The following is a 72,089-nucleotide window of genomic DNA, read 5'->3' on the forward strand; positions in this document are numbered from 1 at the left end:
AGGACTGAATGGAGAGAGAAAAAAAGCAGCAGAAGCAATTGATGATGATTTTCTCCTTTAGTTGGGCCGATATCACGGCTAGTTAGCAATACAACCACTTTAACTGTGATTAGAGGTTACTGATGAACGGGAAATGTATCCAGCATTACCTCTGTCAGTTTTACTGCTATTGGTTGTCATTCTATCTATCTAAATACATCTATCACACAGGTCTGTTCATACAGGTATTTAGGGGTCCACATCGACAACACTCTCAGCTGGAAGGTACATGTTGGAAACCTTTTTACGCAGACTCAGGTTCTATGGAGTGGAGCAGAAGATCATGTCACTTTTCTACCGGGCTGTCTTGGAAAGCATCATTAGATATGGTATCACGGCATGGTACGGTGAGGGTCGGCGCCAGAGTGTTAGGGGCGGACGGGCAATCAGCTTTGACAGGGGGGGCATTTTTTTTCACCTCATATAGCCTTTATTTAAGGGACTATTTGTAACTTTCAGAAATGCTTCTTACAGTTTTTCTCGATTGTTTACACACATTTTCTGAAAGCATGCCTCATACTCTCAGAACTCTACACACAAATCAAAAAACACACACACAATGGGCAAAACCCCTCAATTCTCCTGCAAAATGAAACTTTACATTCAAAACAATGTTATTTCTTCTCAAAATGGTATTTTGTTTTCAAATGACACATACACACCATCATATGAATAGACATTTATAAGAACCAGTTGAACACTGATGTGCTCAATGTAAAACACTATGATGAATGGAAAACACTTCTTCTCCATTCATCATAATGACTTAGGCCTTTTTTTTGTTCAGTGTTACACTTACTACAGACAGTACATACATAAGTGTGTTGTAAAATATTTTAGAATATTGTTTTTATACTCAGAACACACAAATACACGGTAACAAATATATTTTATTTTCCCCACAAAAACTATGTACACAGTGTACATCCCAACCAACACAAAGTTGCACATACAGTGGTCTACATACAAAACAACAGAAGAATTTACTGTATACAGTTACAGTAAAAACAAACTATGCTGCATCCTCTCTTCTGTTTCGGTCTGGCCACAGCACCTCATCCACATCACAAGCAATGTTTGCCCTTTTATGCTAAAGCTCTGATTGCTAATTGTAACACTGTGTGACAGGTGTTTGCCCATGTGATGAGTCAGTGTGCATAGTAGGGCAATTGACTTTAGAATTTTGAATGACAGTGTGTTCCTTGTGAAAACGAGATTTTCTTCATGAAAATTGTGCCAAATGCAGAGAATTGTGTGTAGTGTTCTGAAAAAAGTGTGTTTTAGAACTGCAATTTGAGTGTAAAGCAGGAATTGTGCTTGTAGTTTAGCAGAATTGGTTCAGGGGGTTGGTGCATGAGTTACATGTTGTGGTCATTGTGTGTCAAGTACCAGTATTTGTGTGTAAACAATTGAGAAAAACTGTAACAGCGACAGCTGTGGCTGTGAAATCAACGAAGCATTGCTCAAAACAGTGAGGCGACACACGTCAGCTAAAAGCACAATATCCCTCTATATTTCAGCTGCTTGGCAGTAATGTTAGCTGAACAGACGAAGGTCTCTCCATGAATCAATGCTGATACTGTGTTTGCTTCTCCTGCCTCAGCGCAGGCTTCAGCAGCGGGGCTCCCCAGCGAGAAACTCGTACCCCTCCGCCCGCAGCCGGAGAGAGCAGGAAGACACCGGCAACCGGTCGGTAACGAGACGGTAACGTTTCTCTCTGCGAAGCCCCGTTACTTCCCAAGACACGGAAAACCTCTGTTGGTCTGGAGGAGCTGCAGCATTTATTTCTGCACAAACGTCCACTGTACATTCACTAGATATTCTCAGAGCTAAACTAACTCTTCTGCAGTGTGGAGTGAGCGCGCGTTCACGTCTAGAGGTGGAGCGAGTACGCGAGAACGCGCGCTCTGTCTGAGTGAAGGCGAGCAGGCAGAGGAGACGAGTCAGCCGCCACACTCGAGCGCGCATATGCGAGCGCGCATGTGTGGCGACCCGCTACATTTATACGCTTAGAAAGTTACAAACAGTCCCTTTAAGTGTATCTTTAACATTATCATGTTTCATGAAAGAAATAAACTGACAGAGAGGTGTATACATACTGCCACTTATGCGCACAGGTGCGCACGCACGCATACATGTGCTGTTATGTCCACAAAAACAGGTTATAAACTAACACCGTGTCCTAACTGGATGCGAGCGTCCGACTATCGCGCTGCATCGCGCATCTGACGCTCTCTGTCCTTCTCTGCAACTCTGCACTTCTGTTACATCATGTAAACAAACCAGGAACATATCAGCTGTGAGCTCCAGATCAGACTGGAGCTGAAGACGTAACCACCTCAAAGATGGGTTAGTAGTACTTAATAATATGTTATCTTCCTACAGTCGTACCTTTTTTTTTTCCCATCAGAAAACACACGTTTTTTTTGTGATATTTACTGGAAATAACATACGATATGACCAAGAGCAAGTAGGTTATTATCTAGTGATCTTCTCCAGCCAGCTGCCACCTTATTATGGTTTCTGTTTTGAAATGAGGAGGTACTGGAGGCTACAGATAACTCCTCAGGCACGCCCTGCGTCTTGCTCGTGCCAGGGTCAAAATGTGCACACACGGGTACCGAGATAAAGTAAACAGGGAGTTAAACAACACATTAATCTAACAGTCTGACTGATTTCTTCATAACTATAATTTAAGTTAATAAAGACTAAATGTGGATGTTTCACTCAGCAGTTGTTGTCCCTGCTCAGCCTGCTGTAGTGTAACATTAGTCTGTTGTTTTATTCCACATTACTGAACAGAATAATCCAAACAGGTAGAAAAAAGTAAGATGTGAGAGGAGCACAGGAAGCTTTTTACTCTCTTGGTCCTAATTGTGTTTTAATGCACCGGGTTTGTAGGTCTACTTTCTCTCATTTTTTCTATTGAGCTAGATAAAAAAATAAAATAAAAACAAACACGCAAACGGAGCGGATCAAAACGAGGCTTCTTACTGAAATATTGTCGTGACGGTTCATATTTCCCAGAGTTTCCATAGTTGTCTCTTTGCGCTGTGTGTTCGTGTTTTATTTGAACCATTAGTGAGGTGTCTGTTATATTTGTTGACAGGTAGCTCGTAACAAAGTTTCACTAGTGAACTTTATTACATATAACTGCGAGCGTCAATGCCTGGGCTGAAAGTGTCAGTAATCAAGTTAATATTTTCATTTACATCCAGGACAACTGACCCGGTTTGTCGGCTCATTTTATCTAAACTAATCAGCCGTTCCTCTCAATATGAGTGACAAGAAAAAATAGGAACCGTGTATCCGATAGAAGTTCAGACAAAACGTCGCTGTGCAGCACCGTGTTGTTCGCAGCCAGTTAGGACACTCCAATAGAAAACAATGTAATCAAGCCCAAGTACATGTCCTAGTTGTTTCCTAAATGCAAAACTATCACTGTTTTGTGCTTTATTTTGCATTGCAGTGTTAAGTCCTTCCATTACCAAACTGAATGACTTCATTTGACTTATAGCCTAGCTGTTATTTCAGTTTAGTTTTTTGTCAGGCGAGAATTCAGCTGAGGGGGCACAGTGACCTTTTTGGACGCTGGGTACGGTAACCTGACCGTGCAGTTGAGGTCACAGATTTCTTGCCTGGTGCAGACTGCTATGAAGATTATGGGGGTCAAAACCCACCCTACCCTCCAGATGCTTTATGAGCAGTCTGTCATCAGACAGGCACAGAAAACTGTGTGAGACCCAACTCACATCTTACATCAGGAGTACCAACTTTTACCTTCCAGCAGGAGATATAGAGTCCCATGGAGCAGATTGAACCGTTACAAACATTCATTCTTGCCGATGTCGATTAAACCTCTCAACAATTCGTAACATAAAGCTGCAGTGCAATATGTTAAATAGGGACAGTGCAATATGTTAAATAGGGACAGTGCAATATGTTAAATAGGGACAGTGCAATATGTTGCATCTGTGTAATATTGGGGTATTGTATGTGCAATATGGGCAAGACGGTAGACGGTGCAGTGCACTACCTCGGTGCAATACCTGCCATGGTGTGTGTGATAGTATGTGCCGTTATGTACGTGGACTGTGTTTGTGTTGAAACATCCGTTTCTGTGAAACTGTTTCCCTGTCTTGTGTGGAATCGTTTATTATTGGTGTTGATGTTGTTTTAATTTAGTGTTTGTAACTGCAGTTGGACAGAGTCCAGGAAAAATTTCCCAACGGGGACAATAAAAGTATATCTCATCTCATCTCATCTCATCTCATCTCATCTCATCTCATCTCATACCATACCATCTCATCTCATCTTATCATGAAGGCAAGGAGATGAAGTTTTGACCCTGAAGTGACCATGCTCCTTTTATTTGGTTTTTATGTTTTTCTCAGGTTAAAAGCTTTTAAAAAGTGCCCTTTAAAGATAAAGAGGTAAATAAAATCATGCCTGTGATCTTCTGACATCTGATGTCATTAGCTTGAACTCACCTTAGAAATCATCAAGAGTCATAAAATCAGTTTTCTGCAACGTTTTGGAATATTAACGCGGTTTGCTGTCCTTCACACCATGCAACGTCTTCTACTAGAGGTCAAGAGGTCAGACGATCTCCATTAAGCTCACTGCAGTGTCTGAACTACTGTCCATCAGTCACATGTTCTACAGAAATCTCTGGATCAAAATGAGCATTCACAGTAATGACAGCGATGACGAGGTTCAGGACCGCTAGTTCAGCATCTGACTGTGATATGGCTCAGTGTCCTGATGACATTCATGTCCTTCAGACTAACAGCTAGATGTGAAAGCTTGGCTTGGACTTTGACTGAATGAGTTCAGGCTGTCAGATTGGTGGATTAACATCCTCAGACCACTTTAAAACTGAGCACTCCTGACCTCTTGTGGTCCAAGTCGGCGCTTTCTGAGAGAATCTCCACGTGTTCAGCAATCAATATGCGGAGACAAAAGTATTTCACATTATTTTCGTAGATAGTACCACCTGCTGACCAGCAGTCATTCCCAAGCTGCTGCTCTGCTGAGCATTACTCAATCACAATATCATCTGATACTGTTTAATGACAGCAGCCGTACTGTGTGATGGGCTACGCTGACATTTAAAATGAGTGATCACAGGAGGCAACAACAGCTTTTCTTACTGCCACACAGCCCTCACTGGGCCGCTCTATCCCCAAGAGCTCTGTTTGGGGTGAGACAAACGGCGGCCTAGTGAGGACGGAGCCCCAAACTGAGAGACAAATATGCACTTGTGAATTTGTACGGGTTCATTTGGACAAAGACTTCTCTATATACACTATTCAGGACACTCAGACAGAAGACAGTGTGGGGTAGTCCAGAACTTAAACAGTAAAGTAAAGCCACCTCTACACACAACAAACAGAGAAATCCATCTGAGAATAACTAATAATAATCAATGTTAGATATGAATAATGTTGTGGGATTATTCCTTATTTCATGGGATATTTATCATAAACAGACTAAGCATTGGAATAGTGATTTAGAGGTCGAATACCATGAACACCAAATCAGTTTGGATCCAGTGTGATTTCACAACAAACTGTGTTCTTTGACTGGTTAAAAACAGCTGACTGACAACAGGGAGTTATCAAACTAAACCGTCCTGAAATATTTAAATATGCTTCATGATAACTTTCTCACATATTTAACTTTGAAGCATTTGTGACAAAACGGTTCAATTTCAGGACGTCATCCTGATCCAAAGCAGCCTGGAGCTTTGTATGATACCCTGGAAAAAAGACAAGAAAAGACTTAGTTCATTCTTGTTTATTGATTATAGAAACCTTCAGTTTGTTCACACATCCCATCAGTAAAGTCTGCTAAATGACTCTTGTTCAATGATTTCACGTACAGATTCATTTTCATCCACACAATCAGTTTGTTTGAGCAGAATCTCAGCGATGTAACAGAGAATAATGATTTCCTTATTGATTATGATCATGATAATTACAGTTTCATTAAACATCTTAGGATCTCGTTTGTACGTCGATCTGGACGACAACATTTAGTCTGCCCAACAAATAAATGTGATTCTAGATATCTTTACAAAAAGTGGTGAGAACAGAATATCTATGATAAGAAATAAATCACTAGACCTTCCTTTAAGACCCGTGCAGTGGAAGAGAAACAACAACACACACACACACACACACACACACACATATATATATATATATATATACAAATATTCATCAAACATTTAGAGCACAGAGAAGTTTACATTTTCATGCAGAGAAATATCAGTTCAGTTGAACAAAGATCATCATGAGCAGTGAAACAGACACAGGAAGGCGCCACCTGAAGACACTCACACATTTACAGAACCGCCGCCATTTTGGACTGAAAACACTTCTTATATTCATATTTTGTTGTTCAACACCGGCCATTTTGGTAGAATGTGACAATAGAATAGAAATAATTGAATTTGTGGCTAAATTGTTACACAAATAATCAGTGGTCATGTCTATCATGTCTTGTGAACAGTTTTTTCCACTTATATCTTAATGTTTGATTGAAAGACAACTTATAATGATCAAATTGCATTCAGTAATAGTAAATGGTGACATTTACTAGTCAGTATATTATACATTTTATACAAGGTGTAAATGTATCATCATGACATACAGTCTGCAGGTTACAAGTATTTCAGCTTTTTATTAAAGCATGTGTATCAAAAGCATTCATCATATAAGTGGTGTGTAACAATATATACATACTTACAAAGTTGACGTCATCACTGATGTTGTTGCTGCCGTGTTTATTCCTAGATGGAGTGTTGATGGAGCAGCTACAATGTTAGCATAGCCTGGCACTGATCGATCCGGACTCCGTTCAGAAAACAAGCATTTTAAAAGTTGTTTGCTTGCTGTGTTGCGGACAGACCCGACAAAGCATGAATTCAGTCTTTTTACAAATCAACATCATATTATCGTTATTTCGGCATCATTTTGATCCGTTTATTGATATTAAATCACAGCACAGTGTGTTTATTTTGGGTTCATACCGCAGTAGCGACGTGTGGCTTGCTAATGTGCTTCCTGCTTGGTGTGAATGCACGGTGGTAACACAATACGAAGCACAACGTAACGTAACTTAAACTACTATAAACAATAGCACATGCACAACAACAGCACGATGTAATGATTCAATGAACCGCTGACACAATCCCCAGAAAACATAAACACTGAACTGTTCTCCAGCTTTTCATTTAGAAAGAGCAACAACCAATGAGGAACCTGCAACAGTCGCTGATGAATCCTGTAACTTCATCACTCAGTCAGTCAGTCAGTGACACACTTTAGTGTTTGTAGGGCTGGTCCTCTGCGGTCCAGACACAAATCAGCTCTGCAGCAACAATGATGGACACCAGAGAAGTTTAAGAGTTAAAACACTGAATTTAACCCTTAAATGACTTCTGTCTATTTCAGTTTACACAACTCAGCAGTGTCATCATAAATGTAAAGCCTAAGTCCAGCATAGAGAGGCTCAGTGAATGTGGTCTGGACTCTGTGGAGGAGAGTCATGGTTTCAGAGACGCTGTAGAAGGACAGAATACCTGCACTGTGATCCAGGTACACTCCTACTCTGGAGGACGGAGGACCTGAGACGGGGGTTTGGACTTCGTTGTACCTAAATATATAACTGTTTTGGTAACAAACTAACGCCCAAGATTTGTCATTGTGTCCAAAGTAACGTTCATTCCCCCCCCCTGCTCTCCTGATACTCTTGTATGCGACTGCTACATAAACTCTCCCTCTCCTCTCCACCTCCCAGTAACAACGTCCAGTCAGACTCTCTCTACTCAGGACCTGACCACAATCAGTGAATCTGTCTGGGTGACTAGGATAAGACTGTTCTTGTCTCATTAATGTTGCTTTTCTGTTCCCCTCAGATAATAACAGCTGTGTGTGTGCTGTGTTTGGATCCAGTGTGATTTCTCGTGAATATTGTAAGAATCCAGCTCTGGTCTTGGGCTCTGGTTGTGACAGTAAAACATCCACTTCAGTCACTGTCTGTGAGACGTTTGTCCATTTCTCTCTCAGAACGTCCTGTAGTTTATCTCTGACTTCTGACACAGCCGCCGTCACGTCCTCAAAGTAGCTCAGAGGACGGATATTGATGCTGGATGTAGATTCAGTGAGTGGTGACAGTGAGGGGTAGTTAAGAAGAAACTGGTTGTGATCCTCTGTGTGTGACAGCAGCTTCATCTCAGCGTCTCTCCTCTTCAGCTCAGTGATCTCCTGCTCCAGCTTCTCCTGAAGCTCTTTGACTCGACTCACTTCACTTTTCTGCTGGGATCTGACCTGCTGCTTCACATCACAGCTTCTTTTCTCCATGAGACGGATCAGCTCGGTGAAGATCTTCTCACTGTCCTCCACTGCTTTATCAGCAGAGCGATTGACAGCCTCCACCTCCTGTTGGAGCAGCTTCACATCTTTCTCTCTGTCCTGGATCCTCTGCTGGATGTTGAGTCGACTCACCTCCAGCTCTCTCTGCCTCTCGGTCCTTTCTGCTGCAGCTGAGACGGTGTCGTGGCCTTTATGTTCATCCACAGAGCAGAGATAACAGATACACTGCTGATCAGTACGACAGAACATCTTCATCACCTCGTCGTGACGAGAGCAGATGTTCTCCTGGAGCTTCTTGGAGGGCTCCACCAGCTTGTGTTTCTTGAACGGAGCTGAGTCATAATGAGGCTGGAGGTGTTTCTCACAGTAAGAGGCCAGACACACCAGACAGGACTTGAAGGCTTTCAGTTTCCTCCCAGTGCAGACATCACAGGCCACATCTTCAGGTCCAGCATAGCAGTGATCAGCAGGAGCAGCTTGGAGTCCAGTCTTCTTCAGTTCCTCCACCAAAACTGCTAACATGGTGTTTTTCAGCAGGACAGGCCTCGGTGTGAAGGTCTGCCTACACTGAGGGCAGCTGTAGATCTTCTTCTCATCCTCTCCATCCCAGAAGCTTTTAATACAGTTCATGCAGTAGCTGTGTCCACAGGGAATAGCCACCGGATCCTTCAGTAGATCCAGACAGATCGAACAAGAGATTGCTTCCTGGTCCAGCTGAACTCCTTTCTGCGCCATTTCACCTCTCAGTAGCAACGACTGTCTGAGTTTCACTTCCTGAGAACCGACACTAGTTTGAGCTCTGATGTAATCATCATGTGTTATGTTGGTTACACCCACCTTCAAACTGTCGATCTGAAGGGGAGGGAACAAGGAAATAAGAGGACCGGGTGTAGCAGTCTGTGTTTGAGAGCAGGAAGAGGAGGGAGGAGTTATCAAGCTATGAATCATTCCAGGACGAGGAGCAGCACGACTGACTACGTCCCAAATCACATACTTTTCCTTTTTACTTCTAGCACACTGCAGCTGCCCTTACAAAGTACGTACTGTTGCATGCAGTATGAATACAATATATCTGCTGTGCAGAGGATTGTGGGTCAGAACAGCCAGAAAAGCATGCTGGCTTTCATACTGTAAAATGTGACCAGATGTAGTGGGACATCCTGGTATTTTTGGCACACTGCATTTGACATACTATGTATTGGGACATAAGAAATCTTTTTTTCTGTCATACTAAGTAGTATGGTAGAATGGGTTTTGGAACGCACAGTATGTTTCGTCATTTACAAACGGAGCCTCGGTTCAAACCTGCTCCACATTTGAAAACATTTCAGTTTTCAGCTGTAAAATATTTCTTGGCTCCTCAGGCTTTGGTGATGGCTCCACATTTCTCATAAACTCTCCCTCACCCGGGACAGGAACCCGGTGTGGGCAACGGACCGCTGTACGGGCAGTCGTTTACAGACAGGCTAGTGACACATTACACACACTCCTGAGGCTGCAGAGATTGTTTTTAAGAAATCTCATAAGCCATTGTTTTACTGCTTAATTTCTGTTTTACATAAGAAAGTAGAGATAAGTAACCTAAGCAACCAGTGTAGTAATAATAATAATAATTTATATAACACTTGTCAAACTTAAGTACAAAGTTCTTTCCAGATTAAAAGATTTACAGAAAAGAAATGAAAAAATAAAATCTAAATCTCATGTAACAGCGGGGCAGCTGAGCTGAAATATTCATAACAATTGTGCATTTTGCGATAAAAGCAACAAATTAGGCACAGATGTAGGGTTATATGTCACGAAAAGATATAGATATCGGGGCGCTGCCAATTCGGCCCCTGACGGACGCGGCAGCCATTTTCCGAAATGGCCGCAAAATAGGTTTTCCAAAACGTTGCAGAAAACTGATTTTACGACTCTTGATGATTTCCAAGGTGCGTTCAAGCTGATGAGATCAGATGTCAGAAGATCACAGAAATGATTTATTTACCTCCTCATTTTTTAAGGGTACTTTTTAAAAGCTTTTAACCTGAGAAAAACATGAAAACCAAATAAAAGGAGCATGGTCACTTCAGGGTCAAACTTCACCCCCATGCCTTCATGGTAGAATGACAACCAATAAAGCAGTAAAACTGACGGAGATAACGCTGGATACATTTCTTGGTTAACAGTAACCTCTAATCACAGTTAAAGTGATGCTGAACTTTGGGTTGTATTGCTAGCAGTAAAACTGACAGAGATAACGCTGGGTGAAGTTCAGAGATTGCCGGTATCTTCTAGTCACAGATGACATGAGAACTTTTTAGTTGGAGTAAGCACTTCAGGTTCATATGACGATGTTTTATTTTTGCAATGGCCTTCTAATCTGAGCAAAGGAGCTGATATTTGTCCGGTCTCTAACCTGTGACCAAGCTGACTTGGTTGAACTTATAAGGAAACTTAGATCAGTCTCCTGTTGAAATACAGGGTTAAAGAGACACACAAGCTTCTCCACCACGGCAAGGTGCCAACTCCAGTAGGATTCATTTTTTTGTTTTATTTTTTTGATATGCAATAGCACTTTAAAAACATGTATATACTATTGTATAACAGCAAACGCTGGCCGGGTTGCGGCATGATACAAGAACTGAGGAAGCGGGTTGCTGGAGGCAAAGTTTGACCAAAAGAAATCCAATTAAATATTCCATTGCCATACTCCAGCACATTGTTTACACTTTGGGATCCACAAATTTGAATGTTTTGGACGTGATTAAAGTGCGCACGTTGTTGGTTTGCTTGGTTTTGCGGAGCGTTTCAGACGGAGGGAGAATACAGGTATATTCAGGCAGGCAGTATGAAAAATAATGTTGCATTGTCAGGGAAAACATAGGGTGGTTCCCCTGAATGTTGGTGAATGAGGGGAGAGATGGACTGGTACCACGGGACATTTTAGAACATTTTCATATTTTTCGTAGGTCTTGCGCTGATCAGCCACCACACTCTAAGAAAAAACATCTGAAGAAAAACAGAAAATGTCCTGGAAGAAAATTACCAGGGGTCTCTTTTATAAAACAGTGCGTAGGATCCATACTAAAAATGTATGTGTGCACAAAAGCCTAAAAATGGCGTGCGGCAAAAAAAAATTGACTTATAAAACCGTGCGTACGCACACCTGCACGCAATGTTCCCTTTATAAATCACAGTCCACCTGGAAATGTGCGCACGTGGATCCGCCTCATATTCCGCCCACTACACGCCCACATTCAACCATAAATGGTCGATGCAAAGCACCTCATGAATGTTTCTGCATGTGAATGAGCCTGTTGTTGATCAGTGGTTCTTTACGGTGAATCAAGGCAACTCCCAAGAGGAAGACCAAGAAAAGGAGTTTTTCTGACACAGAGATGGAGGTGTTTGTAGGTGAGGAGATCTCTGAACACTCGTTCCCTCCTGATTCTCTCATTCACGTCACGTAGTCCTCACAGTGCCGGTATATCCACCAGCACCATGCAGCATGTTCCGAGTCTCACCGCTGTGTTTATATCTTTACAGCAATCACACTAATCCATTCACTTAAAATGATCAAGACAATCAGTAATATCCCCCACCTGGATATCATTAGAAAAAAGGAAGTTTGACAGGTGTACACTATTTATTATTTATTATTTAAGTTTTTATAGTGAACTTGTCCTGCATTATGATTAGGACTGATAATGATAATGCTGATATGGAGTGTAACGATTGTGTGAGAGCTGTCACTGGCTTCATTTACACACTTTGTTAATTTACACAATCCATACTGGTGAAGATGTGCTGTTTGGAGATGACTGGAGGAGGCAGAGTGTGTGGCGCACTGGAGACAGTCTGATAGTTGCATCGGATAGCCATTTTCATTTTGTCTATATGTATACTGTATCTTTCCCTATCTAATAAACCATAAATAAATTAATAAGTCATGTCATTGTAACCCACCTGATGAATAAGTATACACTGGACTAGTATAACCTAGATTCGTAGAGAGGAATAATGAACAGGAATCGGACACCACAATGAGTAAGCAGAACACAGAATTAAGTTTAAGGGAAAATTATTGTATTGACACAGAATAAATTCACAATTACTGCCGACATTCAGTTTTGTTCAGTTTGAAATGTCTATTGAACTGGGTGCACCCTAAAAAATAAAAGTAATCCCCAAAATAAAATGTTCAGATCCAATTGTCTTTTGAGGTCCTTCCCCACAGTCCTACCACACTGACAGCAACGCAGATGAAAGTTGAAAGCGCTCCTCAATCCAGGTGCTCAGCACGGGTAGCTCGCCATCCCCCTCGTCAGGGAGAGATTCCAATCCAAATCCGGAGTTCAAGGGTATCCAGAAAACCTAGCCTGTGTAAAATAACACGGCTTATATAGCAATATATGCAAATCTAGCCAAGCTCTTAACTGTACAGTTTAATTTGATCAATATCAACATATAATACAACTTTTCAATGCTTAACCCATGAATGTAGGATAACTGTTGCATCACAATATTAACTTGCATCGTAATATTAACATATGAAATATGTCAACCTCACTATTATTATAAACCACTCAATAGTAAAGTGTAAACAACACTATTAAATGACTATTTCATAATTGTGAACCCATTTGAGTTGTAGATTATTATGCAAACAACCTACAGTTTAAACATTAAATACTCACTATATGTGAATATTGTGAGTAAGGCAATGTGAATACTTTCCCTGTCACAACACTGACACCTTGCGTTGATGCACACAAGCAGCACAGGGATGAACAGAATCAAGCTAATCTCATAACCCATGAACTTCAGCTAAAGAATCCCTCTCTGTCCACACAATGTAAATAACACACACATATTACACACACATATTTCTTTCTGCCTCTATCACCAAAGAAATACAAAATATCATTTTAGAATACAGCTCAGTGGCAAAACATTTCGCTATGCCAGCTCTCAGAGCATTTGACTCGTGTTGCCATGTGCGGCGGCTGCTTTAATGTTTGGAACGCACCGAGAAAAGAAAAGAATCAAACGATGCTCTCAGATGTTCTCAGGTCGCTTCAATAGGTGACGGAGCTCTTACTGGCTCATATATAGTTTTACTTCTCTCTGTTCAGTAGTATATCAAGTATAAGTAGTAATAATATCACTCTGTAAATCCAGCTTCTCCGCTGCTCTCTCATCAATCTCCGTGTTTTCCACACTGCGTCTCTAACCTGAGTGAGGAGGCGGGACTTGGGATGTTTCTTCTTCTTCTCTTCTCTCGGTTTCTGGCGGATCGCAACCAACTTTAAGGTGCATACCGCCACCTACTGTACAAGAGTGTGTAACATCATGTCATTTGCACTTTACTCCTACTCTTAAATTCTACCCACCAATCCTGTGTCTCTTAAGAACATTAATAATGCCTTCCTGGTGCCTTCAACCCCCTCACCCTCTGTTCCCAGTATCCCCATCAGATCCCAGTCCCGTCCCTCCTCTCTGACTTGGTCCTGTAGTCTTTTTCTTTCAGCCTCATACTTTTTACATTGAATTAGGATATGCTCCACATTTTCTTTATCACCACAATCCCCACACTTGTCACTGTTCCTTTTCCCCATTAAAGCCAAAGTGCCATTAAGAGTCTTGTTATGATGATTTCTTCCCTTCTGTTCCTTTCTTTATACGTCTTTGTTATGACCGACTTTTGTATTTTGAAATATCTCCTTCCTTTCTGGTCCTCCTCCCATCTTTTCTGCCATATCTCAACTCCTTTCCTTTTAATCACAGCTTTTCCTTCTCCTTTCCCAAGTAAAACTTTTACTGTAATGTCTTTTTGCAGTGAACTTTTTGCTAGTTTATCTGCAAACTCATTTCCTTTCACCCCCTCGTGTGCTGGAACCCAACAGAATAATACATCTATACCCCCTCTGTGTAGTCTTAGCAAGCTATAGTACAGTTCAATGATTAGATCTTGCCTTACAGCTTTTGTTGAATGTATACTTTCCAAAACAGCTTTTGAATCTGTGCATATCACCACTCGGTCAGGTCTGACCTCCTCAACCCACTGCATTGCAATGATGATTGCCACTATTTCTGCTGTGTACACTGATACCTGGTCTGAAAGTCTTTTGGAAATAGATATTTTAAATTCTGGAATATGTATACCGACTCCCACACACTCCTGTTTATTTTTGGATCCATCTGTATATATTTTGAGATAATTATTATAGCTGTTCCTTAGGTATACACTTGTTTTAACTCTCACTTCATTTACTTGCCATTCCCTTTTCTTTTCAATGATACTCATGTCTATTTTAACTTCTGGGAGCAGCCAGGGGGGTACGCTGCTTACTGGTGTCGACCTGGTGAACTCTAAGGCCTCCAATCCATATGTCCGCACTTTTTCTTCCATTGTCCATCCAAATCCATACCCTTGAACCTTAGAGTATTCCCAGCAGTTTTGAATTGTTACCTTTGTAGGATTTTCTTCTCCACTTCCTTTTAACCTGACCCAGTATGCTAGAGCTAATTTCTCTCTTCTTAATTCCAGTGTAGTCTCTCCTGCTTCAATTAATACTGCATTAATGGGTGTTGATTTGATAGCTCCGATACATAACCGTAATGCTCTACACTGTATTCTATCCACTTTTTGTAATGATGTCTTTGCTGCTGCTTCATAAACTATACAACCATAATCCATTGTTGATCTCATGTTCGCCCTATATATGTCAATCAATGACTGTTTATCTGCCCCCCAGTTACATCCAGCCACAGCTCGTAGTCAATTTATTACTTTTTTGCATTTTGTTTCCAGATGTTTTATATGAACATGCCATGTATATTTACTGTCTAACCATAGACCCAGATATTTGTATTCATTCACCCTCTCCATCAACTGACCATATAATGTTAAATTCTCAGTATTAATGTTTCTCTTTTTTGTAAATATCATATAACATGTTTTATTTGTTGACATTTTGAATCCCCACTCATATGACCATTTCTCCACTTTCCCTATTGCTTTCCTTATATTTTCCATCACATATGGCACATTTCTTCCCCTCATCCATATTGCCCCATCATCTGCATATATCGCTGATTTGATGCATCCATCTAAATTTTCAAATATATCATTTATCATTATGTTAAACAACACCGGGCTGATTGCACTCCCACTTGGAATGTTTGACACCAATAGCAACAGTTATTTCACTTTGAACCAATGAGCTTATTTGTTGTCAAGTTTTTGACCGGTAGAACACATCCTGATGCAAAGTCAAAACTCTGAGCAAAAACGGAAATAAAATAAACAATGAATTAATTTCAGAATAAAATATAGAATGTGGTTATTTATTAAATAAAAGGAATTTTCAGTGAGGGAAATATCTCTAAATGTTTTAGAAACAACTGGTTTTCCCAGAGGGTTACATCATGTTTACTGCAGCGATTTTACACAACAACTTTATGAAAACTAATATGGTACTTGGTGATATCTGCACACTATTAGTAGATATTATTAAAACTATTGGCGCTCTGTTCTGCCATTCTTTAATGCTATTTGATATAATCTTGGATTTCTACAACCGATGATGATTTCATCAGCTGCTCCACAGCTGACTGCGACTGTCGGTAGTCCGGTCCTCTCCTCTCAGATCTCCTCTGAGCTCCGGTGGTGGAGGGGGGGACATGATGGTGAGACAGCGCTGATGAGATATTGAGCGGAATTTGCTTTGAGATTTGAGTTGATCTTTTACAATTTGTAAGGTGCTTATGTAATAGTTATGGCTCACTAGCACAAAGAACACTGCTGTTTTAAATGTTTATGATAAAGTGGATATAAGTATGAAGTGAAGTTAAATGTGTGAGAGGTATCATTATACGTATAATGACATTTAATGTCTACAGTCTGGCTTCAATTCATCTGCGTCTCCAGTTTCCCCTGCCTCGGTGCCTCCATAATATGCGTACGCACGGGTCAAAGTTTCCGTACCGGTGCGCACATTCTCCCGTCAAGTTTGTTTTTATAGATCACAACTGTTGCGTGGGAAGTGGCGTACGCACATTTCAGGCCCCGTTTTGTGCGTACGCAACGGTTATAAATGAGACCCCAGGACATTTTCCGTTAAGTTAACCATCAGGAGGACAGGGGGAGGGACGCAATTGCGGACCAGGGGCCTCATGTATAAAAGACTGCGCAGCTTTCACACTGGAAGATGGCGTACTAACAAAATTGGAAAAGTACGTAAGCACAGAAATTTCCACATGTATAAAACTGTGCGTACGCCTGTTCCTGAGTACCTTTCCTTTATACATCTCAATGAACGTGAAATTGAGCGCAGCTGCACGTGCCACTTGGTCCGCCTTGTCTCCTCCCATTAATAACTATGCAAATGACTATAAACACGCTCCATGCTGTCACCTATTGTCCAAATAACGACGGCAAATCACGCTGGAAAAGGAACAAAAAGAAGAACGGTCAGCTGCGCCCGAGCCTCGACTGCTGAGGGGCGGCGGTCTGGCCGTGTCCTCACTAACGCTGTGCTGTGAGTCACAGAGAGAGATTGTCAATACAATGAAGAATATATATGCAACGAATTAAAAAGAATGAATGAGGTTCTTGGTGGGATAAGTTATATATTAAAAGACCTTGTTGAAAAATAAATGTTTGTCTCAACTCACCTCGTTGCTTTACATTCTGTGTGTTGCATCTAAACGGCGCTGTAAAGCTGCTGCTTTTGGCTCATTGTTAGGTGTGCCAGGGTCCGGTTCATCCATCTGAAGCTCCTCTGGAGCACAGACACAGCATGTTGGTCTGCCACATTGTGCAGGACGCGATTTTGGTTTTGACACGGTGGTTAAGGCATGTCATCTCAGGGACATTAGTTTAAATGTGTTTTTGTTGTGCCTTCTGATGTTAAATATTATGCGCAAACTAGTAAAGAAATATGTGGGGTTTTTTTTGGATCCCACATCATAAATAAAACTCAGTAAGTTGAGTGGAAAAAATATTTTACGCATTTAGCGAGTTTCAGTACTTTGTAGTTTGACACTGCCAGATGACAGTTTGGAGGATGGCCCGCACATTTTCACGACTGGTCTAGAATTTACGGCACGGTTCGCACATTCTCACGTCACGTTGACTTTTATACATCCCGGCGTGAGCGTGAAACACAGCGTACGCAACATTTTAGTACGTGCGCACCGTTTATACATGAGGCCCCAGGGGAATCTTAAAGTTACTCCTGAAGGATAACCACAAAAATCGCAAGCAATTCAAAGGGAGAAGGGGAAACACCAAATGAAAACAGGCCTAAAGGAAGGCTCCCTACACTCAATATAACTTGAAAAGACTAAAACTAAAACACCGCTATCGAGCAGCTGACTAGAACAGAGATCCTGCAGGTCCTTTCAGCTGTCAGCATTCCCACGCATTTTCAGCAGGAAATGCATTTTCTAGTTAGTATTATTAGACTGCAAATCAGCCACGTTGTAAGTGTGGCTCCGTCTATTTCTTAAAGATGCCCACTTAAGCTACAGAGTCCAAGCATGTAGTTGACGCGTGTTTCAATAAAACTCCGTAGTCCATGTTCTTCATTTCAACCGTTTACTGAAAATCTTTCTTTAGTCTACAAATACAAAAATGGTAACAAAATATCAAAAACATAAGCAGTAAAAAGGTAAGAACAGTAATATTAAGCACGGTATATTAAGCACGGTATATTAAGCACGGTCAAAGACTAGTGTGCTCTCCAGGCTCCATAGCTTCAAATGAATCGTTTAACGAGCACATGCAGCACAATTTAGCTTTCGCCCAATCAGAATACAGGACTGGCTGCAGTCACAATTGGTCCTTATTGAGCACACTGCAGTGAAACTACAGAGTTATTTATCTCAAGCAAATTAAACAAAATGTAAATTTGTTTAAACAGATCGCAAACAGATAAATGTCTTTAACTTATTCAGTCTCTTTTGATCTTCACAATGCCTCCTCCAAGAGGCATATCTTAGTTATGGGTCTCTCCAATGTGCTTGTCTTCGTCTGAACACAGACACTGCGGACGGTTCCTTTCGAGTCTGGCATTATCTTGACGATTTTTCCCATTATGAGGCTTGTAAGGCGCTGCTCGGCTAAAGATCTGTTATCAGGCATTTTTAAGTCTTTGTCTTTCAGTGGTAGTCCGATGCAGTAGTGACCATCAACTAGCTGTGTTGATCCTTTCACTGAGTCAAGGAACTGACGGTCCTCCTGTGACATCTCAGTCTTATCATCGTATCCTCTCTCTGGGAAGTCTGCATTGTACAGCTGAGTCAACAGGTTTTCCACATTGGATACTGAAATGCGATTGACTGAGTGACTCACCATTTCTAGGTTGGCTGTAGTGGTGCCTCTGAGTGGACCGTTGATGACCCATCCAAGAGGAGTCTTCACTGCATACGGCCCATCACATCTGCTGTTTATTATCTGCTGGGGCTCCATGGCTTTAAAGGCATCAGTACCAATAAGCAAGCCGACTTCTGCTTCGATATGCGAGATGCGAACTTCATGCAGGTAAGGCCATCGATCCACATCTTTCTGAAGAGGAATGTTGTCTTTTTTCACTGGTATACTTGGTTGAGTGAACGCCTGCGGAAGGTCTATGTAATTCTTCCCTTCCAGGCTGCATACTTCCAGATCTGACAGAACGTGAGTGCTCACCTTCTTTTCTGATGCCATAGTAGTGAGTAAGAGTTCCGCTTTCCTTCCTCGGAGGTTAAGCTGCTGCCTGACCTCATCGGTACAGAAGGTTGCTGTGCTTCCTTGGTCTAAAAACGCATAGACCTGGATCACCTTGTCACTTCTTTTGGACTTTATTTTCACTGGTACTATGGAAAGGATATTTTCTCCATTACCTGCCCCAGTGTCTCTGCTGCTTTCATGTTCTGTTCCTACGAAGGCGCTTGTGACCGCGTTAGTAGTTTCTGTATTCCTATTTTCATCCTTTTCGGACAGAACTGGGAATTCCTTCACAACATGCAAAATGCTTGGGTGTTTTCCTGAACACTCCTGGCATTGCATTCTCTTACGACAATATTTACTCATGTGACCTGGTGTGAGGCATCCAAAACAGAGTCCTTGTGATGTTAAGAATTTGATTCTGTCTTAGGGAGTCTGTTCTTTTATCTTCTCACAAAACTCCAAGGTGTGGCTTTTATGACAGTACATGCAGGATTTTTGGAAAACATCAGATAGTTTGGCTGAACCATACTTCTTCTCTTGTGGTTGTTGAGCACCACTGTGTCTTCCAGCCAGAGAGACACTTGTAGCAAAACTGATGCTCTTGGGGTTACTTGTCTTAATGTTTATCTTAGGCTTCCACTTTCCTTCTACGCTGACATCCAAAATATCTCCAAAAAGTGGGTCGTTGCTGACCTTTGCTTGCCAGTTGATGAAATCCACCAGGTCGGAAAACCTGGCTCTTCTTCCTGTTTTTGTTTGGATTTCATATGCTCGATTTCTCCACCGTTCTTTTAGTTTGAAGGGGAGTTTTGAGATGACAGTCTTCATATTGCTAGGGTTGTCCATCTCATCCATGTAATCCACATCACTCATAGTGTTTCGACATCCTATGAGGAACAAAGCATATGCATTTAATGCTTTCCTGTCTTCTGATTTTATCTGAGGCCATTCAAGAGCTTTATTCATCAAGGCTGTGGTTATTCGCAGTTCATCTCCATACTGTTGTTGAAGGAGCCTCCTAGCTTCTCTGTAACCTTCATCTGGCCACATGTGTTCACAACTACGAACAAGGTTAAGAGGTTCTCCACTTGTGAACTGCTGCAGGTAGAACAACCTATCTTGTGCACTAGCAGTCTTGTTCTCAATAGTCTGTTCGAATGCCCTTATAAACGAACGGTAGCTGAGTGGATCTCCTGAGAAAGTTGGAACATCTCTCTGTGGGAGTTGTGACATGTTTTGCTGCTTGACTAGCATTTCTGTTATCTCATTCTGGCGCTGCATTATTTTGGAGATGCCATCAGAGGAACCTGCTTGCTATGAAGGGTCTGGAGGTACTGTTGAACTAGCTGCTCTCTGAGGGGGAGGTACTGCTGACCTGGCTGCTTTAAGAGGCGAAGCTCTGTGATGATCATTAGCAGTCTGAGCTTGGTGCTTTGGGCCTACAGGTGCTGGGAAACTCACTTGTGTCTCACCATCTTCATCTTTAACATACATGTCCTTTAAACCCACTTTGTACTTGCTTTTTGACTCGTAATATTCATTCATGCCATCTTGACCATCTTCATAATCTGCATACACCTTTATCTTGGCGTCTGATGCAGCAATCTTGGCATCTAGCTCCACTTGCTCTTTGCGCGCCTTTAAGCGTGTTTCTTCCATCTCAATGTCTTGACGTTTCTTAAGAAAGGCAGCACGTGCTAACAGCTCTTCCCGCTCTGCCTGCAGCTTCAAACGAGCAGAACTTGCACTGGATGCTTGTGATGCATGGCTAAGCACAGAGCTTCTCTTGGATGTGCGACTGATGACCTCTGAGATGCTATCACTTGGCTTTATGTCATCATCATCCTCATATTTATTGCCATCATCATTCTCTTCTTCAGGATGTCTCTTAATCTTTTCAATCCAGTCCTCTGTTTCCTGAACAAAGTTCTCAAAGTCCACACATTTGGGCATGTACCAGTTACACTGCTCCTCTTCTTCATCTTCGTCTTCTAGAAGAGTTAATATTTCTGCATTAAGCTCTTTAAATTCTCTAAAGAACTTCCAAAAGATAAATAATGCTTCATCTTTAATCATTTCATTATTAACTTTATCTTTCTTGAGATTTTCAGTCTCCCTTCTTTTACGAGTGAGATGAGCCAGCTTGCCTTTTCTTTCATTCTTAAGCCTGTTCACTTTTTCTTCCACAGCCTTTGCCGTGGGCTTTGGCTCCCTCTTCTGGCCGTTTCCTGCAACTTCCATTATCTACGGCGTCATTCTTGCCAAGGTTTAATGCACACAAACTGTCTTGTTTTCTTCAAAACGACAGCTTCTCACTCTTCCACAATATGTCCACAGACGTTTTCAAGAGTTTTAACATGTGCACTTCAAAGAATGACCACTGCAGCTTAGTTGCAAAACGGCTTGAGGCTTAATTGAACATGGCTCCAGAATGTAAGGACATTGTAGACTGAGATCTTCATGTACTCACTTTCCTTTAGTGCACAGCGATGAAAATCAACGTGGCTCTTATATCCTTGTTACGTGAAGAATTATGTCCATAATCCACGTCTCTTTACAAGGTCCATCCATATGCTTCGTTTCCTTAACGAGCTTAGTCTTTGACTAATGTAAGTGTGGCTCCGTCTATTTCTTTAGATGCCCACTTAAGCTATAGAGTCCAAGCATGTAGTTGACGCGTGTTTCAATAAAACTCCGTAGTCCATGTTCTTCATTTCAACCGGTTACTGAAAATCTTTCTTTAGTCTTCAAATACAAAAATGGTAAAAAAATATCAAAAACATAAGCAGTAAAAAACCAAGAACAGTAATATTAAGCACGGTATATTAAGCACGGTCAAAGACTAGTGTGCTCTCCAGGCTCCATGGCTTCAACTGAATCGTTTAACGAGCACATGCAGCACAATTTAGCTTTCGCCCAATCAGAATACAGGACTGGCTGCAGTCACAATTGGTCCTTATTGAGCACACTGCAGTGAAACTACAGAGTTATTTATCTCAAGCAAATAAAACAAAATGTAAATTAACCACAGATATTTCTACTGAACAAATGGCTCTAACATGCACATTTTATCTTAAACTATGTTATTCAAATTTAAGGAAATCATTTTGAAAGATGTATGTCACAACTCAAATATGAATTGAGAATTTGTGCTTACATCAATTCCTCAAAGTAAGCATGCGCAAAATATCCAGAAGTGAGGCTCTACTCAGCTGCAGGACAGCGTGACCACTGAGACCATGACGCCTTCTCTGCACCGACGGTGACTGTTCGGCCAGGACGGAGCAATCTGTTTTAATAACTCCACTACAAAATTCATAATTATTATGTAACCCGGGCACTTAGCAGAAACCCAGGCTATTACAACCCGACAACGCCACTCTGGGAATTTCACCCAGAGCATAACCCAACCAAGTTACACAAGTTCCTTGATAAAGAGACGGGGCAGAGACGTGAGTTTCATGTTTCAAAATCAAATAACTTTTATTTGAATTAAAAGATGGTGATTAGTTGCTGCAATGATAAAAGCTGCAAGAGAAGCCAGGCTAGAAAAATAATGTCCTTTATTACAAAAATAGAGTTAAAGTGTTTTTAAAAATGTCACTACACCACTAACCTTACCAGTACAGGAGGAAGGGTGCCAGGGAAACCCACAGGAGGAATGGAGTGAGGGGAGAGGAAATGCAGAACAGTTCACCACCACCAGTAGTTGGAAAAACACACAGTTACTTTCACTCACACTGCAAGGTAAAGAGCACACAGGGGTTAGGAGGACACAGCAAGCCTCATGCAATAAGAACCCCAACACAAGAAGAATCCCTCCACCCACTGACCAACCACCTGCAAGGATATAGCAACCCAACCGTCCTGTTAACTGGCAGAGAGCTAGGAATGTTCACTTCCCGATTACCTCCACAACAACTGGTTCACAGATAAACTAGATAAATGCCCCCTCCCCTATTACAGCAAGAAACCTATGTTGGTGTTGGGCCACCACTTTAAACAAAAAGAAAGAAACAAATTAACAAAAGCAAAACACACTAACCACAAATGCAGAAGATAGAGGTAAACGGGTAAACAGATTATTAAAAATAAATCAACATACAAAAGCCCAATACAACCAAAAATAACTTAATAACCAGAAATAGGATAAATGAAATAACTAACTAAGGGACAAAAACAGCAGTGGCAACAGAGCTCCTCCTCCGCCACGTACAGCCAACTACGTCACACAGGAAGCACCAGTTTCCTCGTTCCTCGAGCCGCAAGTTACGGTGACCAAACAATTGGCCCACGTGTGATCCTCCAGCACGCCAACGCACACACACCGTATCCTACGCTCTTCATATAAAGCTGCATGAGCATTAGAGCTAGGTAGAATCAGATTCTCATGTGCAAGATGCAAGTAAAATCATATCTAAATTTAGTCCTCCGCCGCTAACCTCTGGAACAGCTTACCTTTTCATATCAACAGCTCAGACAAACAGAATAGTTGAAGTCGCTGCTGAATCTCTTTTTGCTGGCGTTTCATTAAGTTAATTTTCTGTTGAGCTGCAACTCCTTTACTGCTATTATGTGCACATTATTACCTCCTTCAAGGCCCGAGGTTATGTTTTCATCAGCGTTGGTTTGTCTGTTATCAGGATTACTCCAAAAGTTCGTGATGGATTTGAATGAATTGTTTTGGAGGGGTGGAGTGTAGCACAATGAACAATTCATTAGATTTTGGTGGCGATCCGGATCATGATCCAGATTCAGGATTTTCTTTTAAGAATTCCAATCAGCCTGAGCATTAAGACCACAGGGTATAACACATGTGCAGTGTAGCTGATGACGGGTTGATGACGCGTGACCCCGCCTTCTTCCTTCTGAGAGCAGAGAGATACGTGTGTGGATGTCTGGCGAGACATCGAGGTGCAACGGGAGCTGCTGTCCGTCCGTGGTGAGAAAGAAAAAAAAGCGGTAGATGACGGGATGAGAGACGACGTAGTGTAACGTTATACAGACATAACAAGGCTGCTGAATGAGAGAGGCATCCGGCGATACGTTACACAGAAACACACCGTGTTACAGTTTTTCTCGATTGTTTACACACATTTTCTGAAAGCATGCCTCATACTCTCAGAACTCTACACACAAATCAAAAAACACACACACACAATGGGCAAAACCCCTCAATTCTCCTGCAAAATTAAACTTTACATTCAAAACAATGTTATTTCTTCTCAAAATGGTATTTTGTTTTCAAATGACACACACAAACCATCATATGAATAGACATTCATAAGAACCAGTTGAACACTGATGTGCTCAATGTAAAACACTATGATGAATGGAAAACACTTCTTCTCCATTCATCATAATGACTTAGGCCTTTTTTTTGTTCAGTGTTACACTTACTACAGACAGTACATACATAAGTGTGTTGTAAAATATTTTAGAATATTGTTTTTATACTCAGAACACACAAATACATGGTAACAAATATATTTTATTTTCCCCACAAAAACTATGTACACAGTGAACATCCCAACCAACACAAAGTTGCACATACAGAGGTCTACATACAAAACAACAGAAGAATTTACTGTATACAGTTACAGTAAAAACAAACTATGCTGCATCCTCTCTTCTGTTTCGGTCTGGCCACAGCACCTCATCCACATCACAAGCAATGTTTTCCCTGGCCAAGCAGCGGCGGAAATATCGCTTAGCATGTCGAATCCAGCCATGAAAAGCATCAACTGATTGCTAATTGTAACACTGTGTGACAGGTGTTTGCCCATGTGATGAGTCAGTGTGCATAGTAGGGCAATTGACTTTAGAATTTTGAATGACAGTGTGTTCCTTGTGAAAACGAGATTTTCTTCATGAAAATTGTGCCAAATGCAGAGAATTGTGTGTAGTGTTTTGAAAAAAGTGTGTTTTAGAACTGCAATTTGAGTGTAAAGCAGGAATTGTGCTTGTAGTTTAGCAGAATTGGTTCAGGGGGTTGGTGCATGAGTTACATGTTGTGGTCATTGTGTGTCAAGTACCAGTATTTGTGTGTAAACAATTGAGAAAAACTGTAATAACAAGCCGACCACCTCACGGTACCGCCAGCTGTGAGCTGTGATCTGTTTTTAAAGTCAGGCACCTTGGTGGAGGTCTGCGCTCTCCGAGTGCCATTCTAGTGTTTATTGTCAAAATGTACATGTTCAGCACTGCGGTTGTTTTTAAAACGTGCTGAGAGAGAGAGATAAAAAATTATATAATGATGGATAGTGACCTTTCATTCATTCCAGGGTCAAAAACAGGAAGAATGTGAAATGCCATAAACCTAAGATGGTAAAAGGTGAGGGTCAACCCAGACCTACACACTACCAAGACCTACACACTACCAAGACCAAGACCTACACACTACCAAGACCTACACACTACCCAGACACCCTAAAGACACCTTAATAATTAAAGACACAGATGTGAGTTCTTTTTTTGTTATGAAGTTTCCTCTATAAAACCTCCCTGGTCAAGACCTGTACAGCATCACTTGGGGTAATACAATATATTGTATTAACAAGTTTAGATTCAAGGAAAGACAGAGGTTCTGTAGGACATCTGAAACTCAAATGTGTCCACCAGTTTTAGTCGTCATCAGCCTGACAACCCACAGTAGTCATCATGGTAAAAAGTGTTATTGAGTTTCTCAAAGTCTGGTGTTTTATGGAGAAAAAAAGCCTGAACTACAGGATTCTCTCTATTATTGTAGATTTGTTAAAAAGAAAAAGTAGTAGGAAGAAATTCCCCAAACTTCCAGTTATCTAACAGCATTTTAAGCATGGGCTTTTTTCTTTGCTCAGATAATGAAACGAAGAAGCTCTTTCACCCCAACAGATATGTGTTTGAGGCTTTGGAGCTCTGAACAAACTGGAAAAGGAGAACACTACATAGACTTGACTCTTTCTATGTTGTTGTCTTTAGTCAAAGAGTGTTAAACTGAATCAAAAACCAACATCTCTGCCGATACCAACGTCAAACAGACGCGAGAGTCAGAAACAACTTTATATACAGCTTTGCCAGGCACACACACACACACACACACACACACACACACACACACACACACACACACCGTCTGGTGATCCACCTCATTGTGGCTATTGTAATGCATCTTACACAAAAATCCAAGAGATTTGATCAATACACACTTTAAATCAATCTCATGTATTGCAACGAACAAAATGAAAGCACATAAAGAAAGAGATGTAAATATGTAAAGAAAGAGATGTAGAGTCCATGTGGCAAGACGGTTTCATTCATGTATCCAAAACAGTTTAAAAAGCCATAAATCCACAACAGTTGTTGTGTTTAAAGCTGCATGATACGGTTTGAATGAAGAACAAACAATGGTCCCGTTTGTGTGCTCTCCAGGTTGCTCAGAGAATCACCAAAGCACCACAGCTGTGGTTATACAGAGGAGACAACAAGCCCAGTGGAAATAAAACGTTCTGAACACGGTGTAGAAACAAGTGTTGAGCGTATCGTCAGAGGAATAATACGAGCTGAAGTGGAGAAAAAGAGCGTTCTTCTATCAGTATGTGGGGAAAGAAGTTGGAATTTGTATTCAATATATGAACTTGTGATTGTGTTCAATAACTATGATAACAAAATCCTCATGTCACAACTAATAAGTTATGTTACCTTTTAGTTTTAATCTTTTTTTAGATTGTTTTTAAACAGAGACTGACCGACTCTAAACATGAACACTGGACTTTGTGGTGTTTCAGGAGGAAAACTGCCTCAGTTATTCTCTCCTAGTCACATTTACTCCATCAGCTTTGTATGATACCCTGGAAAAAAGACAAGCAAAGACTTAGTTCATTCTTGTTTATTGATTATAGAAACCTTCAGTTTGTTCACACATCCCATCAGTAAAGTCTGCTAAATGACTCTTGTTCAGTGATTTCACGTACAGATTCATTTTCATCCACACAATCAGTTTGTTTGAGCAGAATCTCAGCGATGTAACAGAGAATAATGATTTCCTTATTGATTATGATCATGATAATTACAGTTTCATTAAACATCTTAGGATCTCGTTTGTACGTCGATCTGGACGACAACATTTAGTCTGCCCAACAAATAAATGTGATTCTAGATATCTTTACAAAAAGTGATGAGAACAGAATATCTATGATAAGAAATAAATCACTAGACCTTCCTTTAAGACCCGTGCAGTGGAAGAGAAACAACAACACACACACACACACACACACACACACACACACACACACACACAGACACACACACACATATATATATATATATACAAATATTCATCAAACATTTAGAGCACAGAGAAGTTTACAAAGTAGAGCCCATGATGTTTGATTGACAGCTGATCTCTGTGCAGTGAAGACATGAAAAGAACAAGACTCAGTCTAAAGCGAGTATCTGTCTGGACCGTATCTGGTCAGGATGTGAATTTGTGGCTAAATTGTTACACAAATAATCAGTGGTCATGTCTATCATGTTTTATGAACAGTTTTTTCCACTTATATCTTAATGTTTGATTGAAAGACAACTTATAATGATCAAATTGCATTCAGTAATAGTAAATGGTGACATTTACTAGTCAGTATATTATACATTTTATACAAGGTGTAAATGTATCATCATGACATACAGTCTGCAGGTTAAAAGTATTTCAGCTTTTTATTAAAGCATGTGTATCAAAAGCATTCATCATATAAGTGGTGTGTAACAATATATACATACTTACAAAGTTGACGTCATCACTGATGTTGTTGCTGCCGTGTTTATTCCTAGATGGAGTGTTGATGGAGCAGCTACAATGTTAGCATAGCCTGGCACTGATCGATCCGGACTCCGTTCAGAAAACAAGCATTTTAAAAGTTGTTTGCTTGCTGTGTTGCGGACAGACCCGACAAAGCATGAATTCAGTCTTTTTACAAATCAACATCATAATGTCGTTATTTCGGCATCATTTTGATCCGTTTATTGATATTAAATCACAGCACAGTGTGTTTATTTTGGGTTCATACCGCAGTAGCGACGTGTGGCTTGCTAATGTGCTTCCTGCTTGGTGTGAATGCACGGTGGTAACACAATACGAAGCACAACGTAACGTAACTTAAACTACTATAAACAATAGCACATGCACAACAACAGCACGATGTAATGATTCAATGAACCGCTGACACAATCCCCAGAAAACATAAACACTGAACTGTTCTCCAGCTTTTCATTTAGAAAGAGCAACAACCAATGAGGAACCTGCAACAGTCGCTGATGAATCCTGTAACTTCATCACTCAGTCAGTCAGTCAGTGACACACTTTAGTGTTTGTAGGGCTGGTCCTCTGCGGTCCAGACACAAATCAGCTCTGCAGCAACAATGATGGACACCAGAGAAGTTTAAGAGTTAAAACACTGAATTTAACCCTTAAATGACTTCTGTCTATTTCAGTTTACACAACTCAGCAGTGACTCCATCATAACCAAAAAGCCTAAATCCAGCATAGAGAGGCTCAGTGAATGTGGTCTGGACTCTGTGGAGGAGAGTCATGGTTTCAGAGACGCTGTAGAAGGACAGAATACCTGCACTGTGATCCAGGTACACTCCTACTCTGGAGGACGGAGGACCTGAGACGGGGGTTTGGATACTGTTGTACAGAAATATATAACTGTTTTGGTTACAATCTAACGCCCAAGATTTATCATTGTATCCAAAGTAACATTCATCACACCACCCTGCTCTCCTGATACTCTTGTATGCGACTGCTACATAAACTCCTCTCCCTCCCCTCTCCACCTCCCAGTAACAACGTCCAGTCAGACTCTCTCTACTCAGGACCTGATAACAATCAGTGAATCTGTCTGGATGACTAGGATAAGACTGTTGTTGTATCATAAATGTTACTTTTCTGTTCCCCTTAGATAATAACAGCTGTGTGTATGCTGTGTTTGGATCCAGTGTGATTTCCCGTGAATATTGTAAGAATCCAGCTCTGGTCTTGGGCTCTGGTTGTGACAGTAAAACATCCACTTCAGTCCCTGTCTGTGAGACGTTTGTCCATTTCTCTCTCAGAACGTCCTGTAGTTTATCTCTGACTTCTGACACAGCCGCCGTCACGTCCTCAAAGTAGCTCAGAGGACGGATATTGATGCTGGATGTAGATTCAGTGAGTGGTGACAGTGAGGGGTAGTTAAGAAGAAACTGGTTGTGATCCTCTGTGTGTGACAGCAGCTTCATCTCAGCGTCTCTCCTCTTCAGCTCAGTGATCTCCTGCTCCAGCTTCTCCTGAAGCTCTTTGACTCGACTCACTTCACTTTTCTGCTGGGATCTGACCTGCTGCTTCACATCACAGCTTCTTTTCTCCATGAGACGGATCAGCTCGGTGAAGATCTTCTCACTGTCCTCCACTGCTTTATCAGCGGAGCGATTGACAGCCTCCACCTCCTGTTGGAGCAGCTTCACATCTTTCTCTCTGTCCTGGATCCTCTGCTGGATGTTGAGTCGACTCACCTCCAGCTCTCTCTGCCTCTCGGTCCTTTCTGCTGCAGCTGAGACGGTGTCGTGGCCTTTATGTTCATCCACAGAGCAGAGATAACAGATACACTGCTGATCAGTACGACAGAACATCTTCATCAACTCGTCGTGACGAGAGCAGATGTTCTCCTGGAGCTTCTTGGAGGGCTCCACCAGCTTGTGTTTCTTTAACGGAGCTGAGTCATAATGACGCTGGAGGTGTTTCTCACAGTAAGAGGCCAGACACACCAGACAGGACTTGAAGGCTTTCAGTTTCCTCCCAGTGCAGACATCACAGGCCACATCTTCAGGTCCAGCATAGCAGTGATCAGCAGGAGCAGCTTGGAGTCCAGTCTTCTTCAGTTCCTCCACTAAAACTGCTAACATGGTGTTTTTCAGCAGGACAGGCCTCAGTGTGAAGGTCTGCCTACACTGAGGGCAGCTGTAGATCTTCTTCTCATCCTCTCCATCCCAGAAGCTTTTGATACAGTTCATGCAGTAGCTGTGTCCACAGGAAGTAGTCACCGGATCCTTCAGTAGATCCAGACATATCGAACAAGAGAATGACTCTCTCTCCAGCTGAACTCCTTTCTGCGCCATTTCACCTCTCAGTAGCAACGACTGTCTGAGTTTCACTTCCTGAGAACCGACACTAGTTTGAGCTCTGATGTAATCATCATGTGTTATGTTGGTTACACCCACCTTCAAACTGTCGATCTGAAGGGGAGGGAACAAGGAAATAAGAGGACCGAGTGTAGCAGTCTGTGTTTGAGAGCAGGAAGAGGAGGGAGGAGTTATCAAGCTATGAATCATTCCAGGACGAGGAGCAGCACGACTGACTACGTCCCAAATCACATACTTTTCCTTTTTACTTCTAGTACACTGCAGCTGCCCTTACAAAGTACATACTGTAAGTCTCCTAGGCAACTAGTGTAGTAATAATAATAATAATTTATATAACACTTGTCAAACTTAAGTACAAAGTTCTTTCCAGATTAAAAGATTTACAGAAAAGAAATGAAAAAATAAATCTAAATCTCATGTAACAGCGGGGCAGCTAAGCTGAAATATTCATAACAATTGTGCATTTTGCGATAAAAGCAACAAATTACGCACAGATGTAGGTTTATATGTCACGAAAATATATAGATATCGGGGCGCTGCCAATTCGGCCCCTGACGGACGCGGCAGCCATTTTCCGAAATGGCCGCAAAATAGGTTTTCCAAAACGTTGCAGAAAACTGATTTTACGACTCTTGATGATTTCCAAGGTGCGTTCAAGCTGATGAGATCAGATGTCAGAAGATCGCAGAAATGATTTTTTTACCTCCTCATTTTTTAAGGGTACTTTTTAAAAGCTTTTAACCTGAGAAAAACATTAAAACCAGATAAAAGGAGCATGGTCACTTCAGGGTCAAACTTCACCCCCATGCCTTCATGGTAGAATGACGACCAATAAAGCAGTAAAACTGACGGAGATAACGCTGGATACATTTATTGGTTGCCAGTAACCTCTAATCACAGTTAAAGTGATGCTGAACTTTGGGTTGTATTGCTAGCAGTAAAACTGACAGAGATAACGTTGGGTGAAGTTCAGAGATTGCCGGTATCTTCTAGTCACAGATGACATGAGAACTTTTTAGTTGGAGTAAGCACTTCAGGTTCATATGACGATGTTTTATTTTTGCAATGGCCTTCTAATCTGAGCAAAGGAGCTGATATTTGTCCGGTCTCTAACCTGTGACCAAGCTGACTTGGTTGAACTTATAAGGAAACTTAGATCAGTCTCCTGTTGAAATACAGGGTTAAAGAGACACACAAGCTTCTCCACCACGGCAAGGTGCCAACTCCAGTAGGATTCATTTTTTTGTTTTATTTTTTGATATGCAATAGCACTTTAAAAACATGTATATACTATTGTATAACAGCAAACGCTGGCCGGGTTACGGCATGATACAAGAACTGAGGAAGCGGGTTGCTGGAGGCAAAGTTTGACCAAAAGAAATCCAATTAAATATTCCATTGCCATACTCCAGCACATTGTTTACACTTTGGGATCCACAAATTTGAATGTTTTGGACGTGATTAAAGTGCGCACGTTGTTGGTTTGCTTGGTTTTGCGGAGCGTTTCAGACGGAGGGAGAATACAGGTATATTCAGGCAGGCAGTATGAAAAATAATGTTGCATTGTCAGGGAAAACATAGGGTGGTTCCCCTGAATGTTTGTGAATGAGGGGATAGATGGACTGGTACCACGGGACATTTTAGAACATTTTCATATTTTTCGTAGGTCTTGTGCTGATCAGCCACCACACTCTAAGAAAAAACATCTGAAGAAAAACAGAAAATGTCCTGGAAGAAAATTACCAGGGGTCTCTTTTATAAAACTGTGCGTAGGATCCATACTAAAAATGTACGTGTGCACAAAAGCCTAAAAATGGCGTGCGGCAAAAAAAAATCTGACTTATAAAACTGTGCGTACGCACACCTGCACGCAATGTTCCCTTTATAAATCACAGTCCACCTGGAAATGTGCGCACGTGGATCCGCCTCATATTCCGCCCTCTACACGCCCACATTCAACCATAAATGGTCGATGCAAAGCACCTCATGAATGTTTCTGCATGTGAATGAGCCTGTTGATCAGTGGTTCTTTATGGTGAATCACGGCAACTCCCGAGAGGAAGACCAAGAAAAGGAGTTTTTCTGACACAGAGATGGAGGTGTTTGTAGGTGAGGAGGTCTCTGAACACTCGTTCCCTCCTGATTCTCTCATTCACGTCACGTAGTCCTCACAGTGCCGGTATATCCACCAGCACCATGCAGCATGTTCCGAGTCTCACCGCTGTGTTTATATCTTTACAGCAATCACACTGATCCATTCACTTAAAATGATCAAGACAATCAGTAATATCCCCCACCTGGATATCATTAGAAAAAAGGAAGTTTGACAGGTGTACACTATTTATTATTTATTATTTATTATTTAAGTTTTTATAGTGAACTTGTCCTGCATTATGATTAGGACTGATAATGATAATGCCGATATGGAGTGTAACGATTGTGTGAGAGCTGTCACTGGCTTCATTTACACTTTGTTAATTTACACAATCCATACTGGTGAAGATGTGCTGTTTGGAGATGACTGGAGGAGGCAGAGTGTGTGGCGCAGCGCGGTGGCGCACTGGAGACAGTCTGATAGTTGCATCGGATAGCCATTTTCATTTTGTCCATACAGACGTAGGCAAAATTGTTGGTACCCTTCCGTTAAAGAGAGAAAACCCCACAATGGTCACTGAAATAACTTGAAACTGACAAAAGTAATAATAAATAAAAATTCACTGAAAATTAACTAATGAAAATCAGATATTGTTTTTGAATTATGGTTCAGCAGAATCATTTAAAAAAACAAACTAATGAAACTGGCCTGGACAAAAATGATGGTACCCGTAACTTAATATTTTGTTGCACAACCTTTTGAGGCAATCACTGCAATCAAGTGATTTCTGTAACTCTCAATGAGACTTCTGCACCTGTTGACAGGTATGTTGGCCCACTCCTCGTGAGCAAACTGCTCCAGCTGTCTCAGGTTTGAAGGGTGCCTTCTCCAGACAGCATGTTTCAGCTCCTTCCACAGATGTTCAATAGGATTTAGATCAGGGCTCATAGAAGGCCACTTCAGAATAGTCCAATGTTTAGTTCTTAGCCATTCTTGGGTGTTTTTAGCTGTGTGTTTTGGGTCATTATCCTGTTTGAGGATCCATGACCTGCAACTGAGACCAAGCTTTCTGACACTGGGCAGCACATTTCGCTCCAGAATGCCTTGATATTCTTGAGATTTCATTGCACCCTGCACAGATTCAAGACACCCTGTGCCAGATGCAGCAAAGCAGCCCCATAACATAACCGAGCCTCCTCCATGTTTCACATTAGGTACAGTGTTCTTTTCTTTGGATGCTTCATCTCTTCGTCTGTGAACATAGAGCTGATGTGACTTGCCAAAAAGCTCCAGTTTTGTCTCATCTGTCCAAAGGACATTCTCCCAGAAGCTTTGTGGCTTGTCAATATGCATTTTGGAAAATTCCAGTTTCGCTTTTTTATGATTTGGTGTCCTCCTGGGTTGTCTTCCATTAAGTCCACTTTGGCTCAAACAGTGACGGATGGTGCGATCTGACACTGATGTACCTTGACCTTGGAGTTCACCTCTAATCTCTTTGGAAGTTGTTCTGGGCTCTTTGCTTACCATTCGTATTATCCGTCTCTTCAATATGTCATCAATTTTCCCCTTGCGGCCACGTCCAGGGAGGTTGGGTACAGTCCCATGGACCTTAAACTTCTGAATAATATGTGCAGCTGTAGTCACAGGAACATCAAGCTGCTTGGAGATGGTCTTATAGCCTTTACCTTTAACATGAAGGTCTATAATGTTCTTTCTGATCTCCTGAGACAACTCTCTCCTTAGCTTTCTGTGGTCCATGTTCAGTGTGGTACACACCATGATACCAAACAGCACAGTGACTACTTTTCATCCTTTAAATAGGCAGACTGACTGATTACAAGTTTGAAGATACCTGTGATGCTATTTACAGGACACACCTTAGTTTAACATGTCCCTATGGTCACATTATTTTACATCTTTTCTAGGGGTACCATTATTTTTGTCCTGGCCAGTTTCATTAGTTTGTTTTTTAAAATGATTCTGTTGAACCATAATTCAAAAACAACATCTGATTTTCATTAGTTCATTTTCAGTACATTTTTATTTATTATTACTTTTGTCAGTTTCAAGTTATTTCAGTGACCATTGTGGGTTTTTCTCTCTTTAACGGAACGTTACCAACAACTTTGCCTACGTCTGTATGTATACTGTATCTGTCCTTATCTAATAAACCATAAATAAATGAATAAGTCATGTCATTGTAACCCACCTGATGAATAAGTATACACTGGACTAGTATAACCTAGATTCGTAGAGAGGAATAATGAACAGGAATCGGACACCACAATGAGTAAGCAGAACACAGAATTAAGTTTAAGGGAAAATTATTGTATTGACACAGAATAAATTCACAATTACTGCCGACATTCAGTTTTGTTCAGTTTGAAATGTCTATTGAACTGGGTGCACCCTAAAAAATAAAAGTAATCCCCAAAATAAAATGTTCAGATCCAATTGTCTTTTGAGGTCCTTCCCCACAGTCCTACCACACTGACAGCAAGGCAGATGAAAGTTGAAAGCGCTCCTCAATCCAGGTGCTCAGCACGGGTAGCTCGCCATCCCCCTCGTCAGGGAGAGATTCCAATCCAAATCCGGAGTTCAAGGGTATCCAGAAAACCTAGCCTGTGTAAAATAACACGGCTTATAATAATAATAATAATAATAATAATAATAATAATAATAATAATAATAATAATAATAGCTTGGATTTATATAGCGCCTTTCATGAAACCCAAGGACGCTTAACAAAGACATAAATAAACACAACAAATGTAACAGTAGCTAGAGGCCATAGGCCTTGGTGAAGAGGTGGGTTTTGAGGAGTCTTTTGAAGGTGTCCAGAGATGGTGCGTTGCGGAGCTCTATGGGGAGAGAGTTCCAGAGGGTGGGGGCTGTCACACTGAAGGCTCTGTCCCCAAAAGTTCTCATTCTTGTGTGAGGGACGGAGAGCTGACCCGTGCCTGAGGATCTAAGGTTCCGGGGCTGTGTGTAAGGGTGGAGGAGGTTAGATAAATACTGAGGAGCCAGGGCATTGAGGGATTTGTAGGTGAGGAGGAGGATCTTGTAGGTGATGCGGGACTTGACCGGGAGCCAGTGGAGGTGGATGAGTGTGGGGGTGATGTGCTGCCAGGGCTTGGTGCGGGTGAGAACCCTGGCAGTCGAGTTTTGCACATACTGGAGCCTGTCCAGGGCTTTGCTGGGAACCCCGGACAGAACTCCATTGCAGTAGTCCAAACGGGAGGTGACGAAAGCGTGGATGAGGGTTTCTGCCACAGAGTCAGAGAAAGAAGAATTATAGAAGAATTGCTATATATATAGCAATATATGCAAATCTATCCAAGCTCTTAACTGTACAGTTTAATTTGATCAATATCAACATATAATACAACTTTTCAATGCTTAACCCATGAATGTAGGAGAACTGTTGCATCACAATATTAACTTGCATCGTAATATTAACATATGAAATATGTCAACCTCACTATTATTATAAACCACTCAATAGTAAAGTGTAAACAACACTATTAAATGACTATTTCATAATTGTGAACCCATTTGAGTTGTAGATTATTATGCAAACAACCTACAGTTTAAACATTAAATACTCACTATATGTGAATATTGTGAGTAAGGCAATGTGAATACTTTCCCTGTCACAACACTGACACCTTGCGTTGATGCACACAAGCAGCACAGGGATGAACAGAATCAAGCTAATCTCATAACCCATGAACTTCAGCTAAAGAATCCCTCTCTGTCCACACAATGTAAATAACACACACATATTACACACACATATTTCTTTCTGCCTCTATCACCAAAGAAATACAAAATATCATTTTAGAATACAGCTCAGTGGCAAAACATTTCGCTATGCCAGCTCTCAGAGCATTTGACTCGTGTTGCCATGTGCGGCGGCTGCTTTAATGTTTGGAACGCACCGAGAAAAGAAAAGAATCAAACGATGCTCTCAGATGTTCTCAGGTCGCTTCAATAGGTGACGGAGCTCTTACTGGCTCATATATAGTTTTACTTCTCTCTGTTCAGTAGTATATCAAGTATAAGTAGTAATAATATCACTCTGTAAATCCAGCTTCTCCGCTGCTCTCTCATCAATCTCCGTGTTTTCCACACTGCGTCTCTAACCTGAGTGAGGAGGCGGGACTTGGGATGTTTCTTCTTCTTCTCTTCTCTCGGTTTCTGGCGGATCGCAACCAACTTTAAGGTGCATACCGCCACCTACTGTACAAGAGTGTGTAACATCATGTCATTTGCACTTTACTCCTACTCTTAAATTCTACCCACCAATCCTGTGTCTCTTAAGAACATTAATAATGCCTTCCTGGTGCCTTCAACCCCCTCACCCTCTGTTCCCAGTATCCCCATCAGATCCCAGTCCCGTCCCTCCTCTCTCACTTGGTCCTGTAGTCTTTTTCTTTCAGCCTCATACTTTTTACATTGAATTAGGATATGCTCCACATTTTCTTTATCACCACAATCCCCACACTTGTCACTGTTCCTTTTCCCCATTAAAGCCAAAGTGCCATTAAGAGTCTTGTTATGATGATTTCTTCCCTTCTGTTCCTTTCTTTATACGTCTTTGTTATGACCGACTTTTGTATTTTGAAATATCTCCTTCCTTTCTGGTCCTCCTCCCATCTTTTCTGCCATATCTCAACTCCTTTCCTTTTAATCACAGCTTTTCCTTCTCCTTTCCCAAGTAAAACTTTTACTGTAATGTCTTTTTGCAGTGAACTTTTTGCTAGTTTATCTGCAAACTCATTTCCTTTCACCCTCTCGTGTGCTGGAACCCAACAGAATAATACATCTATACCCCCTCTGTGCAGTCTTAGCAAGCTATAGTACAGTTCAATGATTAGATCTTGCCTTACAGCTTTTGTTGAATGTATACTTTCCAAAACAGCTTTTGAATCTGTGCATATCACCACTCGGTCAGGTCTGACCTCCTCAACCCACTGCATTGTAATAATGATTGCCACTATTTCTGCTGTGTACACTGATACCTGGTCTGAAAGTCTTTTGGAAATAGATATTTTAAATTCTGGAATATATATACCGACTCCCACACACTCCTGTTTATTTTTGGATCCATCTGTATATATTTTGAGATAATTATTATAGCTGTTCCTTAGGTACACACTTGTTTTAACTCCCACTTCATTTACTTGCCATTCCCTTTTCTTTTCAATGATACTCATGTCTATTTTAACTTCTGGGAGCAGCCAGGGGGGTACGCTGCTTACTGGTGTCGACCTGGTGAACTCGAAGGCCTCCAATCCATATGTCCGCACTTTTTCTTCCATTGTCCATCCAAATCCATACCCTTGAACCTTAGAGTATTCCCAGCAGTTTTGTAATGTTACCTTTGTAGGATTTTCTTCTCCGCTTCCTTTTAACCTGACCCAGTATGCTAGAGCTAATTTCTCTCTTCTTAATTCCAGTGTAGTCTCTCCTGCTTCAATTAATACTGCATTAATGGGTGTTGATTTGATAGCTCCGATACATAACCGTAATGCTCTACACTGTACTCTATCCACTTTTTGTAATGATGTCTTTGCTGCTGCTCCATAAACTATACAACCATAATCCATTGTTGATCTCATGTTCGCCCTATATATGTCAATCAATGACTGTTTATCTGCCCCCCAGTTACATCCAGCCACAGCTCGTAGTCAATGTATTACTTTTTTGCATTTTGTTTCCAGATGTTTTATATGAACATGCCATGTATATTTACTGTCTAACCATAGACCCAGATATTTGTATTCATTCACCCTCTCCATCAACTGACCATATAATGTTAAATTCTCAGTATTAATGTTTCCCTTTTTTGTAAATATCATATAACATGTTTTATTTGTTGACATTTTGAATCCCCACTCATATGACCATTTCTCCACTTTCCCTATTGCTTTCCTTATATTTTCCATCACATATGGCACATTTCTTCCCCTCATCCATATTGCCCCATCATCTGCATATATCGCTGATTTGATGCATCCATCTAAATTTTCAAATATATCATTTATCATTATGTTAAACAACACCGGGCTGATTGCACTCCCACTTGGAATGTTTGACACCAATAGCAACAGTTATTTCACTTTGAACCAATGAGCTTATTTGTTGTCAAGTTTTTGACCGGTAGAACACATCCTGATGCAAAGTTAAAACTCTGAGCAAAAACGGAAATAAAATAAACAATGATAAATTAATTTCAGAATAAAATATAGAATGTGGTTATTTATTAAATAAAAGGAATTTTCAGTGAGGGAAATATCTCTAAATGTTTTAGAAACAACTGGTTTTCCCAGAGGGTTACATCATGTTTACTGCAGCGATTTTACACAACAACTTTATGAAAACTAATATGGTACTTGGTGATATCTGCACACTATTAGAAGATATTATTAAAACTATTGGCGCTCTGTTCTGCCATTCTTTAATGCTATTTGATATAATCTTGGATTTCTACAACCGATGATGATGATTTCATCAGCTGCTCCACAGCTGACTCCGACTCTCGGAAGTCCGGTCCTCTCCTCTCAGATCTCCTCTGAGCTCCGGTGGTGGAGGGGGGGACATGATGGTGAGACAGCGCTGATGAGATATTGAGCGGAATTTGCTTTGAGATTTGAGTTGATCTTTTACATTTGTAAGGTGCTTATGTAATAGTTATGGCTCACTAGCACAAAGAACACTGCTGTTTTAAATGTTTATGATACAGTGGATATAAGTATGAAGTGAAGTTAAATGTGTGAGAGGCATCATTATACGTATAATGACATTTAATGTCTACAGTCTGGCTTCAATTCATCTGCGTCTCCAGTTTCCCCTGCCTCGGTGCCTCCATAATATGCGTACGCACGGGTCAAAGTTTCCGTACCGGTGCGCACGTCCTCCCGTCAAGTTTGTTTTTATAGATCACAACTGTTGCGTGGGAAGTGGCGTACGCACATTTCAGGCCCCGTTTTGTGCGTACGCAACGGTTATAAATGAGACCCCAGAACATTTTCCGTTAAGTTAACCATCAGGAGGACAGGGGGAGGGACGCAATTGCGGACCAGGGGCCTCATGTATAAAAGACTGCGCAGCTTTCACACTGGAAGATGGCGTACTAACAAAATTGGAAAAGTACGTAAGCACAGAAATTTCCACATGTAGAAAACTGTGCGTACGCCTGTTCCTGCGTACCTTTCCTTTATACATCTCAATGAACGTGAAATTGAGAGCAGCTGCACGTGCCACTTGGTCCGCCTTGTCTCCTCCCATTAATAACTATGCAAATGACTATAAACACGCTCCATGCTGTCACCTATTGTCCAAATAACGACGGCAAATCACGCTGGAAAAGGAACAAAAAGAAGAACGGTCAGCTGCGCCCGAGCCTCGACTGCTGAGGGGCGGCGGTCTGGCCGTGTCCTCACTAACGCTGTGCTGTGAGTCACAGAGAGAGATTGTCAATACAATGAAGAATATATATGCAACGAATTAAAAAGAATGAATGAGGTTCTTGGTGGGATAAGTTATATATTAAAAGACCTTGTTGAAAAATAAATGTTTGTCTCAACTCACCTCATTGCTTTACATTCTGTGTGTTGCATCTAAACGGCGCTGTAAAGCTGCTGCTTTTAGCTCATTGTTAGGTGTGCCAGGGTCCGGTTCATCCATCTGAAGCTCCTCTGGAGCACAGACACAGCATGTTGGTCTGCCACATTGTGCAGCACGCGATTTTGGTTTTGATACAGTGGTTAAGGCATGTCATCTCTGGGAAATAGGTTTAAATGTGTTTTTGTTGTGCCTTCTGATGTTAAACTTTATGCGCAAACCAGTAAAGAAATATGTGGGTTTTTTTGGATCCCACATCATAAATAAAGCTCAGTAAGTTGAGTGGAAAACATATTTTTACGCATTTAGCGAGTTTCAGTACTTTGTAGTTTGACACTGCCAGATGACAGAGTTTGGAGGACGGCCCGCACACTTTTATACATCCTGGCGTGAGCGTGAAACACAGCGTACGCAACATTTTAGTACGTGCGCACCGTTTATACATGAGGCCCCAGGGGAATCTTAAAGTTACTCCTGAAGGATAACCACAAAAATCGCAAGCGATTCAAAGGGAGAAGGGGAACACTAAATGAAAACAGGCCTAAAGGAAGGCTCCCTACACTCAATATTACTTGAAAAGACTAAAACTAAAACACCGCTATCGAGCAGCTGACTAGAACAGAGATCCTGCAGGTCCTTTCAGCTGTCAGCATTCCCACGCATTTTCAGCAGGAAATGCATTTTCTAGTTAGTATTATTAGACTGCAAATCAGCCACGTTGTAAGTGTGGCTCCGTCTATTTCTTAAAGATGCCCACTTAAGCTATAGAGTCCAAGCATGTAGTTGACGCATGTTTCAATAAAACTCCGTAGTCCATGTTCTTCATTTCAACCGTTTACTGAAAATCTTTCTTTAGTCTTCAAATACAAAAATGGTAACAAAATATCAAAAACATAAGCAGTAAAAAGGCAAGAACAGTAATATTAAGCACGGTATATTAAGCACGGTATATTAAGCACGGTATATTAAGCACGGTCAAAGACTAGTGTGCTCTCCAGGCTCCATAGCTTCAACTGAATCGTTTAACGAGCACATGCAGCACAATTTAGCTTTCGCCCAATCAGAATACAGGACTGGCTGCAGTCACACTTGGTCCTTATTGAGCACACTGCAGTGAAACTACAGTTATTTATCTCAAGCAAATTAAACAAAATGTAAATTTGTTTAAACAGATCGCAAACAGATAAATGTCTTTAACTTATTCAGTCTCTTTTGATCTTCACAATGCCTCCTCCAAGAGGCATATCTTAGTTATGGGTCTCTCCAATGTGCTTGTCTTCGTCTGAACACAGACACTGCGGACGGTTCCTTTCGAGTCTGGCATTATCTTGACGATTTTTCCCATTATGAGGCTTGTAAGGCGCTGCTCGGCTAAAGATCTGTTATCAGGCATTTTTAAGTCTTTGTCTTTCAGTGGTAGTCCGATGCAGTAGTGACCATCAACTAGCTGTGTTGATCCTTTCACTGAGTCAAGGAACTGACGGTCCTCCTGTGACATCTCAGTCTTATCATCGTATCCTCTCTCTGGGAAGTCTGCATTGTACAGCTGAGTCAACAGGTTTTCCACATTGGATACTGAAATGCGATTGACTGAGTGACTCACCATTTCTAGGTTGGCTGTAGTGGTGCCTCTGAGTGGACCGTTGATGACCCATCCAAGAGGAGTCTTCACTGCATACGGCCCATCACATCTGCTGTTTATAATCTGCTGGGGCTCCATGGCTTTAAAGGCATCAGTACCAATAAGCAAGCCGACTTCTGCTTCGATATGCGAGATGCGAACTTCATGCAGATAAGGCCATCGATCCACATCTTTCTGAAGAGGAACGTTGTCTTTTTTCACTGGTATACTTGGTTGAGTGAACGCCTGCGGAAGGTCTATGTAATTCTTCCCTTCCAGGCTACATACTTCCAGATCTGACAGAACGTGAGTGCTCACCTTCTTTTCTGATGCCATAGTAGTGAGTAAGAGTTCCGCTTTCCTTCCTCGGAGGTTAAGCTGCTGCCTGACCTCATCGGTACAGAAGGTTGCTGTGCTTCCTTGGTCTAAAAACGCATAGACCTGGATCACCTTGTCACTTCTTTTGGACTTTATTTTCACTGGTACTATGGAAAGGATATTTTCTCCATTACCTGCCCCAGTGTCTCTGCTGCTTTCATGTTCTGTTCCTACGAAGGCGCTTGTGACCGCGTTAGTAGTCTCTGTATTCCTATTTTCATCCTTTTCGGACAGAACTGGGAATTCCTTCACAACATGCAAAATGCTTGGGTGTTTTCCTGAACACTCCTGGCATTGCATTCTCTTACGACAATATTTACTCATGTGACCTGGTGTGAGGCATCCAAAACAGAGTCCTTGTGATGTTAAGAATTTGATTCTGTCTTTGGGAGTCTGTTCTTTTATCTTCTCACAAAACTCCAAGGTGTGGCTTTTATGACAGTACATGCAGGGTTTTTGGAAAACATCAGATAGTTTGGCTGAACCATACTTCTTCTCTTGTGGTTGTTGAGCACCACTGTGTCTTCCAGCCGGAGACACTTGTAGCAAAACTGATGCTCTTGGGGTTACTTGTCTTAATGTTTATCTTAGGCTTCCCCTTTCCTTCTACGCTGACATCCAAAATATCTCCAAAAAGTGGGTCGTTGCTGACCTTTGCTTGCCAGTTGATGAAATCCACCAGGTCGGAAAACCTGGCTCTTCTTCCTGTTTTTGTTTGGATTTCATATGCTCGATTTCTCCACCGTTCTTTTAGTTTGAAGGGGAGTTTTGAGATGACAGTCTTCATATTGCTAGGGTTGTCCATCTCATCCATGTAATCCACATCACTCATAGTGTTTCGACATCCTATCAGGAACAAAGCATATGCATTTAATGCTTTCCTGTCTTCTGATTTTATCTGAGGCCATTCAAGAGCTTTATTCATCAAGGCTGTGGTTATTCGCAGTTCATCTCCATACTGTTGTTGAAGGAGCCTCCTAGCTTCTCTGTAACCTTCATCTGGCCACATGTGTTCACAACTACGAACAAGGTTAAGAGGTTCTCCACTTGTGAACTGCTGCAGGTAGAACAACCTATCTTGTGCACTAGCAGTCTTGTTCTCAATAGTCTGTTCGAATGCCCTTATAAACGAACGGTAGCTGAGTGGATCTCCTGAGAAAGTTGGAACATCTCTCTGTGGGAGTTGTGACATGTTTTGCTGCTTGACTAGCATTTCTGTTATCTCATTCTGGCACTGCATTATTTTGGAGATGCCATCAGAGGAACCTGCTTGCTATGAAGGGTCTGGAGGTACTGTTGAACCAGCTGCTCTCTGAGGGGGAGGTACTGCTGACCTGGCTGCTTTAAGAGGCGAAGCTCTGTGATGATCATTAGCAGTCTGAGCTGGGTGCTTTGGGCCTACAGGTGCTGGGAAACTCACTTGTGTCTCACCATCTTCATCTTTAACATACATGTCCTTTAAACCCACTTTGTACTTGCTTTTTGACTCGTAATATTCATTCATGCCATCTTGACCATCTTCATAATCTGCATACACCTTTATCTTGGCGTCTGATGCAGCAATCTTGGCATCTAGCTCCACTTGCTCTTTGCGCGCCTTTAAGCGTGTTTCTTCCATCTCAATGTCTTGACGTTTCTTAAGAAAGGCAGCACGTGCTAACAGCTCTTCCCGCTCTGCCTGCAGCTTCAAACGAGCAGAACTTGCACTGGATGCTTGTGATGCATGGCTAAGCACAGAGCTTCTCTTGGATGTGCGACTGATGACCTCTGAGATGCTATCACTTGGCTTTATGTCATCATCATCCTCATATTTATTGCCATCATCATTCTCTTCTTCAGGATGTCTCTTAATCTTTTCAATCCAGTCCTCTGTTTCCTGAACAAAGTTCTCAAAGTCCACACATTTGGGCATGTACCAGTTACACTGCTCCTCTTCTTCATCTTCGTCTTCTAGAAGAGTTCATATTTCTGCATTAAGCTCTTTAAATTCTCTAAAGAACTTCCAAAAGATAAATAATGCTTCATCTTTAATTATTTCATTATTAACTTTATCTTTCTTGAGATTTTCAATCTCCCTTCTTTTACGAGTGAGATGAGCCAGCTTGCCTTTTCTTTCATTCTTAAGCCTGTTCACTTTTTCTTCCACAGCCTTTGCCGTGGGCTTTGGCTCCCTCTTCTGGCCGTTTCCTGCAACTTCCATTATCTACGGCGTCACTCTTGCCAAGGTTTAATGCACACAAACTGTCTTGTTTTCTTCAAAACGACAGCTTCTCACTCTTCCACAATATGTCCACAGACGTTTTCAAGAGTTTTAACATGTGCACTTCAAAGAATGACCACTGCAGCTTAGTTGCAAAACGGCTTGAGGCTTAATTGAACATGGCTCCAGAATGTAAGGACATTGTAGACTGAAATCTTCATGTACTCACTTTCCTTTAGTGCACAGCGATGAAAATCAACGTGGCTCTTATATCCTTGTTACGTGAAGAATTATGTCCATAATCCACGTCTCTTTACAAAGGGTCCATCCATATGCTTCGTTTCCTTAACGAGCTTAGTCTTTGACTAATGTAAGTGTGGCTCCGTCTATTTCTTTAGATGCCCACTTAAGCTATAGAGTCCAAGCATGTAGTTGACGCGTGTTTCAATAAAGCTCCGTAGTCCATGTTCTTCATTTCAACCGGTTACTGAAAATCTTTCTTTAGTCTTCAAATACAAAAATGGTAACAAAATATCAAAAACATAAGCAGTAAAAAAGCAAGAACAGTAATATTAAGCACGGTATATTAAGCACGGTCAAAGACTAGTGTGCTCTCCAGGCTCCATGGCTTCAACTGAATCGTTTAACGAGCACATGAAGGACAATTTAGCTTTCGCCCAATCAGAATACAGGACTGGCTGCAGTCACAATTGGTCCTTATTGAGCACACTGCAGTGAAACTACAGTTATTTATCTCAAGCAAATAAAACTAAATGTAAATTAACCACAGATATTTCTACTGAACAAATGGCTCTAACATGCACATTTTATCTTAAACTATGTTATTCAAATTTAAGGAAATCATTTTGAAAGATGTCACAACTCAAATATGAATTGAGAATTTGTGCTTACATCAATTCCTCAAAGTAAGCATGCGCAAAATATCCAGAAGTGAGGCTCTACTCAGCTGCTGCACTGCGTGACCACTGAGACCATGACGCCTTCTCTGCACCGACGGTAACTGTTCGGCCAGGACGGAGCAATCTGTTTTAATAACTCCATTACAAAATTCATAATTATTATGTAACCCGGGCACTTAGCAGAAACCCAGGCTATTACAACCCGACAACGCCACTCTGGGAATTTCACCCAGAGAATAACCCAACCAAGTTACACAAGTTCCTTGATAAAGAGACGTGGCAGAGACGTGAGTTTCAAGTTTCAAAATCAAATAACTTTTATTTGAATTAAAAAATGGTGATTAGTTGCTGCAATGATAAAAGCTGCAAGAGAGGCCAGGCTAGAAAAATAATGTCCTTTATTACAAAAATAGAGTTCAAATATTTTTAAAAATGTCACTACACCACTAACCTTACCAGTACAGGAGGAAGGGTGCCAGGGAAACCCACAGGAGGAATGGAGTGAGGGGAGAGGAAATGCAGAACAGTTCACCACCACCAGTAGTTGGAAAAACACACAGTTACTTCCACTCACACTGCAAGGTAAAGAGCACACAGGGGTTAGGAGGACACAGCAAGCCTCATGCAATAAGAACCCCAACACAAGAAGAATCCCTCCACCCACTGACCAACCACCTGCAAGGATATAGCAACCCAACCGTCCTGTTAACTGGCAGAGAGCTAGGAATGTTCACTTCCCGATTACCTCCACAACAGCTGGTTCACAGATAAACTAAATAAATGCCCCCTCCCCTATTACAGCAAGAAACCTATGTTGGTGTTGGGCCACCACTTTAAACAAAAAGAAAGAAACAAATGAACAAAAGCAAAACACACTAACCACAAATGCAGAAGTTAGAGGTAAACGGGTAAACAGATTATTAAAAATAAATCAACATACAAAAGTCCAATACAACCAAAAATAACTTAATAACCAGAAATAGGATAAATGAAATAACTAACTAAGGGACAAAAACAGCAGTGGCAACAGAGCTCCTCCTCCGCCACGTACAGCCAACTACGTCACACAGGAAGCACCAGTTTCCTCGTTCCTCGAGCCGCAAGTTACGGTGACCAAACAATTGGCCTACGTGTGATCCTCCAGCACGCCAACGCACACACACCGTATCCTACGCTCTTCATATAAAGCTACACGAGCGTCGCGGGGGGGAGCTAAGACTGCAAACGGCACCTTAGTCTGATGTTCATCTCCCTCAACAGCAGTAACAGAGCAGAACAGAGTGAGCCGAGCCTCCGCTTGGCCACCAGCTGCTCCCTTTAAGGGGCTGCTAGACTAGGGGAGTAATCAAGGTGTCAACCGTTCTCAATCTCAGTGATTAAGGGGGAAAGATCACCAATGACAATTAGTTGCAACTTTGACGTGATCTGTTGGGGGTCTTGGGAATGCATGTCGCCTAGCGCACTAGCTAAAGAGTGCTACAGGAATGAGTCCTAACACCCGGATATGAGTCAGCATTTTAGCACATTAGAGCTAGCTAGAATCAGATACTGATGTGCAAGATGCAAGTAAAATCATATCTAAATTTAGTCCTCCGCCGCTAACCTCTGGAACAGCTTACCTTTTCATATCAACAGCTCAGACAAACAGAATAGTTGAACCTCTTTTTGCTGGCGTTTCATTAAGTTAATTTTCTGTTGAGCTGCAACTCCTTTACTGCTATTATGTGCACATTATTACCTCCTTCAAGGCCCGAGGTTATGTTTTCATCAGCGTTGGTTTGTCTGTTATCAGGATTACTGCAAAAGTTCGTGATGGATTTGAATGAATTGTTTTGGAGGGGTGGAGTGTAGCACAATGAACAATTCATTAGATTTTGGTGGCGATCCGGATCATGATCCAGATTCAGGATTTTCTTTTAAGAATTCCAATCAGCCTGAGTATTAAGACCACAGGGTATAACACATGCGCAGTGTAGCTGATGACACGTTGATGACGCGTGACCCCGCCTTCTTCCTCCTGAGAGCAGAGAGATACGTGTGTGGATGTGTGGCGAGACATCGAGGTGCGACGGGAGCTGCTGTCCGTCCGCAGTGAGAAAGAAAGAAAAAAAAAGCGGTAGATGACGGGATGAGAGACGACGTAGTGTAACGTTATACAGACATAACAAGGCTGCTGAATGAGAGAGGCATCCGCCGATACGTTACACGGAAACACACCGTGTTAATAACAAGCCGACCACCTCACGGTACCGCCAGCTGTGAGCTGTGATCTGTTTTTAAAGTCAGGCACCTTGGCGGAGGTCTGCGCTCTCCGAGTGCCATTCTAGTGTTCATTGTTTTTACTCTGTTCTTATTATTGCTTGCTTTGTATTCATTGTCATCATGTACATGTTCAGCACTGCGGTTGTTTTTAAAACGTGCTGAGAGAGAGAGAGAGAGAGAGAGAGACTGCACACACTACAATTACCTCGGTTTAAAAATGAGTTCAACTGGACATTTTAAAGAGGCAGTTCATGAGCTGAGAGAGAAAGCATGCAGGGCTTTCTATGCCATTAAAAAAAATATCCAAACCGAAATACCGATTAAAATTTGGCTTAAACTTATCGAGTGTGTTATTGAACCAATTGCACTCTATGGCAGCGAGGTGTGGGGTCCACTTACAAACCAAGACTTCACTCAATGGGACAAACACCCCACTGAGACCCTGCATGCAGAGTTCTGTAAGATTCTCCTACATGTCCAGAGGAAAACTACGAATAATGCATGCAGGGCAGAATTAGGCCAGTATCCACAAAAAAGAGCAATTAAATTTTGGACACATCTAAAACATAGTGACCCCCTCTCATATCATTACCAAGCCCTGCAGTGCCAAGAGATGAGCAGAAAGGGGAACCCCCTTACCCAGCTGGTCCTGAGGCTGAGTTCATCAACCCTCTCCACTAACACACCAAGGCCTCAGGACCAGAACAGACCACCAATTAGACTCAACCAAATTACAACACAGTTAAAACAAAACTACATCACCTATTGGCAAACACAGACAAAGGCACAGAGCAGAATGCAGTGCTATCTGGCTCTAAACCAACAGTACACCATAGCAGACTATCTGAGCATGGTTACTGATCTACATTTAAGAAAAACCTGGACAAAGTACAGACTGAGTGAGCACAGCCTCGCCATTGAACAGGGGCGACACAGGAAGACCTGGCTCCCTGTAGAGCAATGGCTGTGTTCTCACTGCAGCCTGAGTGAGCCTGAGACAGAACTACACTTCCTCACCAGATGTGAGAAATATCAAAACATCAGGGAAATATATTTCAATAAAATTAATTTAATAACTAAAGGTTTTCTACAGCTCTCAGGTGAAGACAAATTATCAGTCCTACTGGTGGAGGACACTAGGACCTGTGAGCTGGTAGCAGCCTATGTTGCTGCCTGCCATCAACTGAGGGACAGGGACATGAACTGAGGGACAGGGACAGCTGTCTGCACCTTGTTGTTGTTTGTTTGTTTGTTAATTTGTATATTACCTGTTTATATCATTGTTCAAATTAATTAATTGATTGAAATTATTTTGTATTTTATTTTATTTAATCGATATTTATGAATGTAATTATTGTAAAAAAAAAAGATTCATCATTTGAATATGCTTTGGCAACATGTGCAGTGTTACGTCATGCCAATAAAGCCATTTGAATTGAATTGAATTGAGAGAGAGAGAGAGAGAGAGAGAAAAATGATGGATAGTGACCTTTCATTCATTCCAGGATCAAAAACAGGAAGAATGTGAAATACCATAAACCTAAGATGGTAAAAGGTGAGGGTCAACCAAGACCTACACACTACCAAGACCTACACACTACCCAGACATACACACTCCCCAGACATACACACTACCAAGACCTACACACTACCAAGACCTACACACTACCCAGACATACACACTACCCAGACCTACACACTACCCAGACATACACACTACCAAGACCTACACACTACCAAGACCTACACACTACCCAGACATACACACTACCCAGACATACACACTACCAAGACATACACACTACCAAGACCTACACACTACCCAGACATACACACTACCCAGACCTACACACTACCCAGACCTACACACTACCCAGACATACACACTACCAAGACCTACACACTACCCAGACATACACACTACCCAGACCTACACACTACCAAGACACCCTAAAGACACCCTAATAATTAAAGACACAGATGTGAGTTCTTTTTTTTGTTATGAAGTTTCCTCTATAAAACCTCCCTGGTCAAGACCTGTACAGCATCACTTGGGGTAATACAATATATTGTATTAACAAGTTTAGATTCAAGGAAAGACAGAGGTTCTGTAGGACATCTGAAACTCAAATGTGTCCACCAGTTTTAGTCGTCATCAGGCTGACAACCCACAGTAGTCATCATGGTAAAAAGTGTTATTAAGTTTTCTCAAAGTCTGGTGTTTTATGGAGAAAAAAGCCTGAACTACAGGATTCTCTCTATTATTGTAGATTTGTTAAAAAGAAAAAGTAGTAGGAAGAAATTCCCCAAACTTCCAGTTATCTAACAGCATTTTAAGCATGGGCTTTTTTCTTTGCTCAGATAATGAAACGAAGAAGCTCTTTCACCCCAACAGATATGTGTTTGAGGCTTTGGAGCTCTGAACAAACTGGAAAAGGAGAACACTACATAGACTTGACTCTTTCTATATTGTTGTCTTTAGTCAAAGAGTGTTGAACTGAACCAAAAACCAACATCTCTGCCGACACCAACGTCAAACAGACGCGAGTGTCAGAAACAACTTTATATACAGCTTTGCCAGACACACACACACACACACACACACACACACACACACACACACACACACACACACACACACACACACAAAGCATCCTATTGGACGATTGCATCCTTCAGTAATCAGGCCGTCATCTGTGTCAGCTGTAGCTCCACCTGTCTTCACTCTGGAAGTAATCAGTGGCGTCTGGTGAGCCACCTCATTGTGGCTCTTGTAATGCATCTTACACAAAAATCCAAGAGATTTGATCAATACACACTTTAAATCAATCTCATGTATTGCAACAAACAAAATAAATGCACATAAAGAAAGAGATGTAAATATCTAAAGAAAGAGATGTAGAGTCCATGTGGCAAGACGGTTTCGTTCATGAATCCAAAACAGTTTAAAAAGCCATAAATCCACAACAGTTGTTGTGTTTAAAGCTGCATGATACGGTTTGAATGAAGAACAAACAATAGTCCCGTTTGTGTGCTCTCCAGGTTGCTCAGAGAATCACCAAAGCACCACAGCTGTGGTTATACAGAGGAGACAACAAGCCCAGTGGAAATAAAACGTTCTGAACACGGTGTAGAAACAAGTGTTGAGCGTATCGTCAGAGGAATAATACGAGCTGAAGTGGAGAAAAAGAGCGTTCTTCTATCAGTATGTGGGGAAAGAAGTTGGAATTTGTATTCAATATATGAACTTGTGATTGTGTTCAATAACTATGATAACAAAATCCTCATGTCACAACTAATAAGTTATGTTACCTTTTAGTTTTAATCTTTTTTTAGATTGTTTTTAAACAGAGACTGACTGACTCTAAACATGAACACTGGACTTTGTGGTGTTTCAGGAGGAAAGCTGCCTCAGTTATTCTCTCCTAGTCACATTTACTCCTTCAGCTTTGTATGATACCCTGGAAAAAAGACAAGCAAAGACTTAGTTCATTCTTGTTTATTGATTATAGAAACCTTCAGTTTGTTCACACATCCCATCAGTAAAGTCTGCTAAATGACTCTTGTTCAATGATTTCACGTACAGATTCATTTTCATCCACACAATCAGTTTGTTTGAGCAGAATCTCAGCGATGTAACAGAGAATAATGATTTCCTTATTGATTATGATCATGATAATTACAGTTTCATTAAACATCTTAGGATCTCGTTTGTACGTCGATCTGGACGACAACATTTAGTCTGCCCAACAAATAAATGTGATTCTAGATATCTTTACAAAAAGTGGTGAGAACAGAATATCTATGATAAGAAATAAATCACTAGACCTTCCTTTAAGACCCGTGCAGTGGAAGAGAAACAACAACACACACACACACACACACACATACATATATATATATACAAATATTCATCAGACATTTAGAGCACAGAGAAGTTTACATTTTCATGCAGAGAAATATCAGTTCAGTTGAACAAAGATCATCATGAGCAGTGAAACAGACACAGGAAGGAGCCACCTGAAGACACTCACACATTTACAGAACCGCCGCCATTTTGGACTGAAAACACTTCTTATATTCATATTTTGTTGTTCAACACCGGCCATTTTGGTAGAATGTGACAATAGAATAGAAATAATGTGAATTTGTGGCTAAATTGTTACACAAATAATCAGTGGTCATGTCTATCATGTCTTGTGAACAGTTTTTTCCACTTATATCTTAATGTTTGATTGAAAGTCAACTTATAATGATCAAATTGCATTCAGTAATAGTAAATGGTGACATTTACTAGTCAGTATATTATACATTTTATACAAGGTGTAAATGTATCATCATGACATACAGTCTGCAGGTTACAAGTATTTCAGCTTGTTATTAAAGCATGTGTATCAAAAGCATTCATCATATAAGTGGTGTGTAACAATATATACATACTTACAAAGTTGACGTCATCACTGATGTTGTTGCTGCCGTGTTTATTCCTAGATGGAGTGTTGATGGAGCAGCTACAATGTTAGCATAGCCTGGCACTGATCGATCCGGACTCCGTTCAGAAAACAAGCATTTTAAAAGTTGTTTGCTTGCTGTGTTGCGGACAGACCCGACAAAGCATGAATTCACTCTTTTTACAAATCAACATCATATTATCGTTATTTCGGCATCATTTTGATCCGTTTATTGATATTAAATCACAGCACAGTGTGTTTATTTTGGGTTCATACCGCAGTAGCGACGTGTGGCTTGCTAATGTGCTTCCTGCTTGGTGTGAATGCACGGTGGTAACACAATACGAAGCACAACGTAACGTAACTTAAACTACTATAAACAATAGCACATGCACAACAACAGCACGATGTAATGATTCAATGAACCGCTGACACAATCCCCAGAAAACATAAACACTGAACTGTTCTCCAGCTTTTCATTTAGAAAGAGCAACAACCAATGAGGAACCTGCAACAGTCGCTGATGAATCCTGTAACTTCATCACTCAGTCAGTCAGTCAGTGACACACTTTAGTGTTTGTAGGGCTGGTCCTCTGCGGTCCAGACACAAATCAGCTCTGCAGCAACAATGATGGACACCAGAGAAGTTTAAGAGTTAAAACACTGAATTTAACCCTTAAATGACTTCTGTCTATTTCAGTTTACACAACTCAGCAGTGACATCATAATAATAAAGATAAAGTCCAGCATAGAGAGGCTCAGTGAATGTGGTCTGGACTCTGTGGAGGAGAGTCATGGTTTCAGAGACGCTGTAGAAGGACAGAATACCTGCACTGTGATCCAGGTACACTCCTACTCTGGAGGACGGAGGACCTGAGACGGGGGTTTGGACTTTGTTGTACAAAAATATATAACTGTTTTGGTTACAATCTAACGCCCAAGATTTATCATTGTATCCAAACACACATTCAATCCCCCCCCCTGCTCTCCTGATACTCTTGTATGCGACTGCTACATAAACTCCCCCTCTCCTCTCCACCTCCCAGTAACAACGTCCAGTCAGACTCTCTCTACTCAGGACCTGCTGACATTCAGTGAATCTGTCTGGGTGACTAGAATAAGACTGTTGTTGACTCATAAATGTTGCTTTTCTGTTCCCCTCAGATAATAACAGCTGTGTGTATGCTGTGTTTGGATCCAGTGTGATTTCTCGTGAATATTGTAAGAACCCAGCTCTGGTCTTGGGCTCTGGTTGTGACAGTAAAACATCCACTTCAGTCACTGTCTGTGAGACGTTTGTCCATTTCTCTCTCAGAACGTCCTGTAGTTTATCTCTGACTTCTGACACAGCCGCCGTCACGTCCTCAAAGTAGCTCAGAGGACGGATATTGATGCTGGATGTAGATTCAGTGAGTGGTGACAGTGAGGGGTAGTTAAGAAGAAACTGGTTGTGATCCTCTGTGTGTGACAGCAGCTTCATCTCAGCGTCTCTCCTCTTCAGCTCAGTGATCTCCTGCTCCAGCTTCTCCTGAAGCTCTTTGACTCGACTCACTTCACTTTTCTGCTGGGATCTGACCTGCTGCTTCACATCACAGCTTCTTTTCTCCATGAGACGGATCAGCTCGGTGAAGATCTTCTCACTGTCCTCCACTGCTTTATCAGCAGAGCGATTGACAGCCTCCACCTCCTGTTGGAGCAGCTTCACATCTTTCTCTCTGTCCTGGATCCTCTGCTGGATGTTGAGTCGACTCACCTCCAGCTCTCTCTGCCTCTCGGTCCTTTCTGCTGCAGCTGAGACGGTGTCGTGGCCTTTATGTTCATCCACAGAGCAGAGATAACAGATACACTGCTGATCAGTACGACAGAACATCTTCATCACCTCGTCGTGACGAGAGCAGATGTTCTCCTGGAGCTTCTTGGAGGGCTCCACCAGCTTGTGTTTCTTGAACGGAGCTGAGTCATAATGACGCTGGAGGTGTTTCTCACAGTAAGAGGCCAGACACACCAGACAGGACTTGAAGGCTTTCAGTTTCCTCCCAGTGCAGACATCACAGGCCACATCTTCAGGTCCAGCATAGCAGTGATCAGCAGGAGCAGCTTGGAGTCCAGTCTTCTTCAGTTCCTCCACTAAAACTGCTAACATGGTGTTTTTCAGCAGGACAGGCCTCGGTGTGAAGGTCTGCCTACACTGAGGGCAGCTGTAGATCTTCTTCTCATCCTCTCCATCCCAGAAGCTTTTAATACAGTTCATGCAGTAGCTGTGTCCACAGGAAGTAGTCACCGGATCCTTCAGTAGATCCAGACAGATCGAACAAGAGATTGCTTCCTGGTCCAGCTGAACTCCTTTCTGCGCCATTTCACCTCTCAGTAGCAACGACTGTCTGAGTTTCACTTCCTGAGAACCGACACTAGTTTGAGCTCTGATGTAATCATCATGTGTTATGTTGGTTACACCCACCTTCAAACTGTCGATCTGAAGGGGAGGGAACAAGGAAATAAGAGGACCGGGTGTAGAAGTCTGTGTTTGAGAGCAGGAAGAGGAGGGAGGAGTTATCAAGCTATGAATCATTCCAGGACGAGGAGCAGCACGACTGACTACGTCCCAAATCACATACTTTTCCTTTTTACTTCTAGCACACTGCAGCTGCCCTTACAAAGTACGTACTGTTGCATGCAGTATGAATACAATATATCTGCTGTGCAGAGGATTGTGGGTCAGAACAGCCAGAAAAGCATGCTGGCTTTCATACTGTAAAATGTGACCAGATGTAGTAGGACATCCTGGTATTTTTGGCACACTGCATTTGACATACTATGTATTGGGACATAAGAAATCTTTTTTTCTGTCATACTAAGTAGTATGGTAGAATGGGTTTTGGAACGCACAGTATGTTTCGTCATTTACAAACGGAGCCTCGGTTCAAACCTGCTCCACATTTGAAAACATTTCAGTTTTCAGCTGTAAAATATTTCTTGGCTCCTCAGGCTTTGGTGATGGCTCCACATTTCTCATAAACTCTTCCTCACCCGGGACAGGAACCCGGTGTGGGCAACGGACCGCTGTACGGGCAGCCGTTTACAGACAGGCTAGTGACACATTACACACACTCCTGAGGCTGCAGAGATTGTTTTTAAGAAATCTCATAAGGCATTGTTTTACTGCTTAATTTCTGTTTTACATAAGAAAGTAGAGATAAGTAACCTAAGCAACCAGTGTAGTAATAATAATAATAATTTATATAACACTTGTCAAACTTAAGTACAAAGTTCTTTCCAGATTAAAAGATTTACAGAAAAGAAATGAAAAATAAATCTAAATCTCATGTAACAGCGGGGCAGCTAAGCTGAAATATTCATAACAATTGTGCATTTTGCGATAAAAGCAACAAATTAGTCACAGATGTAGGGTTACATGTCACGAAAAGATATAGATATCGGGGCGCTGCCAATTCGGCCCCTGACAGACGCGGCAGCCATTTTCCGAAATGGCCGCAAAATAGGTTTTCCAAAACGTTGCAGAAAACTGATTTTACGACTCTTGATGATTTCCAAGGTGCGTTCAAGCTGATGAGATCAGATGTCAGAAGATCACAGAAATGATTTATTTACCTCCTCATTTTTTAAGGGTACTTTTTAAAAGCTTTTAACCTGAGAAAAACATGAAAACCAAATAAAAGGAGCATGGTCACTTCAGGGTCAAACTTCACCCCCATGCCTTCATGGTAGAATGACAACCAATAAAGCAGTAAAACTGACAGAGATAACGCTGGATACATTTATTGGTTGCCAGTAACCTCTAATCACAGTTAAAGTGATGCTGAACTTTGGTAGAACTTTGGGTTGTATTGCTAGCAGTAAAACTGACAGAGATGACATGAGAACTTTTTAGTTGGAGTAAGCACTTCAGGTTCATATGACGATGTTTTATTTTTGCAATGGCCTTCTAATCTGAGCAAAGGAGCTGATATTTGTCCGGTCTCTAACCTGTGACCAAGCTGACTTGGTTGAACTTCATTTTTTTGTTTTATTTTTTTGATATGCAATAGCACTTTAAAAACATGTATATACTATTGTATAACAGCAAACGCTGGCCGGGTTGCGGCATGATACAAGAACTGAGGAAGCGGGTTGCTGGAGGCAAAGTTTGACCAAAAGAAATCCAATTAAATATTCCATTGCCATACTCCAGCACATTGTTTACACTTTGGGATCCACAAATTTGAATGTTTTGGACGTGATTAAAGTGCGCACGTTGTTGGTTTGCTTGGTTTTGCGGAGCGTTTCAGACGGAGGGAGAATACAGGTATATTCAGGCAGGCAGTATGAAAAATAATGTTGCATTGTCAGGGAAAACATAGGGTGGTTCCCCTGAACGTTTGTGAATGAGGGGATAGATGGACTGGTACCACGGGACATTTTAGAACATTTTCATATTTTTCGTAGGTCTTGCGCTGATCAGCCACCACACTCTAAGAAAAAACATCTGAAGAAAAACAGAAAATGTCCTGGAAGAAAATTACCAGGGGTCTCATGTATAAAACAGTGCGTAGGATCCATACTAAAAATGTATGTGTGCACAAAAGCCTAAAAATGGCGTGCGGCAAAAAAAAATTGACTTATAAAACCGTGCGTACGCACACCTGCACGCAATGTTCCCTTTATAAATCACAGTCCACCTGGAAATGTGCGCACGTGGATCCGCCTCATATTCCGCCCACTACACGCCCACATTCAACCATAAATGGTCGATGCAAAGCACCTCATGAATGTTTCTGCATGTGAATGAGCCTGTTGTTGATCAGTGGTTCTTTACGGTGAATCACGGCAACTCCCGAGAGGAAGACCAAGAAAAGGAGTTTTTCTGACACAGAGATGGAGGTGTTTGTAGGTGAGGAGGTCTCTGAACACTCGTTCCCTCCTGATTCTCTCATTCACGTCACGTAGTCCTCACAGTGCCGGTATATCCACCAGCACCATGCAGCATGTTCCGAGTCTCACCGCTGTGTTTATATCTTTACAGCAATCACACTGATCCATTCACTTAAAATGATCAAGACAATCAGTAATATCCCCCACCTGGATATCATTAGAAAAAAGGAAGTTTGACAGGTGTACACTATTTATTATTTATTATTTAAGTTTTTATAGTGAACTTGTCCTGCATTATGATTAGGACTGATAATGATAATGAAGATATGGAGTGTAACGATTGTGTGAGAGCTGTCACTGGCTTCATTTACACACTTTGTTAATTTACACAATCCATACTGGTGAAGATGTGCTGGTTGGAGATGACTGGAGGAGGCAGAGTGTGTGGCGCACTGGAGACAGTCTGATAGTTGCATCGGATAGCCATTTTCATTTTGTCTATATGTATACTGTATCTGTCCCTATCTAATAAACCATAAATAAATGAATAAGTCATGTCATTGTAACCCACCTGATGAATAAGTATACACTGGACTAGTATAACCTAGATTCGTAGAGAGGAATAATGAACAGGAATCGGATACCACAATGAGTAAGCAGAACACAGAATTAAGTTTAAAGGAAAATGATTGTATTGACACAGAATAAATTCACAATTACTGCCGACATTCAGTTTTGTTCAGTTTGAAATGTCTATTGAACTGGGTGCACCCTAAAAAATAAAAGTAATCCCCAAAATAAAATGTTCAGATCCAATTGTCTTTTGAGGTCCTTCCCCACAGTCCTACCACACTGACAGCAAGGCAGATGAAAGTTGAAAGCGCTCCTCAATCCAGGTGCTCAGCACGGGTAGCTCGCCATCCCCCTCGTCAGGGAGAGATTCCAATCCAAATCCGGAGTTCAAGGGTATCCAGAAAACCTAGCCTGTGTAAAATAACACGGCTTATATAGCAATATATGCAAATCTAGCCAAGCTCTTAACTGTAGTTTAATTTGATCAATATCAACATATAATACAACTTTTCAATGCTTAACCCATGAATGTAGGAGAACTGTTGCATCACAATATTAACTTGCATCGTAATATTAACATATGAAATATGTCAACCTCACTATTATTATAAACCACTCAATAGTAAAGTGTAAACAACACTATTAAATGACTATTTCATAATTGTGAACCCATTTGAGTTGTAGATTATTATGCAAACAACCTACAGTTTAAACATTAAATACTCACTATATGTGAATATTGTGAGTAAGGCAATGTGAATACTTTCCCTGTCACAACACTGACACCTTGCGTTGATGCACACAAGCAGCACAGGGATGAACAGAATCAAGCTAATCTCATAACCCATGAACTTCAGCTAAAGAATCCCTCTCTGTCCACACAATGTAAATAACACACACATATTACACACACATATTTCTTTCTGCCTCTATCACCAAAGAAATACAAAATATCATTTTAGAATACAGCTCAGTGGCAAAACATTTCGCTATGCCAGCTCTCAGAGCATTTGACTCGTGTTGCCATGTGCGGCGGCTGCTTTAATGTTTGGAACGCACCGAGAAAAGAAAAGAATCAAACGATGCTCTCAGATGTTCTCAGGTCGCTTCAATAGGTGACGGAGCTCTTACTGGCTCATATATAGTTTTACTTCTCTCTGTTCAGTAGTATATCAAGTATAAGTAGTAATAATATCACTCTGTAAATCCAGCTTCTCCGCTGCTCTCTCATCAATCTCCGTGTTTTCCACACTGCGTCTCTAACCTGAGTGAGGAGGCGGGACTTGGGATGTTTCTTCTTCTTCTCTTCTCTCGGTTTCTGGCGGATCGCAACCAACTTTAAGGTGCATACCGCCACCTACTGTACAAGAGTGTGTAACATCATGTCATTTGCACTTTACTCCTACTCTTAAATTCTACCCACCAATCCTGTGTCTCTTAAGAACATTAATAATGCCTTCCTGGTGCCTTCAACCCCCTCACCCTCTGTTCCCAGTATCCCCATCAGATCCCAGTCCCGTCCCTCCTCTCTGACTTGGTCCTGTAGTCTTTTTCTTTCAGCCTCATACTTTTTACATTGAATTAGGATATGCTCCACATTTTCTTTAACACCACAATCCCCACACTTGTCACTGTTCCTTTTCCCCATTAAAGCCAAAGTGCCATTAAGAGTCTTGTTATGATGATTTCTTCCCTTCTGTTCCTTTCTTTATACGTCTTTGTTATGACCGACTTTTGTATTTTGAAATATCTCCTTCCTTTCTGGTCCTCCTCCCATCTTTTCTGCCATATCTCAACTCCTTTCCTTTTAATCACAGCTTTTCCTTCTCCTTTCCCAAGTAAAACTTTTACTGTGATGTCTTTTTGCAGTGAACTTTTTGCTAGTTTATCTGCAAACTCATTTCCTTTCACCCCCTCGTGTGCTGGAACCCAACAGAATAATACATCTATACCCCCTCTGTGCAGTCTTAGCAAGCTATAGTACAGTTCAATGATTAGATCTTGCCTTACAGCTTTTGTTGAATGTATACTTTCCAAAACAGCTTTTGAATCCGTGCATATCACCACTCGGTCAGGTCTGACCTCCTCAACCCACTGCATTGCAATGATGATTGCCACTATTTCTGCTGTGTACACTGATACCTGGTCTGAAAGTCTTTTGGAAATAGATATTTTAAATTCTGGAATATATATACCGACTCCCACACACTCCTGTTTATTTTTGGATCCATCTGTATATATTTTGAGATAATTATTATAGCTGTTCCTTAGGTACACACTTGTTTTAACTCCCACTTCATTTACTTGCCATTCCCTTTTCTTTTCAATGATACTCATGTCTATTTTAACTTCTGGGAGCAGCCAGGGGGGTACGCTGCTTACTGGTGTCGACCTGGTGAACTCTAAGGCCTCCAATCCATATGTCCGCACTTTTTCTTCCATTGTCCATCCAAATCCATACCCTTGAAACTTAGAGTATTCCCAGCAGTTTTGAATTGTTACCTTTGTAGGATTTTCTTCTCCACTTCCTTTTAACCTGACCCAGTATGCTAGAGCTAATTTCTCTCTTCTTAATTCCAGTGTAGTCTCTCCTGCTTCAATTAATACTGCATTAATGGGTGTTGATTTGATAGCTCCGATACATAACCGTAATGCTCTACACTGTATTCTATCCACTTTTTGTAATGATGTCTTTGCTGCTGCTTCATAAACTATACAACCATAATCCATTGTTGATCTCATGTTCGCCCTATATATGTCAATCAATGACTGTTTATCTGCCCCCCAGTTACATCCAGCCACAGCTCGTAGTACATTTATTACTTTTTTGCATTTTGTTTCCAGATGTTTTATATGAACATGCCATGTATATTTACTGTCTAACCATAGACCCAGATATTTGTATTCATTCACCCTCTCCATCAACTGACCATATAATGTTAAATTCTCAGTATTAATGTTTCTCTTTTTTGTAAATATCATATAACATGTTTTATTTGTTGACATTTTGAATCCCCACTCATATGACCATTTCTCTACTTTCCCTATTGCTTTCCTTATATTTTCCATCACATATGGCACATTTCTTCCCCTCATCCATATTGCCCCATCATCTGCATATATCGCTGATTTGATGCATCCATCTAAATTTTCAAATATATCATTTATCATTATGTTAAACAACACCGGGCTGATTGCACTCCCACTTGGAATGTTTGACACCAATAGCAACAGTTATTTCACTTTGAACCAATGAGCTTATTTGTTGTCAAGTTTTTGACCGGTAGAACACATCCTGATGCAAAGTTAAAACTCTGAGCAAAAACGGAAATAAAATAAACAATGATAAATTAATTTCAGAATAAAATATAGAATGTGGTTATTTATTAAATAAAAGGAATTTTCAGTGAGGGAAATATCTCTAAATGTTTTAGAAACAACTGGTTTTCCCAGAGGGTTACATCATGTTTACTGCAGCGATTTTACACAACAACTTTATGAAAACTAATATGGTACTTGGTGATATCTGCACACTATTAGAAGATATTATTAAAACTATTGGCGCTCTGTTCTGCCATTCTTTAATGCTATTTGATATAATCTTGGATTTCTACAACCGATGATGATTTCATCAGCTGCTCCACAGCTGACTGCGACTGTCGGTAGTCCGGTCCTCTCCTCTCAGATCTCCTCTGAGCTCCGGTGGTGGAGGGGGGGACATGATGGTGAGACAGCGCTGATGAGATATTGAGCGGAATTTGCTTTGAGATTTGAGTTGATCTTTTACAATTTGTAAGGTGCTTATGGAATAGTTATGGCTCACTAGCACAAAGAACACTGCTGTTTTAAATGTTTATGATAAAGTGGATATAAGTATGAAGTGAAGTTAAATGTGTGAGAGGTATCATTATACGTATAATGACATTTAATGTCTACAGTCTGGCTTCAATTCATCTGCGTCTCCAGTTTCCCCTGCCTCGGTACCTCCATAATATGCGTACGCACGGGTCAAAGTTTCCGTACCGGTGCGCACATTCTCCCGTCAAGTTTGTTTTTATAGATCACAACTGTTGCGTGGGAAGTGGCGTACGCACATTTCAGGCCCCGTTTTGTGCGTACGCAACGGTTATAAATGAGACCCCAGGACATTTTCCGTTAAGTTAACCATCAGGGGGAGGGACGCAATTGCGGACCAGGGGCCTCATGTATAAAAGACTGCGCAGCTTTCACACTGGAAGATGGCGTACTAACAAAATTGGAAAAGTACGTAAGCACAGAAATTTCCACATGTATAAAACTGTGCGTACGCCTGTTCCTGCGTACCTTTCCTTTATACATCTCAATGAACGTGAAATTGAGCGCAGCTGCACGTGCCACTTGGTCCGCCTTGTCTCCTCCCATTAATAACTATGCAAATGACTATAAACACGCTCCATGCTGTCACCTATTGTCCAAATAACGACGGCAAATCACGCTGGAAAAGGAACAAAAAGAAGAACGGTCAGCTGCGCCCGAGCCTCGACTGCTGAGGGGCGGCGGTCTGGCCGTGTCCTCACTAACGCTGTGCTGTGAGTCACAGAGAGAGATTGTCAATACAATGAAGAATATATATGCAACGAATTAAAAAGAATGAATGAGGTTCTTGGTGGGATAAGTTATATATTAAAAGACCTTGTTGAAAAATAAATGTTTGTCTCAACTCACCTCGTTGCTTTACATTCTGTGTGTTGCATCTAAACGGCGCTGTAAAGCTGCTGCTTTTGGCTCATTGTTAGGTGTGCCAGGGTCCGGTTCATCCATCTGAAGCTCCTCTGGAGCACAGACACAGCATGTTGGTCTGCCACATTGTGCAGGACGCGATTTTGGTTTTGACACGGTGGTTAAGGCATGTCATCTCTGGAAAATAGGTTTAAATGTGTTTTTGTTGTGCCTTCTGATGTTAAACATTATGCGCAAACTAGTAAAGAAATATGTGGGTTTTTTTGGATCCCACATCATAAATAAAACTCAGTAAGTTGAGTGGAAAAAATATTTTACGCATTTAGCGAGTTTCAGTACTTTGTAGTTTGACACTGCCAGATGACAGAGTTTGGAAGACGGCCCGCACATTTTCACGACTGGTCTAGAATTTGCGGCACGGTTCGCACATTCTCACGTCACGTTGACTTTTATACATCCCGGCGTGAGCGTGAAACACAGCGTACGCAACATTTTAGTACGTGCGCACCGTTTATACATGAGGCCCCAGGGGAATCTTAAAGTTACTCCTGAAGGATAACCACAAAAATCGCAAGCGATTCAAAGGGAGAAGGGGAACACTAAATGAAAACAGGCCTAAAGGAAGGCTCCCTACACTCAATATAACTTGAAAAGACTAAAACTAAAACACCGCTATCGAGCAGCTGACTAGAACAGAGATCCTGCAGGTCCTTTCAGCTGTCAGCATTCCCACGCATTTTCAGCAGGAAATGCATTTTCTAGTTAGTATTATTAGACTGCAAATCAGCCACGTTGTAAGTGTGGCTCCGTCTATTTCTTAAAGATGCCCACTTAAGCTACAGAGTCCAAGCATGTAGTTGACGCGTGTTTCAATAAAACTCCGTAGTCCATGTTCTTCATTTCAACCGTTTACTGAAAATCTTTCTTTAGTCTACAAATACAAAAATGGTAACAAAATATCAAAAACATAAGCAGTAAAAAGGTAAGAACAGTAATATTAAGCACGGTATATTAAGCACGGTCAAAGACTAGTGTGCTCTCCAGGCTCCATAGCTTCAACTGAATCGTTTAACGAGCACATGCAGCACAATTTAGCTTTCGCCCAATCAGAATACAGGACTGGCTGCAGTCACACTTGGTCCTTATTGAGCACACTGCAGTGAAACTACAGAGTTATTTATCTCAAGCAAATTAAACAAAATGTAAATTTGTTTAAACAGATCGCAAACAGATAAATGTCTTTAACTTATTCAGTCTCTTTTGATCTTCACAATGCCTCCTCCAAGAGGCATATCTTAGTTATGGGTCTCTCCAATGTGCTTGTCTTCGTCTGAACACAGACACTGCGGACGGTTCCTTTCGAGTCTGGCATTATCTTGACGATTTTTCCCATTATGAGGCTTGTAAGGCGCTGCTCGGCTAAAGATCTGTTATCAGGCATTTTTAAGTCTTTGTCTTTCAGTGGTAGTCCGATGCAGTAGTGACCATCAACTAGCTGTGTTGATCCTTTCACTGAGTCAAGGAACTGACGGTCCTCCTGTGACATCTCAGTCTTATCATCGTATCCTCTCTCTGGGAAGTCTGCATTGTACAGCTGAGTCAACAGGTTTTCCACATTGGATACTGAAATGCGATTGACTGAGTGACTCACCATTTCTAGGTTGGCTGTAGTGGTGCCTCTGAGTGGACCGTTGATGACCCATCCAAGAGGAGTCTTCACTGCATACGGCCCATCACATCTGCTGTTTATTATCTGCTGGGGCTCCATGGCTTTAAAGGCATCAGTACCAATAAGCAAGTCGACTTCTGCTTCGATATGCGAGATGCGAACTTCATGCAGGTAAGGCCATCGATCCACATCTTTCTGAAGAGGAACGTTGTCTTTTTTCACTGGTATACTTGGTTGAGTGAACGCCTGCGGAAGGTCTATGTAATTCTTCCCTTCCAGGCTGCATACTTCCAGATCTGACAGAACGTGAGTGCTCACCTTCTTTTCTGATGCCATAGTAGTGAGTAAGAGTTCCGCTTTCCTTCCTCGGAGGTTAAGCTGCTGCCTGACCTCATCGGTACAGAAGGTTGCTGTGCTTCCTTGGTCTAAAAACGCATAGACCTGGATCACCTTGTCACTTCTTTTGGACTTTATTTTCACTGGTACTATGGAAAGGATATTTTCTCCATTACCTGCCCCAGTGTCTCTGCTGCTTTCATGTTCTGTTCCTACGAAGGCGCTTGTGACCGCGTTAGTAGTTTCTGTATTCCTATTTTCATCCTTTTCGGACAGAACTGGGAATTCCTTCACAACATGCAAAATGCTTGGGTGTTTTCCTGAACACTCCTGGCATTGCATTCTCTTACGACAATATTTACTCATGTGACCTGGTGTGAGGCATCCAAAACAGAGTCCTTGTGATGTTAAGAATTTGATTCTGTCTTTGGGAGTCTGTTCTTTTATCTTCTCACAAAACTCCAAGGTGTGGCTTTTATGACAGTACATGCAGGGTTTTTGGAAAACATCAGATAGTTTGGCTGAACCATACTTCTTCTCTTGTGGTTGTTGAGCACCACTGTGTCTTCCAGCCGGAGAGACACTTGTAGCAAAACTGATGCTCTTGGGGTTACTTGTCTTAATGTTTATCTTAGGCTTCCACTTTCCTTCTACGCTGACATCCAAAATATCTCCCAAAAGTGGGTCGTTGCTGACCTTTGCTTGCCAGTTGATGAAATCTACCAGGTCGGAAAACCTGGCTCTTCTTCCTGTTTTTGTTTGGATTTCATATGCTCGATTTCTCCACCGTTCTTTTAGTTTGAAGGGGAGTTTTGAGATGACAGTCTTCATATTGCTAGGGTTGTCCATCTCATCCATGTAATCCACATCACTCATAGTGTTTCGACATCCTATGAGGAACAAAGCATATGCATTTAATGCTTTCCTGTCTTCTGATTTTATCTGAGGCCATTCAAGAGCTTTATTCATCAAGGCTGTGGTTATTCGCAGCTCATCTCCATACTGTTGTTGAAGGAGCCTCCTAGCTTCTCTGTAACCTTCATCTGGCCACATGTGTTCACAACTACGAACAAGGTTAAGAGGTTCTCCACTTGTGAACTGCTGCAGGTAGAACAACCTATCTTGTGCACTAGCAGTCTTGTTCTCAATAGTCTGTTCGAATGCCCTTATAAACGAACGGTAGCTGAGTGGATCTCCTGAGAAAGTTGGAACATCTCTCTGTGGGAGTTGTGACATGTTTTGCTGCTTGACTAGCATTTCTGTTATCTCATTCTGGCGCTGCATTATTTTGGAGATGCCATCAGAGGAACCTGCTTGCTGTGAAGGGTCTGGAGGTACTACTGAACTAGCTGCTCTCTGAGGGGGAGGTACTGCTGACCTGGCTGCTTTAAGAGGCGAAGCTCTGTGATGATCATTAGCAGTCTGAGCTGGGTGCTTTGGGCCTACAGGTGCTGGGAAACTCACTTGTGTCTCACCATCTTCATCTTTAACATACATGTCCTTTAAACCCACTTTGTACTTGCTTTTTGACTCGTAATATTCATTCATGCCATCTTGACCATCTTCATAATCTGCATACACCTTTATCTTGGCGTCTGATGCAGCAATCTTGGCATCTAGCTCCACTTGCTCTTTGCGCGCCTTTAAGCGTGTTTCTTCCATCTCAATGTCTTGACGTTTCTTAAGAAAGGCAGCACGTGCTAACAGCTCTTCCCGCTCTTGCCTGCAGCTTCAAACGAGCAGAACTTGCACTGGATGCTTGTGATGCATGGCTAAGCACAGAGCTTCTCTTGGATGTGCGACTGATGACCTCTGAGATGCTATCACTTGGCTTTATGTCATCATCATCCTCATATTTATTGCCATCATCATTCTCTTCTTCAGGATGTCTCTTAATCTTTTCAATCCAGTCCTCTGTTTCCTGAACAAAGTTCTCAAAGTCCACACATTTGGGCATGTACCAGTTACACTGCTCCTCTTCTTCATCTTCGTCTTCTAGAAGAGTTAATATTTCTGCATTAAGCTCTTTAAATTCTCTAAAGAACTTCCAAAAGATAAATAATGCTTCATCTTTAATTATTTCATTATTAACTTTATCTTTCTTGAGATTTTCAGTCTCCCTTCTTTTACGAGTGAGATGAGCCAGCTTGCCTTTTCTTTCATTCTTAAGCCTGTTCACTTTTTCTTCCACAGCCTTTGCCGTGGGCTTTGGCTCCCTCTTCTGGCCGTTTCCTGCAACTTCCATTATCTACGGCGTCACTCTTGCCAAGGTTTAATGCACACAAACTGTCTTGTTTTCTTCAAAACGACAGCTTCTCACTCTTCCACAATATGTCCACAGACGTTTTCAAGAGTTTTAACATGTGCACTTCAAAGAATGACCACTGCAGCTTAGTTGCAAAACGACTTGAGGCTTAATTGAACATGGCTCCAGAATGTAAGGACATTGTAGACTGAAATCTTCATGTACTCACTTTCCTTTAGTGCACAGCGATGAAAATCAACGTGGCTCTTATATCCTTGTTACGTGAAGAATTATGTCCATAATCCACGTCTCTTTACAAGGGGTCCATCCATATGCTTCGTTTCCTTAACGAGCTTAGTCTTTGACTAATGTAAGTGTGGCTCCGTCTATTTCTTTAGATGCCCACTTAAGCTATAGAGTCCAAGCATGTAGTTGACGCGTGTTTCAATAAAGCTCCGTAGTCCATGTTCTTCATTTCAACTGTTTACTGAAAATCTTTCTTTAGTCTTCAAATACAAAAATGGTAACAAAATATCAAAAACATAAGCAGTAAAAAAGCAAGAACAGTAATATTAAGCACGGTATATTAAGCACGGTCAAAGACTAGTGTGCTCTCCAGGCTCCATGGCTTCAACTGAATCGTTTAACGAGCACATGAAGGACAATTTAGCTTTCGCCCAATCAGAATACAGGACTGGCTGCAGTCACAATTGGTCCATATTGAGCACACTGCAGTGAAACTACAGAGTTATTTATCTCAAGCAAATAAAACAAAATGTAAATTAACCACAGATATTTCTACTGAACAAATGGCTCTAACATGCACATTTTATCTTAAACTATGTTATTCAAATTTAAGGAAATCATTTTGAAAGATGTCACAACTCAAATATGAATTGAGAATTTGTGCTTACATCAATTCCTCAAAGTAAGCATGCGCAAAATATCCAGAAGTGAGGCTCTACTCAGCTGCTGCACTGCGTGACCACTGAGACCATGACGCCTTCTCTGCACCGACGGTGACTGTTCGGCCAGGACGGAGCAATCTGTTTTAATAACTCCACTACAAAATTCATAATTATTATGTAACCCGGGCACTTAGCAGAAACCCAGGCTATTACAACCCGACAACGCCACTCTGGGAATTTCACCCAGAGCATAACCCAACCAAGTTACACAAGTTCCTTGATAAAGAGACGGGGCAGAGACGTGAGTTTCAAGTTTCAAAATCAAATAACTTTTATTTAAATTAAAAAATGGTGATTAGTTGCTGCAATGATAAAAGCTGCAAGAGAAGCCAGGCTAGAAAAATAATGTCCTTTATTACAAAAATAGAGTTCAAATATTTTTAAAAATGTCCCTACACCACTAACCTTACCAGTACAGGAGGAAGGGTGCCAGGGAAACCCACAGGAGGAATGGAGTGAGGGGAGAGGAAATGCAGAACAGTTCACCACCACCACCAGTAGTTGGAAAAACACACAGTTACTTCCACTCACACTGCAAGGTAAAGAGCACACAGGGGTTAGGAGGACACAGCAAGCCTCATGCAATAAGAACCCCAACACAAGAAGAATCCCTCCACCCACTGACCAACCACCTGCAAGGATATAGCAACCCAACCGTCCTGTTAACTGGCAGAGAGCTAGGAATGTTCACTTCCCGATTACCTCCACAACAGCTGGTTTACAGATAAACTAAATAAATGCCCCCTCCCCTATTACAGCAAGAAACCTATGTTGGTGTTGGGCCACCACTTTAAACAAAAAGAAAGAAACAAATGAACAAAAGCAAAACACACTAACCACAAATGCAGAAGTTAGAGGTAAACGGGTAAACAGATTATTAAAAATAAATCAACATACAAAAGTCCAATACAACCAAAAATAACTTAATAACCAGAAATAGGATAAATGAAATAACTAACTAAGGGACAAAAACAGCAGTGGCAACAGAGCTCCTCCTCCGCCACGTACAGCCAACTACGTCACACAGGAAGCACCAGTTTCCTCGTTCCTCGAGCCGCAAGTTACGGTGACCAAACAATTGGCCTACGTGTGATCCTCCAGCACGCCAACGCACACACACCGTATCCTACGCTCTTCATATAAAGCTACACGAGCGTCGCGGGGGGGGAGCTAAGACTGCAAACGGCACCTTAGTCTGATGTTCATCTCCCTCAACAGCAGTAACAGAGCAGAACAGAGTGAGCCGAGCCTCCGCTTGGCCACCAGCTGCTCCCTTTAAGGGGCTGCTAGACTAGGGGAGTAATCAAGGTGTCAACCGTTCTCAATCTCAGTGATTAAGGGGGAAAGATCACCAATGACAATTAGTTGCAACTTTGACGTGATCTGTTGGGGGTCTTGGGAATGCATGTCGCCTAGCGCACTAGCTAAAGAGTGCTACAGGAATGAGTCCTAACACCCGGATATGAGTTAGCATTTTAGCACATTAGAGCTAACTAGAATCAGACACTGATGTGCAAGATGCAAGTAAAATCATATCTAAATTTAGTCCTCCGCCGCTAACCTCTGGAACAGCTTACCTTTTCATATCAACAGCTCAGACAAACAGAATAGTTGAACCTCTTTTTGCTGGCGTTTCATTAAGTTAATTTTCTGTTGAGCTGCAACTCCTTTACTGCTATTATATTCACATTATTACCTCCTTCAACGCCCGAGGTTATGTTTTCATCAGCGTTGGTTTGTCTGTTATCAGGATTACTGCAAAAGTTCGTGATGGATTTGAATGAATTGTTTTGGAGGGGTGGAGTGTAGCACAATGAACAATTCATTAGATTTTGGTGGCGATCCGGATCATGATCCAGATTCAGGATTTTCTTTTAAGAATTCCAATCAGCCTGAGCATTAAGACCACAGGGTATAACACATGCGCAGTGTAGCTGATGACACGTTGATGACGCGTGACCCCGCCTTCTTCCTCCTGAGAGCAGAGAGATACGTGTGTGGATGTGTGGCGAGACATCGAGGTGCGACGGGAGCTGCTGTCCGTCCGTGGTGAGAAAGAAAAAAAAGCGGTAGATGACGGGATGAGAGACGACGTAGTGTAACGTTATACAGACATAACAAGGCTGCTGAATGAGAGAGGCATCCGCCGATACGTTACACGGAAACACACCGTGTTAATAACAAGCCGACCACCTCACGGTACCGCCAGCTGTGAGCTGTGATCTGTTTTTAAAGTCAGGCCCCTTGGCGGAGGTCTACGCTCTCCGAGTGCCATTCTAGTGTTCATTATTTTTACTCTGTTCTTATTATTGCTTGCTTTGTATTCATTGTCATCATGTACATGTTCAGCACTGCGGTTGTTTTTAAAACGTGCTGAGAGAGAGAGAGAGAGAGAGAGAGAGAGACTGCACACACTACAATTACCTCGGTTTAAAAATGAGTTCAACTGGACATTTTAAAGAGGCAGTTCATGAGCTGAGAGAGAAAGCACGCAGGGCTTTCTATGCCATTAAAAAAAATATCCAAACCGAAATACCGATTAAAATTTGGCTTAAACTTATCGAGTGTGTTATTGAACCAATTGCACTCTATGGCAGCGAGGTGTGGGGTCCACTTACAAACCAAGACTTCACTCAATGGGATAAACACCCCACTGAGACCCTGCATGCAGAGTTCTGTAAGATTCTCCTACATGTCCAGAGGAAAACTACAAATAATGCATGCAGGGCAGAATTAGGCCAGTATCCACAAAAAAGAGCAATTTTAAATTTTGGACACATCTAAAACATAGTGACCCCCTCTCATATCATTACCAAGCCCTGCAGTGCCAAGAGATGAGCAGAAAGGGGAACCCCCTTACCCAGCTGGTCCTGAGGCTGAGTTCATCAACCCTCTCCACTAACACACCAAGGCCTCAGGACCAGAACAGACCACCAATTAGACTCAACCAAATTACAACACAGTTAAAACAAAACTACATCACCTATTGGCAAACACAGACAAAGGCACAGAGCAGAATGCAGTGCTATCTGGCTCTAAACCAACAGTACACCATAGCAGACTATCTGAGCATGGTTACTGATCTACATTTAAGAAAAACCTTGACAAAGTACAGACTGAGTGAGCACAGCCTCGCCATTGAACAGGGGCGACACAGGAAGACCTGGCTCCCTGTAGAGCAATGGCTGTGTTCTCACTGCAGCCTGAGTGAGCCTGAGACAGAACTACACTTCCTCACCAGATGTGAGAAATATCAAAACATCAGGGAAATATATTTCAATAAAATTATTTTAATAACTAAAGGTTTTCTACAGCTCTCAGGTGAAGACAAATTATCTGTCCTACTGGGGGAGGACACTAGGACCTGTGAGCTGGTAGCAGCCTATGTTGCTGCCTGCCATCAACTGAGGGACAGGGACATGAACTGAGGGACAGGGACAGCTGTCTGCACCTTGTTGTTGTTTGTTTGTTTGTTAATTTGTATATTACCTGTTTATATCATTGTTCAAATTAATTAATTGATTGAAATTATTTTGTATTTTATTTTATTTAATCGATATTTATGAATGTAATTATTGTAAAAAAAAAAGATTCATCATTTGAATATGCTTTGGCAACATGTGCAGTGTTACGTCATGCCAATAAAGCCATTTGAATTGAATTGAATTGAGAGAGAGAGAGAGAGAGAGAGAGAGAAAAATGATGGATAGTGACCTTTCATTCATTCCAGGATCAAAAACAGGAAGAATGTGAAATACCATAAACCTAAGATGGTAAAAGGTGAGGGTCAACCAAGACCTACACACTACCAAGACCTACACACTACCCAGACATACACACTACCCAGACCTACACACTACCAAGACACCCTAAAGACACCCTAATAATTAAAGACACAGATGTGAGTTCTTTTTTTTGTTATGAAGTTTCCTCTATAAAACCTCCCTGGTCAAGACCTGTACAGCATCACTTGGGGTAATACAATATATTGTATTAACAAGTTTAGATTCAAGGAAAGACAGAGGTTCTGTAGGACATCTGAAGCTCAAATGTGTCCACCAGTTTTAGTCGTCATCAGGCTGACAACCCACAGTAGTCATCATGGTAAAAAGTGTTATTAAGTTTTCTCAAAGTCTGGTGTTTTATGGAGAAAAAAAGCCTGAACTACAGGATTCTCTCTATTATTGTAGATTTGTTAAAAAGAAAAAGTAGTAGGAAGAAATTCCCCAAACTTCCAGTTATCTAACAGCATTTTAAACATGGGCTTTTTTCTTTGCTCAGATAATGAAACGAAGAAGCTCTATCACCCCAACAGATATGTGTTTGAGGCTTTGGAGCTCTGAACAAACTGGAAAAGGAGAACACTACATAGACTTGACTCTTTCTATGTTGTTGTCTTTAGTCAAAGAGTGTTAAACTGAATCAAAAACCAACATCTCTGCCGACACCAACGTCAAACAGACGCAAGTGTCAGAAACAACTTTATATACAGCTTTGCCAGACACACACACACACACACACACACACACACACACACACACACACACACACACACACACACACACACACACACACACACACACACACACACACACACACACACACACACACACACAAAGCATCCTATTGGACGATTGCATCCTTCAGTAATCAGGCCCTCATCAAGGAGCCTGACAGATTGGTGACTGGAGGTGCACTCATTGTGGCTCTTGTAATGCATCTTACACAAAAATCCAAGAGATTTGATCAATACACACTTTAAATCAATCTCATGTATTGCAACGAACAAAATAAAAGCACATAAAGAAAGAGATGTAAATATGTAAAGAAAGAGATGTAGAGTCCATGTGGCAAGACGGTTTCGTTCATGTATCCAAA

General features: G+C 41.5%; 3 protein-coding genes across 3 annotated transcripts; all 3 read right to left on the reverse strand.

Moving 5' to 3' along the window:
* Positions 1-7,489: 7,489 nt before the first annotated feature.
* On the reverse strand, positions 7,490-9,155 carry LOC141777637 (tripartite motif-containing protein 16-like). The gene has a single exon (XM_074652091.1). The coding sequence runs from the start codon at positions 9,153-9,155 to the stop codon at positions 7,491-7,493; it is 1,665 nt and encodes a 554-aa protein (XP_074508192.1). The 3' UTR covers position 7,490.
* A 19,425-nt stretch (positions 9,156-28,580) lies between these two features.
* On the reverse strand, positions 28,581-30,263 carry LOC141777646 (tripartite motif-containing protein 16-like). The gene has a single exon (XM_074652105.1). It carries the CDS (start codon positions 30,250-30,252, stop codon positions 28,582-28,584), a length of 1,671 nt encoding a protein of 556 aa, XP_074508206.1. The 5' UTR covers positions 30,253-30,263; the 3' UTR covers position 28,581.
* Positions 30,264-52,523: 22,260 nt separating this feature from the next.
* On the reverse strand, positions 52,524-54,209 carry LOC141777652 (tripartite motif-containing protein 16-like). Its single transcript, XM_074652118.1, has one exon. It carries the CDS (start codon positions 54,186-54,188, stop codon positions 52,524-52,526), a length of 1,665 nt encoding a protein of 554 aa, XP_074508219.1. The 5' UTR covers positions 54,189-54,209.
* Between the last annotated feature and the right edge of the window lie 17,880 nt (positions 54,210-72,089).

This window comes from Sebastes fasciatus, chromosome 1 (assembly GCF_043250625.1).
Source record: "Sebastes fasciatus isolate fSebFas1 chromosome 1, fSebFas1.pri, whole genome shotgun sequence".
Lineage (NCBI taxonomy): Eukaryota > Metazoa > Chordata > Actinopteri > Perciformes > Sebastidae > Sebastes > Sebastes fasciatus.

What these genes read in the sequence shown, in the direction of transcription:
- LOC141777637 (XM_074652091.1), bottom strand. Translation starts at nt 9,155, where the DNA reads ATGGCGCAGAAAGGAGTTCAGCTGGACCAGGAAGCAATCTCTTGTTCG.
- LOC141777646 (XM_074652105.1), bottom strand. Translation starts at nt 30,252, where the DNA reads ATGGCGCAGAAAGGAGTTCAGCTGGAGAGAGAGTCATTCTCTTGTTCG.
- LOC141777652 (XM_074652118.1), bottom strand. Translation starts at nt 54,188, where the DNA reads ATGGCGCAGAAAGGAGTTCAGCTGGACCAGGAAGCAATCTCTTGTTCG.